Source organism: Megascapheus bottae, chromosome 10, assembly GCF_031878675.1.
Source record: "Megascapheus bottae isolate mThoBot1 chromosome 10, mThoBot2.hap1, whole genome shotgun sequence".
NCBI classification, from domain to species: domain Eukaryota; kingdom Metazoa; phylum Chordata; class Mammalia; order Rodentia; family Geomyidae; genus Megascapheus; species Megascapheus bottae.
The window spans coordinates 54,952,348-55,022,414 of NC_143518.1; the positions used below are offsets into that span (position 1 = coordinate 54,952,348).

The window sequence follows — 70,067 nt, forward strand, 5'->3', positions numbered from 1 at the left end:
CCAGACTTCGCATTGGCTAGCTAGTGTCTGTTAGCTAGCAAGTCTTCTTAGACTTAAAAGAGCTGGGGCTGGCAAAGGACCAGCACATTTTTGGCCCACGAGCATTGCTTCTCTGTGAATTCATTGCCATCCCTTGGCTGCCAAGGGAGCTCAAAACTTGGAGAATGTTATCTGGGATTCACCACGCCCAGCACTCCAAAGTGCCAAATTCCAAGAGGACAAGAAACCTCAGCCAATGGCAAATCACCTCCCCTACTCCACCTCCTTCAAAGTCAAGCTCAGGCCTCAGAGGTGGGGAAAGGTCACAGACTCAGGACAACCCAAATCAGTGACATCCTTTGAACCAAGTGTCCCGATCCCCTGGGGACTCATTGAAATGATCATTAATCCTCAAGCCAGCCCCAGGACTGGAAGGGAGTGCTAATTCCTCATGACCTGGAATTAGGGCTCCAGAAGAAATCTGATACAGGTCCATGGCTGTATTCGAAGCTCACGGCATAGGTGCAATTGGGAGCATATGAGCCAGGGAAGATGTTGAAGAAAACTCTATGCCTGGGATATTTTGGAAAGAACATAAATGCCATACGGTCTGCTCAGTTCTGAACATGGTGGAGGCAGGAAGAGAGGGCACAAGGTGATAAAATAATCCAGAATTTCAATACTTTTAAACATTCTTCATAATAATGACCTGTAATGATAGGATTCCCAAAGAGGGCTGAGAACCCCTCAAGATGCTTGTGTAATTTATTTAATTTAAATGTCATTCTTTTTGTTTTGGTAATAAAGTGGTTTTGAAGTGTGAATAAATGCATGTGATTGAGCTGGCTAGCACTTGGGCCTCCAAGCACCTGGAATAGCAGCTCCTGGTCTTCTGCTCCTAGGAATGACCCAGTCACAGAGCAGTGATCGAGGAATGAAAGCTGGGCCGAGGAGTCTATGTACTCAGGGCTGGTTTTAAGAGCCAGCTCTGTCTTTCAGTGACAAGGAAGTCAAAGTTAGTGTGCGTGTGTGTGTGTGTGTGTGTGTGTGTGTGTGTGTGTGTGTGTGTTACAGGGTCTTGACCTCAGGGCCTCATGCTCTTGCCTTTTCTTTTCACTCAAGTCTGGAGCTCTATCACTGGAGCCACACCTCCACTTTCAGCTTTTTTGTGGTTAAGTGAAGATAAGAGTCTCACAGAGGGTCGGGAGTTTGGCCTAGTGGTAGAGTGCTTGCCTAGCATGCATGAAGATGCGCATTTGATTCCTTGGTACCATATACATAGAAAAAAAGCTGGAAATGGCACTGTGGTAAAGCTCTACCCTTGAGAAAAGCCCAAGGACCATGCTCAGGCCCTGAATTCAAGGCTCTGGACTGGCAAAAAAAAAGTCTTATTCTTTCTTTGCCCAGGCTGGCTTTGAAGCTTAATCCTCAAATTTCAGTCCCCTGAGTAGCTAGAATTCCAGGCATGGGCCATTAGCACTCTGCTCCATTATTTCCTCTGCAGACCCTCCACCTTCCATCAGTTCTGTTATACATCAATACCATCAGTACTCAGACTACAGAATCCTGAGTTAGGGGAACACTGGATCAAATACTATCTCCTCTGCTAATGAGATGTCGCAAGCACCAGCAAACTAAACTGACTCCCAGCTTTTGTTGAGTAGCAGTAGGAAAGGGAGGAGATAGGAAAAATCATAGAAAAGCAGATCAAAGGTGTGACGAAAACAGAAATAGGAAGGAAAAGGGACCACAGAACAGACAATGTAAAGAGGGAATATGTGTAGGATTGAAGAGATCAGAAGAGGGAGATACAGTGCAAGAACAGCGATGTCAGTGAGTTCCAAGCTGATGTTTAAAATACATTAACTTTGCTTAATCCTACTGTTCAACCGAACTGCAGGATTGGGATAAATTAGCAAGTAGCAGCCCACCCATTCGAGTTTTAGGTCTGATTTTAGTGATGCTATCAGTCTGAATTGCCCTTGAAGCAGAATCTGCAGCCAACATCAGTGTCCAGGCTATTCAGAAGCAATCCAGGGATCCAGAGGAACGAAAGGAAGAGGGATGGGAAGCAAAAGGCAGGATGTGTTACCAGGGTTACCACGCTAGCCTGAGAAAGGCAATGGCCAATCAGGGAGCCTTGCAACACTCGTGTACCTACAACCTCTCCTAGTGGAATGCACACACACACACACACACACACACACACACACACACACACACACACACGTTCCAGTAGCCACAGATGGCCCCATGGGAATGAATTCTCCAGTGATTACAGCTTGTGAGGACAAAGCACTGCCCAGGTTGTCGCATCAGGAGAGCCCCTAGGCAGGAAGAAAGAGGCAGGACATGGCTGGCAGACAAGATTATGCAGAATTCTCACCCCAATGGGGGCTCAGTGGGAAGCACAACAGGAGCAACTAAATCAGATGCTTTCACTATACATGCCTTTGCTTTTCTTTTGTCAGCCCTGGAGCTTGGAGTCAGGACCTAGGTGCTGTCCCTGAGCTTTTTTGCTCAAGGCCAGCACTCTATCACTTTGAGCCACAATTTCACTTCTGGTTTTCTGGTGGTTAATTGGAAGTAAGAGTCTCTCAGACCTTGCCACCTCCGCTGGCTTTGAACTTCAGTCCTCAGATCTCAGCCTCCTGAGTAGCTAGGATTACAGGTGTGAGCCACCAGCCCCTGGCTTGCTTTTGTTATTTTTAAGAGAGGGTCTACCAAGACATGTGAAAGGGTATCAATGTATGTGAATTAATGCACCTTCTATCTGGCAAATATCATGTAACCCTTTTATTAATTACAATAAAAATATATATAAAAAAATAAATTAAAAAAAAGAGAGGGTCTGTGTTTATGCAGCCTCAACCATGATCCTCCTATTTATGCTTCCCATGTAGCTAAGGTGACAGTTGCATCCCACTGAATGTAGACTTTTAGTGGTTGAGATGGGGGTCTCACATGTACTGTGCCAGGGCCTCACACATGTATTGCTAGGGCTACCCTTCAACCATGATGCCCCTGATCTCACCCTCTTCAGTCGATAGGTTTATAGGTACGGGACCACCTGCTTTAGTGGAGTAATTTGAAGTCAGAAAGGCTTTTTTGCATGGCCAAAAACTGAGGTAACCATCAACTATAGAGACAGTCCAAATGTTTCTGGATCCAGAGGCCAGAAAATGCTAGATCTCATCAGAGAACGATTTCAAGGAGGAACACAGAGGAACAGCAAACAGGAGCAGGTAAAGTGAAAGCAGAAGTACAGGGCAGCTCACCCTTCTGATGGCAGCGCAGGTTGGGGTTCCCAGACCTCAAACATTTATTGTGGCAGGGGGGGTTCAGTTCTGGGAAACTGGATAAATCTATCATTAACTAGAAGCTTCATGGTGCACCATCAGTTCCACCTGCATGTTGAGCGTCGGGGACCTTGAATGATCAGACAAGGGCTGTCATGTCCATGGCCTATGGGGCATTTTGGGTCAGGAAAATCCTGCTGTATGCCTTAAGTAACCCTGCTGTATAACTAACATCTAACTCCCTCCCTCATTTCTATATCAAAAGGTTTACACACACACATACACACCACCCTACCCAGCCACTCACACCTGCAATCTACTCTCCTATTAAGGGGGCTGTGATAGGGAGGAACCTAGTTAGGGGCCAGCCCAGGTAAAAAAATTATACAGACCATAAAAGCTGACCAGGGTGATGTGCTCCTGTCATCCCAGTGACACAGGAAGTGTACATCATACAGGATGACACAAAGACTCTCAATTGCTTAACAAAACTGGGCATGGTGATCCATGCCTGTAATCCCAACTACTTCAGAGACTTAAGTCAGGAGAATTTCAAGTGTGAAGTGATCTTGAGCTAACATCCTGTCTCAAAATAAAATAATGAGATCATAAAGTAAAATGAAGTAAAATAAAATGAAATAATAAAATGTTTTTAAAAAAATAAAAACCTCAATCTGAGGATTGAAGTTGGAAGCCAGCCAGGGCAGGAAAGTCTGTGTAAGACTATTATTTCCAATAAACTAGTCTGAAGTGCAGGGACAACACCCAGGCCCCAAGTTCAAGCCCCAAGACTGATGGTGGGGTGGGGGGAGGGAGCTTTGAAAGAATTAGCAAGAGGAAATTCTTCAATATGACATAAATTTGCCCCATGCTTTTTCAGAACTGAAAGTGAACAATTTTCCTTTGCTGACTCTTTTGTAAAGAATCAATATTTTAAATTAAAGCCATATATGACAAACCTACAATTAGTGTTATACTAAATGGAGAAAGACTGGAGCCATTTACCTTAAAATCAGGAACTAGACAGGGATGCCCGCTCTCTCCACTCCTCTTCAATATAGTACTGGAACCCTTAGCCAGAGCAATAAGGCAAGAGAAGGACATCAAAGGGACCCACATAGGGAAAGAAGAAATTAAACTATCCCTATTCGCAGATGACATGATCCTCTACCTGAGTGACCCAATAAGCTCCACTCCCAAACTCCTAGAATTAATAAACCACTTTAGCAAAGTGGCAGGATACAAAATTAACTGGCAAAAGTCAGTTGCCTTCTTGTACACCAACAATACACAAACAGAAGGCGAAATCAAGAAAATGATCCCATTTGCAATAGCCCCCAAAAGAATAAAATACTTAGGAATTAACTTAACCAAACATGTAAAGGAATTATTTAATGAAAACTATAAAACCTAACGAAAGAAATTAAAGAGGACACCAGGAAATGGAAAGACATCCCATGCTCATGGGTAGGGAAAACCAATATAGTGAAAATGGCCATACTGCCAAAATTGATATACATATTCAATGCAATCCCCATCACAATCCCAAAGACATTTTTTACTGAAATAAAAGATACAATCCAAAGGTTCATATGGAACAAGAAAAGACCTAGAATAGCCAAAACAATTCTAGGTGAAAAGAACAATGCAGGTGGTATTACAATACCAGACTTCAAACTCTACTATAGAGCCATAATAACAAAAACGGCATGGCATTGGCACAAAAATAGACCAGAAGATTAATGGAGCAGAATAGAAGATCCAGAACCACATACCTAGAGTCAACTTGTATTTGACAAAGGAGCCAAAGATATATGGTGGAACAAACACAGTCTATTCAATTATTGGTGCTGGCAAAACTGGGCAGTCATATGCAGAAAACTAAAAATTGACCGTAGCCTTTCACCATGCACAAGCATTAACTCAAAATGGATCAAAGACCTCAATGTCAGACCAGAAACCTTGAAAGTCTACACGATAGAGTAGGAGAGACACTGGAACTCATAGGCACAGGCGAAAACTTCCTGAACAGAATCCCAGGGTCACAACAGATTGGAGAAAGATTCAAAAAATTGGACTACCTAAAAATAAAAAGTTTCTGCACAGATAAAAGCATAGCTACCAAAGTAGAAAGACAGCAACCAACTGGGAAAAGATATTTACCAATATCCAGTATCTACAGGGAACTTAAGAAACTAATTCCCCCCAAACCCAACAAACCAATCATTAAATGGGCAAGGGAACTAAAGAGAGACTTATCAAAAGAAGAGGTTAAAATGGCAGAAAAAGCATATGAGAAAATTCTCATCATTCATGATCATAAAGGAAACACAAATAAAAACAACCCTAAGATACCACCGTACCCCAATAAGAATGGCCAAGATTTTGAACTCAGATAGTGACAGATGCTGATGGGGTTGTGGAGAAAAAGGAACCCTACTGCACTGCTGGTGGGATTATAAGCAAGTTCAGCCATTCTGGAAAGCAGTGTGGAGGTTTCTTAAAGAACTGAAAATTGACCTTCCCTACGATCCCACCATACCACTCCTGGACATCTACCCTGAACATCATAACCCAGGATATGATAAGGACACCTGCTCAGCTATGCTCATTTCTACACTATTCACACTAGCCAAGCAATGGAAACAACCCAGATGCCTTATTGCGGATGAATGGATACAAAAAATGTGATATATATATGTAAATATAGATATAAATACAATGGAATTCTACATAGCTAACAGACAAGATAAAATAATGGCATTGGCAGGGAAGTGGATGAATCTAGAGCGAATCATTTTGAGTGAGACAAGTCAAGACCAAAGGAACAAAAAATCCTTAATATGTGGTTATTAGATCCAAACAGTGCAAGAGCGAGGATTAAATATTTGCGTACCCAATACTATGGACATGGTATTGGAAATATAAACACAACTACATAGACATAAAAATTTATGATTCTATAGACCTAATGTTTTATTATATAGATTAATATGTATCTGTGACATACAAACCCTCAGCCTAATTTTAATTATGTTCTAAAATCTAAGTGCCAGTGATTGTATATAGAGTCCCTTCTTGAATACTTGTTTAATAAGTCATTTGAAATATGATGCAAAAATCAATGTTTAATAAATTCTTTAATAAAAAAACTTATCAAAGACAAAAAAAAAGAATCAATGTTTCAGCTGGGTGCTAATGGCCTAGCTATTCAGAAGGCTGAGACCTGAGGATGGAGGTTCAAAGCCAGCCCAGGCAGGAAAGTCGGTGAGGCTCTTATTTCCAGCAGCAAAAAGCTAGAAGTGGAGTTATGGCTCTCATGGTAGAACACCAGACTTGAGAGAAAAAGCTAAGGGACGGTGCCCAGGCCCTAAGTCCAAGCTCCAGACACATGGACAGACACACACACACAGCAGTATTTTATTTGGAAATAATTTCAAACTAAGATAAAGCCAGGTGCAGCGACTCATGCCTGTAATCCTAGCTACTCAGGAGGCTGAGATCTGAGGATCAGGGTTCAAAGCCCAGCACTTAAGGACTTGAGACTCTTGTTGCCAATTAACCTCTGGAAAACAAGGAATGGGGCTTGGCTCAAGGGTAGGGCAGTAGCCTGGAGCTGAAGAGCTCAGGGACAGCTGCCCAGGCCAAGTTCAAGCCGCCATGACCCTCCCCAAAAAAATACAGTAGTTCACTTACTACTAACATTTTACACTCTTGCTTTGTTCCCTGAGTGCTGCCAAGTGACCTAATCAAAGAGCTACTCACTTTCATCTTGTTTATGGAAGCCTGAAGACTTGAAATTCCAGTTCAGGTGGACTCATGAAACTGGCTGGATGTAAGGTAGCCAGAGTGACTGCCAAACAGCCTCTGACTTTCTCACAATCCTATCTTCGTGTCAAATGACCATACCCTCCGATGCTAAGACAGCTGGTAACCGCCACGGTGAATTTTAGAAAGAATCATAAAAGGAGTGAAAAGAGGTGGTATGACTGAGTTCTTCAAAGCTCCACTGACTCCTAGAGGAAAAAAAATCTCCCTCCCTTTTTTTTACTCTGTGTGTGTGTGTGTGTGTGTGTGTGTGTGTGTGTGTGTCTTCCTTACATTCAAGGGCTGAGCAGTTGATTTTCTAGTTTATCTCCCTCTTCACCTCTTCACCTAAATTTTTATCAAGATAAAAATTTTTATCAAGATAAAAATTTCATTCCCTCCCTTTTAACTGGTGCTTGATCTATGAATAGTTCCACAATTCCACAAGGGCAAAAGGACCCACTGTGGGGGCAAAAACCAGTAATAACTTCATTATTTACATCTTGTTTTTCTCTGTTTCCTTCTATGGATCTACCTGATTTTTTTTAAATCATTTTAACATAAGTTGTGTGTTTGTGCTTTTATGCTCAAGGCTGGCTCTCTACCCACTCATGTGTGTGTGTGTGTGTGTGTGTGTTTGCTCAAGGCTGGCTCTCTACCCACTTGAGCCACAGCTCTATTTCCAGCTTTATGCTAGTTAGTTGGGGATAAGAGTTGTACTGACTTTTCTGCCTGGGCCGGCTTTGAACTGTGATCCTCAGATCTCAGCCTTTTGAGTAACTAACATTTCTGAGGTGAGTCCTCAGCCCTCAACTTTAGCATACAGCCCTAGATACAGTTAATACCAGAACTTCAAAAGCCAAAAACAGACTAAGTCTGATTCATTTTATTTTTTTCCCTTCTCTCCGTTGCCTTTCAATAAAATTTGTTCTTAAACTGCCAGAAGTTTACTAGTCTCTCTAAGTAGATCAAAGGAGACTAGACCAAACCTTGGCGTAGGTCCCTACCTCATGTGGGCTAGATGCAGATCTGTTACATGGTGATAAACTACAACCCCCAAAAGGCCTTGCGGTACAGGGGCGTGGTCATTCTATCGATTGGTTGGCCAAGCATCCAGAGCCAGGCGAGACTGGTCAGGTGTGGAGTGGGGTGGGGCTAAGGCAGATGCTGGGAACTAGAGCAGCCAGGCCAGCGGTTAGGTCCAAACTCCAGCTTCCCATAGACAGCTCCAACTTCGGAGTGACATGGCTCGGGTTTGCGTGCTGGCTCTGGCAGCTGTGCTGCTTACTATTTTTGCCCGTGTCTCCAGATCCGATGGCCAGAAGGGCGGGGAGCTTCGGGGCACCCCGCGAATCCCTGCTCAGTTCAGCGGAGAAGAGCGCATCGGGATGAAAGAGGCTCTCAAAGGTGACCGTGGGTCCTGGGCTCAGCCGCGCGCGTTCATCTTCTGCATCTGTTTCCACGGAGAGAGGAGAGTTCCTGCGGGGTTCTAGATCCTGCCGGATAATGAGATGCGCCCTCACAGTGGGCCCTTTCATGAACAGTGGATCCAGAGAAAGTGCCCACACAGACATGCGCCTGCAGGCAGGGACCAAAAGCCAGCCCCTGCGGGAGGAGGGGGGACAGCCTGGCGTGGGGAGGGTGAGATTACTTTTCTGCCAAAGTGCATGAAGATATGTATGACATCGTTCTCAGGCCCAGATTTATGAATTTCTTTAAAAAGCAAAAAAAAAAAAAAAACTCCTAGATTTGTTAAATTACAAGTCTTAGCTGTAGCTCTTTTTATTTTTATTTGTGTCAGTCATGGGCCTGGACGCTGTCCCTGAGCTCTTCAGCTCAACATCAGTGCTCTACCACTTAAGCCACTTCCTGTTTTGTGGTGGTTAATGGAAGATGAGAGTGTCGAGGACTTTCCTGCCTGGCCCGGCTTTGAACCGCAATCCTCAGATCTCAGGCTCTTGAATAGCTAGGATTACAAGCATGAATCACTAACACCTGGTCTACTTGTAGTTCTCGATAGGACTAGACCAAACGATTTCACAGGCCTTGCACAGCCTGTTGGTAAAATACTCCTCCCCATCCATGCAAGGACTGAAGAATTTGTTGGGAGCACCTTTTTGTAGTTTGTTATTGTCTATGAGCTTTGTTCCAGTTTTTGAGGCAGAGTCTCACTATCTAGCCTCCTCTGGTCTCAAACTTGCTCTGTGACCCAGTCTAGATGGAAATTTACAATCTTCCTATTTCACTCTTCCTAGTGATGGTGGACTACCTGTGCCTGAGTAGGATTTTAGATTTCAATGTTGAATTCGGTACCATCTTTAATCTTCTATGTCTATCTGTTAAACTCTAACAGGTGCCATCCAGATTCCAACAGTGTCTTTCAGCCATGAGGAATCCAACACTACAGCCCTGGCTGAGTTTGGAGTATACATTCGCAAAGGTCAGCTACAAACTGAGGTTAAGAGATATTAGCAGCAGAGGCGTGAGGTTAAGGGATGTTGTTCATAGCAGCAGAGACACGGTTCTTCTACAAGGTGATAAAGGTGCATGTTTTATCACTGAGAACAGTGTAATTCCTTATGATTTGAGTTTGTAAACACTGAGGAGGTACAGTAGGGCTAAGAATGGAGGCAGAGAATGGACTATAGGTTTGAAATACTAAGCGACGACGTTGCTGTGGGTTGGAGTTTGAACTTTCACAACCTTTTCCCCTAACTATATGTTAGGCAAAAGATATTGTATAATGAACAGGTAGAACTAGGAATTCCTTCTGGATAAGCATCTAGAACCATTCCTTCGTGTACATTCCCACCTGTATACCCCATACACACATACCTGTATATTATACCTGCTTTCTAAAAATTACTGAGGCCCACCCTAGCTCATTACCACCTCATTTCTAAGTCTGTAGTCCAGGTACTGTATAAGGAAATTTTCTGCCAAGGGCCATATAGCATATGATCTTAGCTGATGGCTGATGTTTGTGTTGCTATGGGGGAAAAAAGAAAGCTCCTGACACTGGTAGCAGTAGCTCACTCCTATAATCTTAGCTACTCAGGAAGCTGAGATTGGACAGTTGAGGTGTGCAGCCAGCCGGGATAGGAAAGTCCCCACTTAACGCCAAAAAGCCAGAAATTGACCTGTAGCTCAAGTGGTAGAGCACTAGTCATGAGCACAAAAGCTCAGGGACAGTACCCAAGCCTGAATTCAAGCCCCAGAACCTATAAGAAGGAAGGAAGGAAGGAAGGAAGGAAGGAAGGAAGGAAGGAAGGAAGGAAGGAAGGAAGGAAAGAAGGAGGGATGGAGGGAAGGAGGAGGGAATGGAGGGAGGGGAGAGAGAGGTAGAGAGAGAAGTGGGAGGGAAGGTGGGAAGGAGGGAGGGAAGTGATAGATTTTAAAAAGACAACTTCTAGATTTATTGAATTTTTAGTCTCACCTATAGTTACCTTGGTGAGGCCAGCCCACGTGATTTCTCAGGCCTTATATGGCCCATTGCTCCCCACCCCACCTCTGTTGAGCTATTATAGCAATCCTTTCCCTTTATTTCCCTGTCCTGGTACATGGAGGTAGAAAGGATGGCTCAGAAGAGAAAAATAGTCTTGGAATTCCCTTGTGAAACCTCAGGTAGCATAAGGAGACCTCCCTCCCACATCACACAAAAACAGCTCCTCCAAAGCTATCAGAGGTGGGAAAAACTGACCTAGGAGCATCCTGTGGCCCATTCTCTAACACTCTGGGACAAGTGAATCTGGAATTAACACTTAGTCCTGGAAGGACAATCTGAACAGAGGAATAGTTATACAGTAAACTAAATAAGGTGAAAGGCGAGATAAAAACCCATTGTTCCTCTGATTTATGTTGTCAAGTATACATGGAATAGTCCAACAAAGCCCAAAGGGAAATCTTTAAGCTCTTTCTGTGTATCTAAAGCCACCTATGTTAAATCCTTCCTGTAGCCAGGATCCACTGGCTCATGCCTGAAATCCTAACTATTCGTTTGTTCAGGAAACTGAAATCAGAGGATTATGGTTCAAAGCCTGCATCTCCACTAAACTACCCAAAACCAGGTCAAGCTGTGGAGTACTAGCCTTAAGTAAAAGAAGTTCAGAGACAACACCCAGATCCTGAGTTCAAGCCCCAGGACCAGCACAAAAGATAAAAAAATAAAGGCCTTGTAGGGCGCAATGGCTCATGCCTATAATCCTAGCTACTCAGGAGGCTAAAATCTGAGGATTGTGGTCCAAAGCCAGCTTAGGAACTAAAGTCCTTGAGACTCTTATCTCCAGTTAACCTCTAGAAAAGCAGAAATGGAGCTATGGCTTAAAGGTAGGGCAGTAATGTTGCTGTAGAGCTCAGGGCCAGCACCTAGGCCCAGGGGTAGGACGTTAGCCTTGAGCTGAAGAGCTCAGGGCCAGCACCCAGGCTGAGGGGTAGGACGTTAGCCTTGAGCTGAAGAGCTCAGGGCCAGCATCCAGGCCCAGAGTTCAATCCCCATGACCGACAATAAATACATACATACATACATAAATGCCTTCCTGTGATTTGAATAACCAACCCTATGAAAATTCACCCCTGTATGCAAGGGGTGGCCTTATGCCAGACACTGAACTTTATCTCCATAAAATATAATAATAAGCAGACATGCTGATTTATTAAACAAAACAACTCTGATTTTTTTTATAATAGCACTAAGGTTTTAAACTGAGGCCCTCACACTTGCTAGGCAGGCTTCCTACCACTTGAACCATAATGTCATGATTTGCTGTCATGATTTTTAAAATAGGGTCTTACGTTTACTCAGCCTGGATCTCAATCCTCCTATCTATGCCTCCCACATAGCTGGGGTGTGACAGATATATATACATGATTTCTACTGATTGAGATAGAGTTTTGTACACTTTTGCCAGAGCTTGCCCCAAGCCATGGTAACTTATGAACTCAGCCTTCTCAGTAACAAGGAATACAGTTGTGAACCACTACACTCAGCTTTGAATTTGGGGAAGGAGGGAAGCAGAATCTTGCTATGTAGCCCAGGCTAACCCTAAAACTTTTTTTTTTTTGCCAGTCCTGAGGCTTGAACTCAGGGCCTGGGTACTGTCCCCAAGCTGTTTTTGCTCAAGGCTAGCACTCTACCTCTTGAGCTACAGTGGCTTTTTCTATTTATGTGATACTGAGGAATCAAACCCAGGGCTTCATGCGTGCCAGGCAAGCGCTCTACCACTAAGCCACACTCCCAGCCCAGCTTTAAAACTGTCCTCCTGTCTCAGCCTTCTGAGTACTGAGATCACAGGCATATTCCGCTATGTTGGCAATAATTTTTAAATACGAGGGTTAGAGTTAATACTAAGTAACGTAGATCTTGAAAACTGCTGTATCCAACGTTAATACAGATAGCATGTGCAAAGGTTTCTACATTTAATAATACAAAGGTCAAGAATGAGCCAGATCTTGGGAGACTGAACAACCCTATCAGTCAAGATCTTTACATGTCATTTCACAGCATTTTAAAATATAAGGAAGAAGAATCTGAGAGACTGAACAGGATCTGTAGAATCCAGCCTGGTTTTTTTCCACAAGCTTCCTAAAGGATAATGTGTGTCAACTTTTAAAATAAAAAAAAAAAAATAAGGAGAAAGAAATGGTAGGAAACAGGCCGGAAGTTGGGCCTAGCGGTAGAGTGCCTGCCTAGCATGCATGAAGACCCGGGTTCGATTCCTTGGCACCACATACATAGAAAAAAGCCAGAAGTGGTGCTGAGGCTCAAGTGGTAGAGCTCTAGCCTTGAGAAAGTTCAAGGACAGTGCTCAGGCCCTGAGCTCAAGCCCAGGACTGGCAAAAAGAAAAAAAAAGAAAAAGAAAAAAAATGGTAGGAAACCTGGCTTCCTTTCCTGCTTTTTATCCCTTTGCCTCTAGTCTTTCCAACCGTGTTCAGCACCAGCTTTGTCCAGCATGAAGTTGTGGGACAGTACAGCCACCTGCTCACTGTACAAGGCTCAGACCCCAGCTTGCAACCCTACATGTTGTTAGCTCACTTTGACGTGGTGCCTGCCCCTGAAGAAGGCTGGGAGGTGCCCCCATTCTCTGGGCTGGAACGCGACGGCTTCATCCATGGACGGGGCACACTGGACAACAAGAACTCTGTGATGGTCTGTAATGCTGATTTCTTGGCCTTGGGGCCCAAGGAATCTTCCAGAATGGGAACACTTGGCTGGCTTCTGGGAGGAAGGAGGCTCTGGTTGAAAAAAATCTTGGCTCCAAGGAAATCCGGGTTCCAATCATCCGTTTGTCTATTCCCTTTTCTGGACCTTGTACAGGGATTGGAGTAGATAATTCAGCTCTGACATTTATGGCTCTTCTCCTGATGGCAAAAGTCTTATGCAGAGCTGGCTCTCTGAACCACTGGTCCTCTAAGCCACTTATCCCCTCCTGGAAGAGAGTCTATCAAGTCCCTGATTTTCACCAGCCATGATGACATTCAACACAGCTGAATGTTTCTCCTCCTCTGCTTAGCTTCTAAGCCTTCTTTTGCTTCCATTGTTCTTTTGAACCTCTAGGCAATCCTGCAAGCCTTGGAGCTCCTGCTGATCAGAAACTACATCCCACGGCGATCTTTCTTCATCTCTCTGGGCCATGATGAGGAGGTAGAGTTGGCTCACCTAGTAGCTATCTCTGGTGGATGGGGCTTCACCCTAATCCAGTTTCTCCCCAGCTCCATATCAAGTTCATATCAAGGTCTCCATGATATGGTGTAATTGTGTGCTAACTTCTCCAGAACTGTCTACAGACTGTGATCAAAATTCAGACTCCTGGGCTGGGAGTTTGGCCTAGTGGTAGAGTGCTTGCCTAGCATGCATGAAGACCCGGGTTCGAATCCTCAGTACCACATACATAGAAAAAAAAGCTGGGAGTGGTGCTGTGGCTCAAGTGGTAGAGCTCTATCCTTGAGAAAGTCCAAGGACAGTGCTCAGATCCTGAGCTGAACCTCAGGACTGGCAAAAAAAAAAAAATTAGACTCCTAAACCATGCCCCTGTGGCTCACGCCACAACAACAATAATAATAATCATCCTAGTGACTCAGGATGCTAAGATCTGACAATAGTGGTTCAATGCCAGTCTAGGCAGACAAATCTGGGAGATTCTTATTTCTAGTTAACCGGCAGAATAACCAAGTGAGAGCTCAAGACCTTGAGTTCAAGGAGTTCAAGCTCCAGCACAAATCCTCCCCACCCCACACATATTCAGATTCCTTGTCCCGTGCCATAGATGTAAATAGTTAATATTCAGATCCCTGATAATGTCTGAACAGGCTACACCTGGGAAACATCTGTCTCATTTACAGTAATGCTACTGGTTTTGAACCTGGGCAAATCACTTCACACTCTGAGTCCCAATTTCTTTATTTGTGAAGTAGGATGAGGGAGGGCTTCCAGTCCTGACATTGAAGTACTCTGGGAAACAGAATTGTCTCAGGCCTTGCCCACCTCCAAAGGAAGAAGACTAAGAAGGAAGGTTCTAGAGCTCTTAGCTAAATTAAATGAGTGTCTGTTAGCTACCTAGAGCTATTTCTGCCTGAGAGAGACGGTGGTTGCAATGCAATGTCTGCAGGTGTCGGGGCTGAATGGAGCTCTGAAGATTGCAGCATTGCTGCAGGCCAGGGGTGTCAAGCTAGCGTTTCTTGTGGATGAGGGCAGCTTCATCTTGGATGATTTTATTCCTAACCTCAAGAAGCCTTTTGCCATGTGAGTAAAGCATCCCATCCTGCATCTTGGAACAGGATGTGAGGGGGTCTCACCCCATTTGAGATGACTAGTATCTGGAAACTCTGATGAGACAGCATCCCTTTACTGTTAACCCTTAAATTCCCTGATTCTCACATACCCAGGCTTCCCCTTCTTGTTCAGAGACCACAATTCCCATGGGCTTGTGTGCCTCTGGGATAGCTCAGGAGTGCCTGCTTGTGATCCTCTTCTATAGGGTTTCAGTCTCAGAGAAAGGTGCACTTGACCTCCTGCTGAAAGTAAATATGACTCCGGGCCACTCTTCAGCTCCTCCGAAGGAGACAAGCATTGGCATCCTGTCTGCCGCTGTCAGCCGGTAAGTAGCTCCTGGCCCCATGCTCTGATTCAGATGGAAGGCCTAGTACTTATACCACTCTGACATTGAGACTAAGCCTCCTGCCTTGAAGCTGAGATGGGAAGCTACAATGTAAGGCTATATAGGAGCCATTAGCACCCAGACAAGGGCTGGGGTCAGATTGATGATTATTTCCACAGGACTAGCAGAGACCAGCACACAAAAGCTAGGTCAGGGATCTAGGTAGCTCAGGGTCTAGCAAAACAGTTAGAAACCACAGACTGGCAATGACCAGTAGTGCTATCTAAATTCTCTACTTGCGCTGGCAGGAGGACAAAGTAAATAAAGACTGCCAGCCATGGTCAAGAAAGCAGGGTCTGCAAGAGTGGTACTTGCCTGCTTAGAAAAGTAGGAAGAGGGCTAGGAATTTGGCCTAGTGGTAGAGTGCTTGCCTAGCATGCACGAAGACCCAGGTTCAATTCCTCGGTACCACATACATAGGAAAAAAAGCCAGAAGTGGTGCTGTGGCTCAAGTGGTAGGACTCTAGGTTGAAGAAAGCCCAAGGACAATGCCCAGCCCCTGAGCCCAAGCCCAGGACTGTCAAAAAAAAAAAAGGAAAAGAAGGAAGAAAAGGGGTATCAATGTTCAAGAAGTAATGTACCCACTACATGATGAATTTAACTGTAACACCTCTATATATCACCCCAAAATACAATTTAAAAAGAAAAATAGGAAGAAGCTGGACACCAGTGGCTCAGGCCTATAATCCTAGCTACTCAGGGGCCTGAGATAGGAGAATAATGGTTTAAGGCCAGCCCAGGCAGCAAAGTCAGTGACACCCTTATCTCTAATTAGCCACCCCTAAGCCAGGACTGAAAGTGTGGCCCAAGTGGAAGAGAGCCAGCCTTAGGTAAAAAAGTTTAGAGATTTGAGGGCAAGCCCCAAGGCTAGCACAAAGAAGAAAAAAAAAAAAGGTGGGATGGGGAGTAAGTAAGAGGAAGAACGATACTCATCAAATATTAAATGGGTAGCAACCATAGTCCAGGCTCTGCTCCTGGGGACAAACATACAGTAAGGAATGAAAGATAAGGTGACCTCTAGAGTCACAGTTGGCAGAGACTAGCAGTTCTGCCGCAGTGTGGATGCACAGGATGTCAGAGAGGAGAGCAGCAGTGGGGAGGGAGCAAGAGGGGAGCCCAATTTGAATTTGGTGGACAGGGAAAGCTCCTGCTGGTGGCATAGAGGAAAGGTGGTCCTGACAGTGCTTTCAGATCTTCAGAAAACTGGACTAGGGGCTGGGAGTGTGGCCCAGTGGTAGAATACTTGCCTAGCATGCACAAAAACCTGGATTCAACTCCTTAGTACATACATAGAAAAAGCTAGAAGTGGTGCTATGGCTCAGTGGTAGAGTGCTACTCTAAAGAGAGCTCAAGGACAGTGCCCAGGCCCTGAGTTCAGGCTCCAGGAATGACAAAAAGAAAAAAAAAGCTGAACTAGTGGAAGTGATAGGGAGGTGAATGGCAGACCTCCTGATCAGGCTTGTTAGAACTTCCACCTGTAGCTGGGTGCAGTCGTTCATGCCTATAATCCTAGCAACTCAGGAGGCTGAGATCTGAGGATTGCGGTTCAAAGCCAGCCCAGGCACTAAAGTCAGTAAGACTCATCTCCAATTAACCATTAGAAAATTGGAAATGGCACTGTGGTTCAAGGGAAGGGATGGTAGCCTTGAGCTGTAGAGCTCAAGGACATCGCCCAGGCCCAGAGTTCAAGCCCCACAACTGACCAAAAAAAAAAAAAAAAAAAGCCAGGTATGGCTCACACCTGTAATCCTAGCTCCTAGCTAGGAGATCTGAGGATCTCGGTTCAAAGCCAGCCTGAGCACTAAAGAATTCAAGACTCTTATCTCCAATTAAACACTAGAAAATGGGAAGTAGGACTGTGACTCAAGGCATAGGGTGATAGCCTGGAGCTGAAGAGCTCAGGAACAGTGCCCAGGCCCAGAGTTCAAGCCTATGACCTACAAAAAACAAACTTCCACCTGTCTCCCTCTCACCTTGGGCTGCAGTGGCTAAGCTCCTCAGAATTCTGTTTCTCTTCCAGACTGGAGAAGACACCAATGCCAAACATGTTTGGAAGTGGGCCATTGAAAATGACACTAAAGCAACTGGCAAATGAGGTATGAGAGGAACATCACTTCCTTCCCGCTAGCTGTAGAAGATGAACCACTGGGTAGCAGAGAAAGGACCTGTGGAGTAAGGAAATAACCTTGGTGCTGACCAGTATTCTGCCATTCCTAGCGAACAGCTGAGCCTGATCAAGAGACCTGGCTTGTTCCCTGGGGCTTCTGGAAGTATCCACAACCTCACACACCTGGTCACCCGTTACATGGTGGTTCTAACTCATCCTTAGGGTTACTGAGCAATTGTTCTAACCAATCAGCTAAAAGTCCAATGAGGCAGAAACTCCCTTGCCCTTTTGCAGAGCCTTAGCCAACTGAACTTAAGGCACCAAAGCAAGCCTAAGGCAGAGAGACTCTGGCCCCAGTGATAGCGACCAGGTTGGGCCAGTCCCTCTGATCCTGCTAACCTTGTTCTTTCCCTTTCAGTTTCCCTTTCCTACCAATATGGTCTTGAACAACCTGTGGCTATTTCAACCCCTTGTAGGCAGGTAAAGTATTGTCTTCCTCCAAATCCCTCACCCCAACACTACAGACCACTCAGCCCCTCTCCTTGGCCTGTGTGGGCCTGAATAATCATCTCTCATCTATAGATGTTAAGTCTAATACACATATGGGCTCCCTCTCACAGTCTTAAAGATCTCTATGGTTTAGAAAAGTGGGGGAACTTCCAGCCCTTTCTTTCTCCCCATTGGCTAATTCTTCCTACCATTTGACCTTAGTCCTTTTGCTTTAGGTTAATGGAGAAAAATCCTATAACCAATGCTCTGGTCAGGACCACCACAGCACTCACCATGTTCAATGCAGGGATCAAGGTAAGATTTCCAGAGTCAAGGTTGTCCCTTCTGCTCGCTGCCCACTTCTCCCTCCACTTCTTGACTTTCTCCTCTGTCTCTGGCGATAGTTTAAATAAAAAGGACCAATGTCCTCTGTCCTCAAGAGCCTTCTAAATTCACTGGCCAAATTTTCTTTTTCTTCTTTTCTTTTTCCTTCTTTATTTTTTTGTCAATCATAGGTCTTGAACTCTGGGCCTGGGCGCTGTCCCTGAGCTCTTCAGCTCAAGGCTACTACCCTACCCCTGCAGCCACAGTGCCACTTTCGGTTTTCTAGTAGTTAATTGGAGATAAGAGTCTCACAAATTTTAGTGCCCCAGCTGGCTTTGAACCGCAATCCTCAGATCTCAGCCTCCTGAGTAGCTAGGATTACAGGCATGAGTTACCGCACCCAGCTTCTGGCTAAAATTTAACAGGGAAAATGTATTTACTTATAAATCTGATCTTATAGACTAAAGGCTTCTAATCTTTCTACCATAAGAGATCTTCTTAATAATCATTCTCAATATCAAGCTCACTTCTGTCATCCTACTTTCTCAGAAGGCTAAGATCTAGAGGATCACAAGTTTTGAAGCCAATCCTGAGCTAAAAAGGTGAAAAGACTCCATCCCTAAAATAACTAGCAAAAGACCAGGCTAGAGGCAGGAGATGAGAAGGCAAGCTGTGTGAGCCTGAGGACCTGAGTTCAAAATCCAAGTACTAGCTGGTCTCAGTGGCTCATATCTGTAGTCCTAGCTACTCAGGAGGCTGAGATCTGAGGATCAAGGTTCAAAGCCAGTCCAGGCTCTAAAGTCCGTGAGACTCTTAGCTGCAGTTAACCACTAGAATACTGGAAGCGGTGCTGTGGCTCAAGGGGTAGGTTGGTAGCCTTGAGCTGAAGAGCTCAGGGACAGTGCCCAGGCCAAAAAAAAAAAAAACAAGTACTGAAAAAAAAAATCATTCTCATGTTTTAAAAGACCTATCCGCCTGGGATCAGGAGTTTGTCCTAGTGGTAGAGTGCTTACCTAGCATGCATGAAGACCTGGGTTGGATTCCTCAGAACCACATAGAAAAAAGCCAGAAGTGATACTGTGGCTCAAGTGCTAGAGCTCTAGCCTTGAGGAAAAAAACGAAGGACAGTGCTCATGCCCTGAGCCCAAGCCCAGAATTGGCAAAAAAAAGAAAAGAAAAAAGAAAAAGAAAAAATAAGAAAAGACCTATCCACCTAACTGATTTAATGTCTAATTAATATATTTTCTCCTGATGTAATGCTAAATTAAGAGAAACTCGGTTACATTTATAAAGTATAATAGGTGTAATATATATAGCACTTAAAACTTACACGCTGGCTGGGAGTTTGGCCTAGTGGCAGAATGCTTGCCTAGCATGTATGAAGACCCAGGTTCAATTTGTCAGTACCACATACATAGAAAAAGCTGGAAGTGATGCTGTGGCATAAGTGGTAGAGTGCTAACCTTGAGAAAGCCCAAGGACAGTGTTCAGGCCCTGAGTTCAAGCCCCAGGACTGGCAAAAAAAAAAAAAAAGAAAAGAAATCTTATACACTATCTTTTCCCAAAATCTACAGAATATTAGAAGGTCTTAGCAAACATTTTGGGGGGGGGGGGGACAGTTCCGGGCTTGAGCTCAGGACCTGAACACTATCCTTGAGTTTTCTCAAAGCTAGAGCTTTACCACATGAGCCACAGAAACACTTCCAGCTTTTTCCATGTATCTGGTACTGAGGAATCAAACCCAGGGCTTCATGCATACTAGGCAGGCACTCTACCACTAAGCTAAACTCCTGGCCAGCAAACATAATTTTTTGTACAAGGTTTACTTTTCTAGAGATAAGTTCAAATGAATCGATACCTTGAAAAAAAATAAAAAACAACAAAAAAAACCCATGTATTCCAAAAATGACTTTTTGGCAAATTAGTCCACTTCTCGTTGGATTGGCCACTAAAGGAAATGAAAGAATCAAGCCTGGCCATTCAGAGCCATGGGCCTTTCTGAAATCTTGGAACTTAGACCATTCCTATAATCATCAGTAACGGCAGTACAACTGAGGGAGCACCCTTGGGGGCGCCATCTGCCTGGGGGATGATACGACCTTGAAGAGCAATGGTAATCTGAAGCCCAAGTTGGGTATAAGTGAATGGTGCCTCCCAATGAATTCCTGACATAGCTAACTGATGTGCTCAGTGTGTGACCTGACCAGCTGCCTGTACTGTTTGTCAATCAAGTAGTATGTGTAGTACGTGTCCTTGCATCAAAGTGGGGGTTTTCTCCCTGAGCATGCTTCTACATTTGTCACTTTATTTGATCATTCTAAGAGCTCTATGAATAGCATTGTCCTAACTGCCAGTTCAAGAAACAGGCTCAAAGAAGAAACAGGTATCAAAACCACACAGCTAAACTGGACGCCGGTGGCTCACGCCTGTAATCCTGAGATCTGAGGATCACTGTGCAAAGCCAGCTTAGGCAGGAAAGTCTGTGAGACTCCCATCTCCATTAACCACCAAAAAGCTGAACACAGTGGTATGGGTCAAATAGTAGAGTGCCAGCCTTGAGTGAAAAGTTAAGGCACAGCACCCAGGCCTTGCATTCAAGCCCCATCAACAGTGCATATGTGTACACACACACACACACACACACACACACACACACACACACACACACAGAAAAAGAAAAAGAAATTTCCATGAAAAGGACACATAGAAGGTTCCTGATCACACTACACAGGGCCAAAACAGAGAACGCACCCTGCTATGTAGTTCCTATGACCCCTCTAGGACCAAGAAGCACAAAGACCTAACCTCTAGTTCTGCATATAACCACATAGCAAGAGCTCAGAGAAGATAAAGGCAAACTGAAAGTTAAGCCCTGGATCCTCAAAACAGCTTCCTCTGTCACTCCTGGAAGCAGCTGGTGGTTCCTGGGCAGAGGTCAATTGCAGAAGACTTGAGGTAGGGTCAGATAAGGTTTATGCTTCTCTCCCTAGGTGAATGTCATCCCTTCCATGGCCCAGGCAACACTCAACTTCCGGATTCACCCTGCACAGACAGTCCATGAGGTATGTGCCTTGTGTTCCGTATAACAAGTCCAACATCAGAGCCATCAGGACCTAGGTGTAACTCCAATCTGACCGTTGGGCTGGTCTCTCCCTTGTTCAGCCTCCATTTTCCTTTCCTTTTCTTTCTTTCTTTGGTTTTGTGTGCGTGCACACATGGCAGTAGTAGGCCTCCTGGGTGCTGTCCCTTAGCAGGCTAGCACTCTACCACTTGAGCCATAGCTCCATTTCTGAATGTATATATATATGTGTGTGTGTGTGTATATATGTATGTATTAGAGGTAGGAGTCTTAATAGACTTCTCCACCCCCAGGCTAGCTTTAAACAAATCTCAGCCTCCTGAGTAGCTAAGATTACAGGTGTGAGCTCCCAGTGCCCAGCTTCAACATCCAGTTTTCCAAGGCATCCTATATGTATCAGCTACTTGTCTAGGCTCAGACATCTCTAGAGGAAGTTGAAGTCTTAGGGGTGGGAGACAGTGAAAGCGAGTAGTAGCTTGCTGCATGTTGAACACCATTTAAAGTCTAGATATGTCCGTTGAGTCCTCACCACCATCCTATGAGGTAGAAACTGCATTACTCTCATTCTACTGGATACAGAGCAATGAAGCATGTAATGACAGAATCAGCGCATTGGTGGTCATGTTTCAGAATCTGTGCTTTCAGTAACAACTCTACTATAACTATTAGAGATGAACAAACTACCATCATAGCAAGGGCACTGAAGCTGCCTTAGAGGATAAAAATCTCTCCCAACCACTAGAAATTAACCTAGACCTCCAGGAGCATCAGGGCAGTATCCAAGTAAGATAATCATTGTGGCTGAACAATAGGATGAATTGGGAAATGTAAATTGATAGGCCCATGAAACTGCAGCTTCGGAGATGAAGGCCTTGGAACTTTAGGTTCTGATCTGAAAGGAGATACCTTTCAGAAGTCTTCAAACAGATCCATAGATTAGTACTTGCTATTCTATGGAGAGGTACTAGTGTGGCAATACTAAAATGATGCTGGAGTAAATAGAGACCTTTAAGACACTTTTGCATCATCTCAGGCACTGCATATGAGGATCTGACCTGAGCCAGGGTCATGGGGCCAAAAGGCCTCTTACTTAAAAGAGTTCAGTGGGGGACTGGGAGTTTGGCCTAGTGGTTAAAGTGCTTGCCTAGCATGCATGAAGACCCGGGTTCGATTCCTAGGTACCACATATAGAAAAAAGCCGGAAGTGGTGCTGAGGCTCAAGTGGTAGAGCTGTAGCCTTGAGAAAGTCCAAGGACAGTGCTCAGGCCCTGAGCCCAAGCCCAGAACTGGCAAAAAAAAAAAAAAAGAGTTCAGTGGGGCGGAGGAGAGGGTAATAAGATAATACCTTGAAAAAAAGGGAGAATGGCTCCAAGATATCTATCCTGGGTAATGGCCAGTTCAAGGAGAAATGACTTAGAAGTCTGAGAAGGCATGGGGCTTGGTGCCTATAGCCAAAGTTGTTTGGGAGACTGAGATGTAGGTGGTGATACAGTGAGATCCTATTTGTTTTTGTTTTGTTTTTAAAGAGGCTAGGTGCCAGTGGCTCATGCCTGTAATCCTAGCTATTTAGGAAGCTAAGATCTGAGCTCTGCTAGCCTGGGAGGAGACTCTTATCTCCAGGTAACCAGCAAAAATTAGGAAGTGGTGCTCAAGTGGTAGAGCATCAGCCTTGAACACAAAAGCTCAGGGACATGTACCCAGGCTTTAAGTTCAAACCCCACGACTGGCACACACATATACACTATATCTCTCGGTCTGGGATATAGATCAGTGATAGACTGCTTGCCTGGTTTGCGCAAGGCACTAAAAGAAAGATGTTTGAGAAGTTTATAATACACTCATAGAAAAGTATAGAAGTATCCCAGAGTGGTATTAATGTAATTGGAACTTGGAAACTCGGCACTAGTGCTGCTGTGATGAAAGGGTATCTTGGGCCAGGAGTGTGGCCCAGTAGTAGAGTGCTTGCCTAGCATGCACAAAGACCCAGGTTCGATTCCTCAGTACCACATACATAGAAAAAAGCCGGAAATGGTGTTGAGGCTCAAGTGGCAGAGCTCTAGCCTTGAGAAAGTTCAAGGATAGTGCTCAGGCCCTGAGCTCAAGCCCAGGACTCATAAAAAAAAAAAAAATTAAAAGTGGATCTTATTTTATTAGGGAATCCAACTTCCTCTGGCCAGGCAAGGCTAAGGTAGAGATGTTAAAGGGTGAGCAGAAGTTACATAAAATGTAACTTGACATCTCTATGAAATACCAGATTATTCAAATATTTAAAAAGAATTTGAAGTTGGGCAACAGTGTCTCATGCCTTTAATCCTAGCTACTCAGGAAGCTGAGATCTGGTGGATTGTGGCTGGAAGTCAACCTAAGGAAAAATGTTCACTAGATTCCATTTCTAAAATAATCAGAAGAAAAATGCTAGAGAATGGCTGAAATAGCACCAGCCTAACCAGCAGGAAGTCCTGAGTTTAAACCTCAGTAATTCCAAAATATAAACTTGGAGCTAGAGTTGTAAGTGAGAGGTATAATACTTGCCTGGCATGTGCAGGCACTGAAAAAGGGAGGAGGGAGGAATAAACCTAGTCATTCAAAAATTAACCAAAAAGGCAACCCAAAAGTTATCAAGTGGGCTATCAAGTGAGAGGCAGATCTAACACCGTTAGACCTACATTATCTTAATAATCACAAGATACACTTAGACTTTTGTGGTCCTTTCTTGAATGCCCTCCCATAGAGATTTCATCTGTCCCTACACAGGAGGGTGGCACCCACCTCTTCAGATCAGGGAGTGGTTCTGTTGCTTTTCATCAGGTGCCAACCTTTGTCCTATCCCTGAGGGCCCATGGGGCCAGGAAATCACTGAATTTCCCTCCCTGAGCCTCTTTCCATCAGTTTTTCCCAGCCTCATTCCAACTCCATGGCCTTTCCAAGGGCTGTTTCCACCCAACCAAGGCTTTCATCTCCCCAGGTCCTTTGGCACTAGTGCTTCCCTACTCTCTCCCCTCCACAGAGGCCAGCCCTGGACTATCTGATGGCAGCCCTGCAATCCTCAGCCCCACCCTGACCACCTGTCCCAGAGAACAGTGGAAAACCTCCACAGGCAAAAAGCTTGTGGTTCCCATTGGTGCAGCACTTTCTCTAGAGCCCTGCATCAGACACACAGCCTGAGGGTTGCTCAAATCCTCCTGCTGGATCCAGCAGGAACACGAGCAGGCCCCTAAATCCTCTTCCTCCATCTTCAATTTGTCTCTCACTTTCCAGATTTAGATAGGCTCCAGCATCTATCAATAAGGAATATGAGTCTCTCTGGGCTTCTGTGGCTCGTACCTGCAATCCTAGCTGCTCAGGAGGTTGAGATCTGAGGGTTATGTTTCAGAGCCAGCCCAGTCAGGAAAGTCCATGATACCCAAAAACCACAAGTGGCACTGTGGCTCACAGTGGTAGTGTTTAGCCTTGAGCAAAAGCGCTCAGGGACAGCGCCAAGGCCTGTTGGTCCCATGACCAACAAAAAAATGAAGGAAGGAAGGAAGGGAGGGAGGGAGGGAGGGAGGGAGGGAGGGAGGGAGGGAGGGAGGGAAAGAGAAAAATAGGAAGATACCTTTAGAAATTGAAGAGGCTGGGCCGGGAGTTTGGCCTAGTGGTTAAAGTGCTTGCCTAGCATGCACCAAGACCTGGGTTCAATTCCTTGGTACCACATACATAGAAAAAAAAAGCTGGAAGTGGTGCTGAGGCTCAAGTGGTAGAGCTCTAGCCTTGAGAAAAGTCCAAGGACAGTGCTCAGGCCCTGAGCTCAAGCCCAGGACTGGCAAAAAGAAAAAAAGAAAAAAGAAAAAAGAAATTGAAGAGGCTACTGTGTAGATTGGAAGGTTGGTTCTGAATGGGCCTAAAATAATAGGGGGAAAAAAAGGCTATAGGAAGAGGATTCAGGGAGCCTCTTGGAATATGCTATCTTGGAAGGGAAGGCCTCAAGTCTACAAAGACTCAGTCATCGTATTATGGAGACTTGCTCCATCACTTATTCATTCACTAAAGTCCACTTACTGTGAACTAGGCATTGGGAGAGTAGTAAAGCAGAGACCTGACTCCCATTCTGCTGGGATTATAGTCCAGTGGCAAGAGAGTGATTTTAGGATAGTGGTGGGAAAGTAGGCTGAGTTAGACAAAAGGGGTCAGTGGAGGCCAGAGAAGTCTAAGTCATTGAGAAGCAAGAAGAATCCATGCTGATCCAGGTTAAAGGAGTTCCATTTTGGGGGGACATATTAGCATGTGAAGAATAGTAGTATACATTACTGGAGCCAATACACGAAAGTGTTCAGGTCAGGGTCCTTGAACATAGCATTCAGTAAATGCTGTTTGCCAAGCCTGCTGGTGCGTACTGTATTTCAGCACTCAGAAGAATGAGATAAGAAAATATCTCAAGTTTCAAGACCAGCCTGGATTATGTAGTGAGACCTTGTCTCAAAAAAAAAATCATAAAGAAAAAAATGTTAGCTGATATCTGTTGGATTATGATAGAGTAACTCTCTCCCATGTAATAAAAGAGATACAAGAGTAGGAGGAGGCTGGGAGTTTGGCCTAGTGGTTAAAGTGCTTGCCTAGCATGCATGAAGACCTGGGTTCGATTCCTCGGTACCACATACATAGAAAAAAAGCCAGAAGTGGTGCTGAGGCTCAAGTGTTAGAGATCTAGCCTTGAGAAAGTCCAAGGACAGTGTTCAGGCCCTGAGCTCAAGCCCAGGACTGGCAAAAAAAAAAAAAAAAAAAAAAAAAAAGAGTAGGAGGATGCCGGGTGCCTGTGGCTCAGGCCTGTAATCCTAGCTACTCAGGAGGCTAAGATCTGAGGATCGAGGTTCAAAGCCAGCCTGGCACAAAAAGACCTAAGACTCCTATCTCCAATTAACCTCTAGAAAACCAACCGGGAAGTGGGACTTGGCTCAAGAGTAGGGTGGTAGCCTTGAGCTAAAGAGCTCAGGGACAGCACCCAGGCCCAGGGGTAGGGCAGTAGCCTTGAGCTGAACAGCTCTGGGACAGCACCCAGGCCGAGTTCAAGCCCCATGAGCCACACACACACACACACACACACACACACACACACACACACACACACACACACAAAAGAGTAGTAGTAGGAGAAAGAGGGTTGTACCGATGGTGAGAAAGACCCCAAAGGTACTTTAGAGCATATTAACTTTTCAATTTTGTATTTCTATTCCTTTGAACACATTCCCAAAGCCTGTGTCATTGTCTCTTGTATGTAAAGATATTTTCCTTTCGCATGAATGTACATTTGTTGAAGGCAAGAACAATAGATTCTCTGAAAAACAAAAACAAAAACAGCTCTTTGGTTTGCAAGTCCAGCTTCCAACTGTTGTATGGCTACTCACTGGAGACCTAGGGCAGCCTGCTACCTAATATATATTATCCCAGGGTATGTATATCTATGTATGCATCTGTGTGTATGTGCGTGAACTTACAGTACTAGAACTTGAACTCAGGGCCTGAACACTGGCCTTTCACTTTTTCAGTCAAGACTAGCACTCTACCACTTGAACCACAGCTCCACTTCTGACCAATTTGGTGGTTACTTGGAGATAAGAATCTCATGAGCTTTCCCACCCAGGCTGGCTTCAAATCAGTCTAAGGATTTCAGCCTCTTGAGAAGCTAGGATTATAGGCATGAGCCACTGAGACCCAGTGGCTACAGACTATATCTACAACCTGTAACTGTTTACCTCTCTCCTTTTTGTTCATATTGTGTGCACCCCACAGGCTATAATACAATGCTAGACACATCCAAAACACAGAAAAGAATCCCAGGACGTGTTAATAGATGAGCAAGCGAGAGACAGAAAGCAAGGAGCTCACCCTCCACAGTCACACAGCTACAAGTGATTTCCAAGGCACAAAGTTTGGGATTACACCTCTATTTTTGTGCATGCCATTCCTCTGCTCAGAATCACTCTTCCCACTTCTTATCAGTTTTATATCCTCCTTCAAATTCTGGCTCAAAATTCACACCCCTGCGGCATCTATCTCAGATGAACATCTCTTTCCTGGCTTTCCTCCTTCCCTCCGTCTGTTTGTACTCATGTATTCAGAAAGCAGTAATGGATGGCTCTGGTGCAGTTAGGTAGATCCCAGCTCAGCAGTACTGACTGGATAATTCCGGGCAACACTGTTTAGTGAAACAATTCCTATTGTCATTTCTATGGGTTCACATCTTTTAGAGCTCATGTACACAACGTTTTTTTTTACATGCCTTTCATGTGCTCCACACTAGAAATTCAGAAATGAGATAGAGAAATTCACATGAGTCAGGACCTGGCCTGGCAGTGGTGAACGACCTGGATCTGCAAAGATACAATCTCTATACCTTCCTCGGTTTCTAGAGCAAGAACCTCAAAGGAATTTGAGATAACAGATATCAGACATAATCCCACTCTATTTCATGTAGAGCAATTTTAGAAATGTTTCTTTAAAAAAAAAAATGCCAGGGGCCAGGAGTGTGGGCGAGTGACAACATGCTGGCCTAGCATGCAGAAAGCCCTGGGTTCAATTCCCTGGAACCACATACACAGAAAAAGCCAGAAGTGGCACTGTGGCTCAGGTGGCAGAGTGCTAGACTTGAACAAAAAGTGTGAATTCAAGCCCCAGGATCGGGGGAAAAAAAATGCCAAGCCAGGCTCAATGGCTTACACCTGTAATCCTAGCTACTTAGAAGGCTGAGATCTGAGGATCGCTGTTCAAAGCCACTAAAAGGACCGTGAGACTTCACAGTGCCCTGGCCCAGAGTCCATGACCAACAAAAAAAAAAATGCCAGTTCTGTCAGGTGCCAGTGGCTCACGCCTATAATCCTAGCTACTCAGGAGGCTGAGATCTGAAGATTGTGGTTTGAAGCCATCCAGGGCAGAAAAAGTCCCCTGCAGATTTTTATCTGCAGTTAACCACTCAAAAAGTGTATGTGGCTCAAGTGGTAGAGTGGTAGCCTTCATCAAAGGAGCTTAGGGACAGCACCCAGGCCCTGAGTTGAAGCCCCTGACCAACAAAAAAATGCCAGTTTGGGGGCTTGAACTCAGAGCCTGAGCACTATCCTTTACTCAAGGCTGGCAATTTTACCACTTAAGCCACAGCTCTACTTCCAGATTTCTGCTGGTTACCTGGAAATAAGAACTTCAGGGACTTTCTTGTCCAGGCTAGCTTTAAGCCTGGGTCCATGCAGATCTCAGCTTCTGAGTCACTACAATTATAGATAATTACATATGTGATCTGTCAGCCACCAGCTTTAGGCTAGAAACTTTCAATAGGTCAAAATGTATCCAGACAGGGGCCAGGAGTTTGGCCTAGTGGTAGAGTGCTTGCCTAGCATGCACAAAGACCCGGGTTCGATTCCTCGGTACCACATACATAGAAAAAAGCTGGAAATGGTGCTGAGGCTCAAGTGGTAGAGCTCTAGCCTTGAGAAAGTCCAAGGACAGTGCTCAGGCCCTGAGCTCAAGCCCAGGACTGGCACACACACACACAATGTATCCAGACAGTGTGGACATGTCTGCTTACCCTCGCTAGTCAGGAGGTGGAGACAAAAGGATGACCAGTCCACACAAGTAAGACTTTTATTACCTGAGAAGGAAAATGAAAAAGGGACTGGGAGCATGGTGTCAATCAACAGTAGTATGTTGGTGTGACCAGCTTGCATAAAAAGATTCAAAACTGGGGCTGGGAGCATAGCCTACTGGTAGAGTGTTCATCTAGCATGCATGAAGCCCAGGGTTCGATTCCCCGGTACCACATACACAGAAAAAGCCAGAAGAGGTACTTTGGCTCAAGTGGCAGAGCACTAGCACAGTGCCCAGGACCTGAGTTCAAGCCCGAGGACTGGCAAAAAAAAAAATCAAAACTATGGAATGGAAGTACTAATCCACTAAGCTATTATCCCCCCCCTTAATTTTTTTGTTTGTCAGTCTTGGGGCTTGAACTCTGGACCTGAGTGTTGTCCTTGAACTCTTCAGCTCAGGGCTAGCACTCTACCACTTGAGCCACAGTGCCACTTCCCTGTTAATTATTTTGTCTTTTGCAATGCTTGGGATTGAACCAAGAGCCTGCATACTGGTAGGCAAATGCTCAACCACTCAGCCATATCCCCAGTCCCTAATTCTTATAATATAATATTTAGACCATACATGCTAGAATAAAACTTGACTCTAAGTAAAAATGAACAGATGAGATGTTCAGCTACTCAACAACAAAGAATTTGCTTTGATTTAAATAATCATTTTGGCACTAGAAGTGGAGAGCCTTGCTCTCCTCTGGCTTCTACTCCTGGCATGGGATGTGGCCTAAAAGGGATGCTTCCGGGATGAGAATGTAGTATCAAACCCACTCAGATGGGACTTGAACCACAGCATTAAAGTCACCATCACTCAGTGAATCAAGCTAGGAGTCATTTCTTTTTCTTTTTTTTTTTTTTGCCAAACCTGCTTAGACTCAGGCCTGAGCTTTCTCAAGGCTAGAGCTCTACCACTTGAGCCACAGCACCACTTCTGGCTTTTTTTCTATGTATGTGGTACTGAGGAATCAAACCTGGGTCTTTATGCATGCGAGGCAAGCATTCTACCACTAGGCCAAACTCCTGGCTCCTACTAGGAGTCATTTGAGTAGCTGCACAGCAACTGCTTCTCACCTTCGGGCAGATAAGAGAACTGCCCCGAGCTTCAGTGGGACTGAATTTTTAAAGGTGAACACCACACGCAGGTGATCATAACCACAAGCAGGTGGTTGTCATCGTATGACATCACCTTAAGGCAGTAACCACAAGGAGGAAACCACTTGCAGGTGGTCAAACCAGTCAGGCAATTTTACAAGTCAAGCAATTTTACAGAAGCAGAATTTGGCAGTTAAGCTTAGCACAGTATTACAATACCCCATTCAAGTGATTGTCCAGATATAGTTCATCCCTCTTTCTAGGACAGAGGCAGGGTTTTGTTTTTGTTTTAGTGCTGTCCCTTTAAGCTACAGCTCTACTTTTGTTGTTATTTTTGGTGGTGGTGGTGGTGGTGGTGGATTGGAAATAAGAGTCTCAGACTTTTCTGCCCAGGCTGGCATTAAAAGGCAATCCTCTGCCAGCTGCAGTGGCTCACTCCTGTAATCCTATCAACTCAGGAGGCAGATATATGAGGATCAAGGTTCAAAGCCAGCCCTAGCACAAAAGGACCTGAGACTCTGATCTTCAATTACCCTCTAGAAAACAGAAGTGGGGCTGTGACTCAAGGGGTGGAGTGGTAGCCTTGAGCTGAAGAGCTCAGGGACAGTGCCCAGGCCAAGTTCAAGCCCCATGAACCACAAAAAGACAAAGGCAATCCTCAGATCTCAGCCTCCTGAGTAGCTACGATTACAGGCATGAGCCACCAGTGCTCAGCTCAGGGGCAGTCTTGTAACAACTACTGATCAGATGGATTGAGGCTATGCTGGATTTCTCTTGAGTGTCAGTGGCCTTGAGGGACCACTGAAAGTCTCCTAGTCCATTCAGACATGTAACCTAAATCCTCAGGGTCTGGTGTGCATCCTTCCTGAGATTTTACTGAATTCCCAGTAAAGCTGAATTTCCTAGGAGTTTCCTTGGGTTCCTTCCTCAGGAAAGAAGGCAAAGAAAGAAATACCCCTTTGCTCCTGAGTTTTTGTGTGTGCTGAGCTCCTCTTCCCAGCTCCAGAGTAATTGGTACAAACAGGAAGCAAGAATGGCTAGACAGGCAAAGAGAAGTGTATGGACCTCTGGTTACCTCTCTGAGACTTTCAGGGTAGAACAGGATCCTCTTACCAATAAGATGGCTGAGATTCCCTTTCTACCAGGTTTTGTTATATTTGCATCTAGCCCATGGCTAATCACCCAAGGGAAAGGCACAAAATTTCCTAAGCTGGATATACCGGTGGCTCACGCCTGTAATCCTAGCTACTCAGAAGGCTGAGGATTAGCAGTTCAAAGCCAGCTCAGGCACAAAAGTCTGTGAGACTCTTATCTCCAATTAATCACCAGAAAACTCTGAAGGGCTCAGGGACAATAGCCAGGCCCAGAGTTCAAGCCCCAGGACCAACAAAAAAATGTTGTTTTTTTTTTTTTCCAGAGTATTCAATTCTCTATCTGATTCATAGACATAAGAAGAATCTACCATGCTGTAACTTGCTTTCAGGGACTTCCTAGCTCTCACAATCACCTATAGCCACAGAGTTGAAGGAGAGGTTCCAATCCTAAAAATAAATAAAAATAATATATATATTATATATATATAATATAATAAGTCCTTTCTGTAAATCTCAGGACTTATAGAATCTGTAACTGTGCCTTGCTAGAGACAAATCATTTTTTTGTGGCTCATGGGGCTTAAACTCGGCCTGGGCACTGTCCTTGGACTCTTTAGCCTAAGGGTAGGCTACTCTCAAAGGTAGGCTACCACCCTACCGTTGAGCCAAGCCCCACTTCCCACTTTCTAGGAGCTAATTGGAAATAAGAGTCTCAGGTCCTTTTGTGCCAGGGCCGGCTTGGAACCCTGATCCTCAGATTTCAGCCTCCTAAGTAGCTAGGATTATAGGCGTGAGCCACCAATGAGGAGTCGAACCCAGGGCTTCATGCATGCTAGGCAAGCACTCTACCACTAAGCCACATTGCCAGCCCCAAATCAGGACTATTTTAATTCATGATACTTTGATAAATAAGAGATGAACTCTAAAGCAGGGGGGAAGAGGGAATGCTAGAGGGGATGAGATTTGATTGTCATATATTATAAACATGTATGGAAATGTAGCAATGAAGTCCCCTCTGTATGCCTAATTTATCTAAATTAAGTAGATAATTAATCGTTACATTTTTATTTTAAGAAAGAAATCTAAACCGTTTGCTTTTACCCTGGAGATCCTAGAACTGGTCAAGAACATTGTGGCTGATGACCGAGTCCAGTTGCACGTGTTGAGGGCCTTTGACCCCCCACCCACCAGCCCTTCTGATAACCAGGCCTTTGGCTACCAGCTGCTCCGCCAGACCATACAGTCCATCTTCCCGGAAATCAGCATTGTTGCCCCCGGTAATGACTTCATCAGCTGTAGCTGGAGGAGTGCAGCAAGGGCTGGGCTAGTTTCTTATCCAATAGCTACTGCCCCACCCCCACCCCAGCTGTTCATCCTGGAAACAGCTGGCTGCTCCCCGATGGGACTGGAACTGTATTTTCCCCTCAGGGTGGAAGTGAGAAAGCAAACAGGAAAGGAGCAAAAACAATAAATTAAGTCAGTCAGTCCAGGGTCCTTGCTTAACCTAGCCCAGCTGAGACTATTCCCATTTAGCACAGAGATGGATGGACTGGAAATGGACTTGAAATCCATACCTTCTCTGGAGGAGTCAGAGTGGAATCAAGATGTGGATCTGCTTCTGAGTCACACTGGGGTGTAACACATCAGGTTATCAGCAAAGTCCAGCATGTCAGCACAGAAAAGCCTCCAGGCCCATAATACTTGCTTCAACTCCAGTTGTTCTTGTAGCCAATCCAAACCCAGAAACTCCTCTCTGTTCCCCTTTCTTGGTCTTCTAGCTTACCATTCAAACCTACCTTAACAATGATGCTACAATAGCAGGCTGAAAGAGGGTCACCCAGACTCACTCTCAGATTTGACCTAGCCACCCTGGACCCTGACCTAGGGCCATACAGAATAAAGGTCAGATAATAAAGACTATCTAGACTGATGGTTCCTAAAATAGTGAAATGGTCCAGGTAATGGGAACTGAATCAAGATATGAAGAGAGAACATTCAGCATGGATCGCTGAAGAGATAGTCATTGCTCTTGGGAAGAGATTCTATGTTCCTGGCTAAAATTATGAGGGCTGGTACTCTACCACTTGAGCCACAGATCTACTTCTGGCTTTGTATTTTAATAGGCTTTTATTGTTCTTATTAAAATGTTGTACAGAAGGGTTACCATTTCTTAAGTCAGGCAATGCAGACAATTTTTTGGACAATGTCACTCTTTCCCTTTGCTCTCTTTCAGTTTCCCCTCCCATCCCTTCCACATAGTGTCTGCTGCATAGCATGATTGCATTTGTTCACCCTCCCTCCATCCTTTCCACTTTTGGCTTTTTGATGATCACTTGATGATAGGAGTCCCTTAGGCTTTTCTGCCTGGACTGCGTTCAAACCCCAATCCTAAAAATCTCAGCTTCCTGAGTAGATAGAATTACAGGCTTGAGCCACTGGTGCCTGTCTAAACTATTGCTTTTATAATGTTTTGAGAAAGGACAGTTTGTACCACAAAACACAGTCATTGCCTTTGCTTCTAGAAAGGCCCATGCATTGCTCTATAGTAAGCAAGAGTTCTAATTTTCCAGCTACCCCATTTCCAACACATAAAACCCTTCTTTTTATCTTCCCTTTCTAGGTATTTCTATTGCCAATACAGACAGCCGGCACTACAGCAACCTCACTAGTGGCATCTATCTGTTCAACCCCATCTACCTGCAACCACAGAGCTTCCAGAGGTGAGTGGAATAGGCTTGAGGAGCAGGGAGGAGAGAGTCCATCCACCCATCCAGTCCCTTCCTGCTATGGAAATATTCCCACACCATAGGGGAAAGCTGGGGTTTGGCAAACATTTATAAAATAGAGAAACTGTAGAAGCCTAGTGTCCCCAGTACCAGTCTTGCTACTCCCTAGAACGGGTAGGAATTTCCCCTTTTGAAAAAGAATGGAGAGGAACCAGGAGTTTGGCCTAGTGGTAGGGTGCGTGCCTAGCACACCACATACATCCATTCCACATACATAAAAAAAGCTGGGAGTGATGCTGTGGCTCAAGTGGTAGGGCTCTAGTCTTGAGAAAGCCCAAGGACAGTGAATTCAAGCCCCCGGACTGGCAAGAAGATGGAGGAGGAGGAGGAGGAGGAGGAGGAGGAGGAGGAGGAGGAGGAGGAGCAGGAGGAGGAGGAGGAGCAGGAAGAAGGAAGGAAGGAAGGAAGGAAGGAAGGAAGGAAGGAAGGAAGGAAGGAAGGATGAGCATTGAGAGAATTGAGAATTGGGTGATTAGAGAACAGCTAATGGAAATAAGACCTTCATTTTGGGGTGGTGATGATACATGCTTGTAATCCCAGCATTCAGGAAGCTGAAGTAGTAGATACATAATGAAACCCTAGCTTTTTGTTTTTTCTTTTTTGTTGTGTTTTTAATCCTTGGGGGCTTTTCCTCCCTTTAAGAGAGGCTTAATCTCAGAATCTTGTCGTCTTAGAGAGACTTGCCAGGGGCCTGTGTCTCACACCTGTAATCCTAGTTACTCAGGAGCTGAGGATTGAGGTTCAAAGCCACCCAGGCAGGAAAAGTCTGTGAGACTCTTATCTCCAATTAAGCACGAAAGGCCAGAGTGGAGCTATGGCTCAAGTGGTAGAGGGCTAGTTTTAGGCAAAAAAGCTCAGAGAAAGCACCCAGGCCCCAAGTTCAAGGCCCAGTACAGCACATACACACGAACATGCGCACACACACACACAAAGAAATGCAGATATACAATATGAAGTCAAAGGCGAGCTTGTCCTTCCATTCTCGTAAGTACTGTGGAATCTAAGGCCCCATAGTGTTATCTGTCATGTCCTGTGCTCTGCTTTGACAAGGACTCCTTGGAAAATTTTGAATCCTAATATGTGGGGAAAGGCAGGGAGGATACTCTGTAATGACATGATGCTGTCACTTGGCCCTTTATCTACCCCCAAATACATCTCTTTCCCTCAGCATCCATGGACTCAATGAGAAAATCTCAATCCAGACGTATGAGACCCAGGTGAAATTCATCTTTGAGTTGATCCAGAATGCTGACACATACAAGACATCCGTCCCTCACCAGCATGAACTGTGAGAGGAGGGAGCCAGCTGTGTTAGGTGTGCCTGTCCCTGGGCCAGGACTAACAACGGGGAGCGGGAAGGGACAAGTATTAATTAAGCAAGTATTAATTAAAATTTTGATCAGAACCACATTGTAATACACAGCTTACCTGCCTGACTTACCCAGGAACAAGACCTGGAGTAAAGGAAGATGGGCCAAATTTGGCCTCTCTTTTCCTCCCATCTTCTGCATCACTCTCACTGACTGCCACTGGCTGCCTTCTTGTCCCTTCTGCCTTAAGAAGTGTCTACTTAGCACCAGTGGCTCACACCTGTGATCCTAGCTACACAGGAGGATCAGATCTGAGGACTGCCATTTAAGGCCAGCTCAGGCGGAAACGTGCCAATGAGACTCTTACTCCTTGTCTCCACAACTGACAAAAAAGAAAAGAAAAGAAAAGTCTAATTATCTGTCTTTTGTTAGTTAACTGATCCTCCTCCCTCTAGGCCTGACTTAAAATGCAAATGTGAAAAATCTCTGCCAGGGTGTACCTGATAGGGTTGTTAATTTTGAGAACTCTGACTAGATAGATTGTCCTTCCCATGGTTTATATGTTGAGTCTTGCATCTTTCCCATCATCCCCCTCTCTGTCTCTGCTTTCCTGCCCCTGCCCTCCCTTCCCCACTCTCCAGTTCATTCCCCAGCAGGTGCAGGACTTAAGCAAATAGGAGTGCTTCTATAATCGACACCACGGTTGGCCAGATAAAAGCATCTTTGCAGAACCCTGAGAAGTGAACCTGAGGCCGGGGTGTTGGGGGAAGCTCAGACCTCCTGGCTTCTGGAGGCTGAGCCTGGAGAAGAAAGCCTCTGTCCTCCCAAGGATGCCCAGGGCTTCACTCCTTTGCCTGCCCTGGTCCTGCCACCTGCTGTTGTCCCACCCCAGGAGGCACTAATCTGTGGAAACATTTCCCTAGGACATCCTGTGGACTGAGTTCCCAAGGGAAGAAGGAAGGCCACTTAGCAGCTGGCCTCCCAGGGGAGCTTAGGACCAGCAAAGCCCTGGATCTGGCATCATCTTCTGATTCAGGCTGATCAAGGGCATGTGTGCAGAGGAGGAGCAGGCTGAAGGCTCTGTCCTGGGATGGCAGGGTCTGTGGAGGTGCAAACTAGCCTCCATTGAGGGACAGCAGAGTTCCCGACTCCTCCCCACCTCCACTCCAATCCATTTGATTCAGCTCAGTAGCTGCCAGGTAGGGGGCATTGGAAAGCAGCATTTCTTGGCTCAAGGGCAAGAGCTGTGCTTTGTGGCTCACCAGGGAGTTGGGGTCACAGAGGGAGACTTAAGGGAACTGTGAGAGGGACCGGCTGCTCCTTCTCTTTTTCACTCATCAGGCAAGGACTGTCCATGCCTTCCTGGAGTTTGATAGCAGTGGGTTCCCTTGACCTCTTATGTCCCCACCAACTCTCCAATTCTGAACCTCCCTCCTCTGGATGCGAGCCGTTCCTTAGAGCTCTAGCTTAATTGTCAGTGTGTTAGGAACACAATGTGGGGATTATTCAAGCTTTTCTTGCTGTTTCTCCTAAGAGTCACATTCTTTCTCTAGCCCTCTCTTTTTGGCCAATTCAGGACTTATTCAGCTTTTGTCGGAGGGCAAGTTGAAAAACCAATAATAATCCTCACATTGTGCACGGCTTCATTTGCCTTGTCTCAGTTCAGCCCCCACAAAAACCCTGTGAGGCAAATATTATCACTCCTTCCTGTAGGGCAGAAATTCATCCTAAGTGATTGTTTATCTTAGCTCCCATCTGTCACTCAAACTTGTGAGGTTTTTTTTTATTATTATTGGTTTATTTGTTTGTTTTGCCAAACAAACTCCCAACCTGAGCACTGTCTTGGGCTTTCTCAAGGCTAGTACCCTGCCACTTGAGCCACAGCACCACTTCTGGCTTTTTCTGTGTATATAGTACCAAGGAATCAAACCCAGGGCTTTATGCATGTTAGGCAAGCACTCTACCAGTAGGCCATGTTCCCAACCCCAAACTCATGTTATTTCATGATCCTAAATTACCAAAGGGAATTTACTTCCTATCAGAGATTTGTGTGTGTGTGTGTGTGTGTGTGTGTGCACATGCACACACATGCGGTGTGCTGGCACTAGAACTTGAACTCAAGCCCTGGTTGCTTTTTGCTCAAGGTTTATGCTCTACCACTTGCATCACAGCTTTACTTCTGACATTTTGGTGGTTAATTGGAGGTAAGAGTCTCATACATTCCTGCCTAAGCTGGTTTTGAATGGTAAACCTCAGATCTCAGTATTCCTTAGTATCTAGGATTAAAGGTGTGAGGCACCAGTGCCTAGCTTTAGAGAGTTTATTTAATCCTAACAGCAGCAGCAGCTATGGTCTCAGTGTGTCTCCAGAATTCACGTTAGAAACTTAATCCCCAAAGACATATGTGAATGAAACTGAGAAGCTGGAAATTTGATCCAACAATGGTCTATAAACGTAGTGCCTTTGCAAGGTGGTTAGGATTCAAATGGAAGGTAAAGCCCCATGGCGGACTTTACTGGTGCCTTTTTAGGGTAGTTTGAGGAAACAGGTGTGTTTAAACCTTATTTAAAGATTATACAATATATATGTGTGTGTATTAAAATAGCACATGGAACCCCATTACAAAAAGAGACCAAAAGACACAGAGATATGCATGTGTGTTCCTATCTCTTGCCATGTGATTATCTGTACTATCTGGAGACAAAGCCATTACCAGAGGGCAAACCAATGCCCTCCACCTGCCCCATCAGATCTTGAACTTGGACCCTCCAGAACTATAATCCACAAAAAAAAGCACCTTTCTTTATAACTCACATTGTCTCTGTATTGTTGTTGGAAACAGAAAAGAGACTGCCATAGCTCTCATTCTCCATTTTATTGACAGGGCAAATGAGATGCCATGCAGGAGTTAGGGCAAGAGTCTATCTGAATCAAAGCCTGTTTAAGTAGTTAAGAAGAGAAAGCAGACTCAGCAAAGTCATTCACCCAAGATGACATGGTTTTTAAGGGCAGAATTAAGATGCAGGTCCCAAATCTGCATGTCTAGTGTTGTTTCAGGAGCCCCCTGCTGCCTGTCCCAAAAACCTAAGATGTTTAAGTCATTCTTTCTGAGCCAGGGAGATGATGAGGACAAAGTCTGCTGGCTTTGCTGCTGAGTTATGGCTCTCTGTGCTCCCCCGGCTGACCCCTCCCCATTCACATCTCTTCTGTCTGCCTACATAACTTACCACCCCACCCCCAGCTTCCAATTCAGCTCTTTTTCTTTGAGTTTGGGGACAACCAGGTCTGTAATGATCTATACAGAAGAAGGAAGGAACCCTTCAGCAGCCTCTCCCAAATATTTGGTTTTTCTTTTCTTTTTTTTTGAGGGGGTGGGGGGTGGCAGGTGTCATGGGGCTTGAACTCTGGGCCTGGGCACTGTCCCTGAGCTCTTCAGCTGCTCAAGGCTACCACCCTACTGCCCCACTTCCTTTTTTTTTTTTGCCAGTCGTGGGGCTTGAACTCAGGGCCTGAGCACTGTCCTTGAACTTTTCTCAAGGCTAGTGTTCTACCACTTGAGTCACAGCACCTCTTCCAGCTTTTTTCTATGTATGTGGTACCAAGGAATCAAACCCAGGTCTTCTTGCATGCTAGGCACGCACTCTACCACTAGGCCACCCCATTTTTCTAGAGATTAATTGGAGATAAGAGTCTCACATTCTTTAGTGCCTGGGCTGGCTTTGGCTTTGAACCGAAATTTTTAGAGCTCAGCCTCCTGAGTAGCTAGGATTACAGGTGTGAGCCACCAAGCCTGGCTCTCTCCCAGTTTTGAAAAGGAACCCACAGGACAGTTCCTTTGAGAAGTAGCTGCCCTAAATCCTTCTCTTAGAAGTACAGAGCTGGGCATGGTGGTTCACGCCTGTAATCCTAGCTACTCAGGAGGCAGAGATCTGAGGATCAAGGTTCAAAGCCAGCCTGGGCACTAAAGTCCATGAGACACTTATATCATGGGAAATGGGAAGTGGAGCTGTGGCTCATGGGGTAGGGCAGTAGCCTTGAGCTGAAGAGCTCAGCCACAACACCAAGGCCCAGAGTCCAAGCCCCACAACTGCCAAAAAAAAAAAAAGCCAGGCACTGCTCACACCTGTAATTATTCATCAGCAAAAAGAGTAGGAAGGTAGGGAATAAAACTCAGGTGAAATTCTTGACTTTAAACCTCACAGACTTTTCTACCTGGGATAGCTTTGAACCAGATCTTCAAATCTCATTCTCCTGCTGAGGATTACAGGCATGAACACAGCACCTGGCATGTATGTTACACTTAGATTTACAAGTACAAAAATTTCAAGGTAATATAAGTTGTTTAATACCACAAACGTTCCTCAGCCATTGGGTACTCATGGGTACCTACAGAACCAGAGACTGGGAGTAAAAGAGAAGCAGAAAAGTAGGTACTCCCTATTCTGTGTAAGAATAGCACTAGTGCTACCAGAGAGGAAGGATCCGACAAGTTAATTTTCTTTCCTCCTGAGTGCTTTAACAATTATTTCCATTCTTTCTTGACTCCAAAGCTAGGTCTGTTTCCAAAGTTCACAAAATAGTACAACTTACAAACCTGTGGGACATTCAGACTCTATTAACTTATTTTCCTCAAAACCAGGGCATATTTGCTTTAAAAGCACATATACAAAAATTGGAATGATGCAGAAAAAGACTAGCATGACCTCTGCATAAGGGTGGCATGAAAATTCAGGAAACATCCTATTAGTATGTGTGTATAGATGTGTGTATGCTAGTACTGAGCTTGAATCCAGGGCTCCTTCCTCTTGCTTTTTTTTTTTTTTTTTTTTTTACTTAAGAGTGGAATCCTAGGCTGAGATCTGAGGATCTCACTTCAAAGCCAACCCATGCATTAAAGAACCTGAGACTCATAGCTCCAATTAATCACTAGAAAATGGGAAGTGGTGGGGCCGGGAGTTTGGCCTAGTGGTAGAGTGCTTGCCTAGCATGCAGGAAGACCCAGGTTTGATTCCTTGGTACCACATACCTAAAAAAAAAGGCGGAAGTGGGGCTGTGGCTCAAGTGGTAGGGCAATAGCCTTGAGCAGAAGAGTTCAGGGACAGTGTCCAGGCCCAGAGTTCAAGTCCCATGACCGACAAAAAAATAAAAAGGGAGGGGTGGTGCTCTACCACTTGAGGCATTCCTATACTTTTTGTTTTTTGCTGATCAACTGGATATAAGAATCTCAAGAGCCGGCCGGGAGTTTGGCCTAGTGGTTAAAGTGCTTGCCTGGCATGCACGAAGACCCGGGTTCGATTCCTCGGTACCACATACATAGCAAAAAGCTGGAAGTGGTGCTGAGGCTCAAGTGGTAGAGCTCTAGCCTTGAGAAAATCCAAGGACAGGACTCAGGCCCTGAGCTCAAGCCCAGGACTGGCAAAAAAAAAAAAAAAAAAAGAATCTGAAGAGCCTTCTTGCCCAGATGTAAGTTACCTCAGTTTCAGTGTTTTCAATAGACTTAGATATTTTGTGCAAGAAGTCCAAGGCAGGTGACCCTCATGAATGTATTCATGGTACTAGGTCTGCAAAACCAGGAAGGCTTCTGTGATGAGGAGGTCATCATTCTAGGTGACACTTCCAAGTTAAGTGAGAGTTGAGTAGGAAAAGAGCTGGAGGAATTAGGCTACATAGAGCATGCCCGGATACTGCAGATGAGAATACAAGACCTTCATGAAACAGAAAAAAGTCCAGTTTGGGTTTTGTATATCAGAGGAGGAAATGGGAAGAATAATTAGGGGTTCTTCTTCCCTCTCTCCCTCCTTCCTTTCCCTTTTCTTCCTATCATCCTTCCTTCCTTTCTAACTTTTCTAAGCAATATTTAGATCTAGACCCAGATCTACATAGGTTCATATGATCTTAATAATTACCCTACCAAGTAGGCTGTCAACAATAAAACAGGTAGAAAACAGAGGCACTGAATTAGAGAAAGGTAGGTAGATTAAAAGTTTGTTTGGGTTAGTCATTGGGGAAATGCAAATTGAAACCACAATGGGATACTACACTTTACCAAAAATTCTACTAGGTTGGCCATAATTTAAAAAGTGGAAAATCACACATGTTGGCAAGGATGCAGAGAAGTTGGAAGCCTTGTGCATTTGCTGGTGGGAATGTAAAACAGTATAGCAGCTATGGAAAATCATATGATCTTTCCTCAAAAACTTAAACATAAAATTGCCCTATTACCCAAACTATGTGGTCAAAAGAAATTTTTTAAAAATGTGTGTGAATGCTAACATCATCATGCAAATCTGAAATGCAATTTTTTTTTGGTCGGTCATGGGGCTTGAACACTGGGTCTGGATGCATGCCTGTAATCCTAGCTACTTAGGAGGCTGAGATCGAGGTTCAAAGCCAGCCCAAGCACTAAAGAATGTGAGACTCTTATCTCCAGTTAACCACTAGAAAATGGGAAGTAGGGCTGTGGTTCAAAGGCGAGAGCAGTAGTCTTGGACCCATAAGAAAAAAAAAAAAATTAAGGGATTGGAGATATGGCTCATGGCCAGTCAAGGAACAAAAGTATCAGGTTCTGAGTTGCAGTTTTGTTTTGTTTTGGTTTTCCCTGCTAGTCTTGGGGCTTAAACTCAGGGCCTGGACACTGTCCCTGAGCCACAGTACCATTTCCATTCTTTTCTTAGTAGTTTATTGGAGATAAGAGTCTCACAGACTTTCCTGCCTGGGATGGCGTCAAACGGTGATCTCAGATCTCAACCTCCTGAGTAGCTAGGATTACAGGCACTAGCCATCAATGTCTGACTAGCCCTAGTCTGAACCTAAAAATTAAAAAGAATTTTAAAACATAAAAGTCTATCCTCAAGGACCTTGTAATCTAGCTAAGAAAAATGAAACAAATAGAAAACAAATGTTGTGCCAAGATTGTTCCATGTTCTGGGAATGACCCTCCCCCCACTTGTTTAGGGCCCATGTACTTGAACCCCCCAGGTGGTAACAGCTTGGTGCTCCGTGGTTAGACACCTGAGCTCTGATTCGACCAGTGGTTTGAGTCAAATAGCCAATCAGGTAATTGTACTTTCCCTATAAAAGCAGTGTAAAGTTCTTGCTCAGGGCCTTTTCAGCATTGCCAGCTGCTGGTATGCGGAGGCCCGAGTCTAGACTCGTAAATAAAACAACCCCTGCTCTTTAGCTTTGAGTGTGGCCTCTGGTGGTCTTTTTGGGGGTCTAGGAATTCGGGTACAACATTTGGTGCATGGGCCGGGAACCCCCAAGTCCACTCAGACGCCTAGTCAAGGAGTCGTGGAAAACCGTGGTAAATAGATTGGCATTGTTTGTCTCTGTGTATTGTGTTTTATCTGATAATCTGTTAATCTGGGTTGCCTATAGGTTCTGTATCTGGGTCAACGAAGAATCCTGGCAAACGTGCTATAGGATTATTGACGGGGCCAGTGGGAGACGTCCCTTGTGCCCTTTCAGGGAACTATTGTTAGGATGGCCAAGCTGCGACCATCCCTCTGTCTGGTGGTCTTTTCGGGCTTCTAGGAATTCGGGTACAACACAAGCTCATGCTGGTGATGGAGCTCAGTGGTAGGGCATAAGCCCTGGGCTTGGTCCCCTGCACCACAAAAGGAGGACATGGAAGCCAGGTGCATTTAGCTCATGCCTGTAATCCTAGCTACTCAAGAGGCCAGATCAGAGGATTGTAGTTTGAAGCCAGCTTAGCCAGAGAAGTCCTTGAGATTCATTGCCAACTATTTGGCCCTGAGTTCAAGCACCAGGAACAGCATGCACGCGCACACACACACACACACACACACACACACACACACACACACACACAGAGGAAGAGAAGTTTGTGTAAAGGATGTTTAAAGCTGTGTGACTGATCATATTATCAAAGCCTATTATTTCATCTTCTCACACTTTTTTCCCAGTACTGGGGACTGAACTCAGAGCCTCATGCTTGCTAGACAGGGCTCTACCATTGAGCTATACTTTGCATCCAACTAAACACTAAGCAACTGCTATTCCTCCCAATTGCCAGGTTCTCCATTGTCATTTTTTTTAATGGCAAACACAGCGGATGTTAAGTGATTTTAGTTTGCATTTCCCTAATGACTAACCTGAATAACTTTTACTTTATTTTTATTTTTGCCAATAGTAGGGCTTGAGCTCAGGGCCTGAGCACTGTCATTGGGCTTTTTTCAAGGCTAGAGCTCTACCACTTGAGCCACAGCACCACTTCCAGCTTTTTTCTATATATGTGGTACCGAGGAATTGAACCGGGGTCTTTGTGCATGCTAGACAAGCACTCTACCACTAGGCCGAACTCCCAGCCTTGAATCATTTTTAATATGCCTATCTTGTTTTCAATCCACGGAATCCATATTCTACTTGTAATATGACTATTGCTTCCTTCATAGGTTGTTAGGAGTTAGTAAATGTGCATATAAATTTGTACTGTCAGATTTGCTCAGAGAACTGCCATATCACTGAAGATTTTTAGGGCCTTTCCAGACAAAGGCAGGTGTCTTTACCTATAATAGAAATGGATTTTTATTAAAGTTCCTAGCATTCTACACTGCAGCCAAAACTGGCAACCATCAGGGTAGGGTACTGCTCCCCAAACTAGTCAGATCATGAAAGTATCCTGGGCACTTATGTAAGAGGTGTCTCTTCCTGCCTAAGGGGGCAGAGGGAGGGAAAGGGGAGAAAAAACATGGGAAGGGGTATCAATGTTCAAGAAGTAATGTACTTGATACCTGACAAATGTAATTGTAACCCTTCTATATAGCACCCTGACAATAATATACAATAAAGGTGTATATTCCTAATACACATATCTCAAGTAGTATAGCTGTGCCACTTGAGCTACCTCCACTTCTTGCTCTATGCTGGTTAAGTGGAGATCAGAGTCTCCAGGATTGGTCAGCTCAGACTAGTTTACCATGATCTTCAGCCCTTAGCCTCCTAAATAGCTAGGATTACAGCCACCAGTGCCCAGAGGTCATTTTCTTTTCAAAATAATTACCCAGGACCTAGAGCATAGTCTAGTGGTAGAGTGCTTGCCTAGCATGCATGAAGCCCTGGGTTCGATTCCTCAGTACCACATAAACAGAAAAAGCTGGAAATGGTGCTGTGACTCTGCCAGTGGTGCTGGCAGAGTGCTAGGCTTGAGTAAAAAATAAGTGTCCAAGGACAGTGCCTAGGCCCTGAGTTCAAGACCCAGGACTGGCAGAAAAGAAAAAAAAAAAAAAAGAATTGCCCTGGGCTAGAGAATGCTTAAAAGAGCAATAAACAAAGGCTAGTTGAAATCAGATCATCTAGTTTGCAAGACACAGTCTTCTTGCATCCTGGCTCTCAAAAGATAAAGCATCCTTATCTCTGGCATGTGACCCACTGCAGCAGTTAGGCACGTCCTCCAAGAAGTCTAAAATTCCATGTAAGGCAGAGAGGGGGAGATGGGAGAGGGGAGAGAGAACGCTTTTTACTCTTACCATGGTTGTTACTCCTTCTAGATGCCAGTCACTGCTTGTGGCTTTTCCTTTTTGGTGAAACGCCAACAGTCCTAGTATACAGTCCATTTTTCAGATTATATTATGGGTAAGAAAGGGAATTGTGTCTCCCTTTTATAGATGTGGCCCAGGCACATGAAAGACCTCATCTAAGCCCTGTTACTGGGGGGGCTGAGATGTGAAGATCAATAAGAAAGCCAGCTCAGTAAGAAATGTCCATGAAACTCTTACCTTCAATTAACTAGCAAAAAGCTGGAAGTGGCAGTTTGACTCAAGTGGTAGGATGTCACCTTTGAGTAAGAAAGCCAAGCAAGAATGCAAGCACCAGTAAAAGTACAAGCACTGTGTTCAAGTACCAATACCAGCACACACATACATATGCACACATGCTTGCATGCATACACCCACCCCCACATTCAGACCACAAAAGATATCATCTAAAGTCACATACCTTATGTGTGGCTATGCATGAATTCAGCCCATGTAATTACATAGTTGGGGCACATTCCACTCCACAGCACTGCCTCTCTTAGAGGCTGCTCCTATCTCTGGCTATGGTCCACTGGATAGTTTGCCTGTTGCTATGCCTTTCCAACTATATTCAGTAATTTCAAAACTGCATCTCAAACTGGGTGCGGTGGCTCACACCTGTAATCCTAGCTACTCAGGAGGCTGAGGTATGAAGATCAAGGTTCCTAAAATGTAATCCTGGCAACCCCTTGGTAAAATAGGCTAAGCTTTTTAGGGTCCCTAGATAAGTATAGAGACAACACCCCTGAGTCAGCATGAAGAAGTCACAGAAGCTGAATCTCCGCCCATCAATCCCCTTTAGATGAAGGGACCAGAGTCATTTTTGGAAAGTGAAACAGGATAAAATTAAAGACATGGGAAAGAGTAGTAACAGATGTGCAAGAGTGGAGACTGCACTTATGAGGAATGGCTACAGGTTCAAGTCTTCTATGCCTGCCCAGAAAATCCTAGCCTCACTTAAAGAAAATCTGGTTACTAAAAGTTGTCACCTTGGTATTCCTTTGGAAAAACTAATGGGGTGCCAGCCTGCAAAAATGAGTATGCTCAGGAAATCATTGGGAGACTTCAGGTCTTAGGGTAAGCTTCTCCAACCAGTCCGTGCAGAAATTTGCAGGCGACCCAGCAGGAGGTGTGACATTCCATTGGAGCTGCTGAGAGACAAGGTTGATGCCACACATCCTGTCCTGCCCGGTTCCACCGCTCCACAGGTGCTTCCTGAGAGGACTGGAACTAAACCCTTGGTGGTGGGACATTCTATCTGTGCTAAGTTCAAAGTCCCCTAGATTTTTGCAGCCATTATGGTGACTCTGGATAGGTGAAGGGCCTAGGCTGGTGAACAGCCTAGAGGTGAGAGGAGCAAATGTAAATGAGGGCCCAAATGAAAACGAGAGGAAGGTTAGTAAAGGTTATGGGAGAGGAGTTAAAAAAATGGTTTATGAAGGATAAGAAAGGATCTGAAAGGAATTAAATGTTCATGTGAATTATAAAAGGTTTGAGTATGTAGCTAATGGTATAAGTATGTCTTGAGTAAAGTTGGTATGCAGTGAATGCAGTAATAGAGTGCACTGATGTGAGGGGTTACTATGCTTGGATGTATATTTCCTAATTGTGAGGGTTTTTCTTGGGCACAGAACTAGGAGAGCACACTGTATGCTCCTCCAAACCAAAGAATGCTGTCTGCCCGAGTCTGATAACAATTGTTAGCCCCCCGCAAGTCATGTGTTATCTCAGCTGGCATTGTTAACCATGATTCAATCCAGTCCTTACAGGCCTTACAAGTTAATTTGAGGACATGTTCGTCTGGTTTCCAATACCTTGGCACTCAAGTAAACCTATGCCGTGATTACCAGCGCTCCAACCACTGTGAAGGTAGCAGGAACGATGTAAAGGTAGCAGAAACGAGCTACTGGGTTCATCACTCCTAGGTGAAGACAGCGTGTAAGGATCCTGGACTTTCAGACTCCCAGAGAACTCACTGAGGTCCCTAGCTGAAGTTGTCCTCCAGAACAGAAGAGGATTAGATATATTGTTCCTAGAGGACTGAGTGTCGCCCTGGGAGGAAAATGTTGCTTTTGAGCAAACCACGCAGGGTTAATAAAGGATAACCTGGCAGCTAGAAAAAGGAGACTTCAGCAAGAGAGAAGCAGGGGTCAACAAGGATGGTTTGAATCTTGGTTTACTAGATCCCCTTGGCTTACTACATTGCTGTCTGCCTTAGCAGGGCCACTGATAGTTCTGCTTTTACTAATAACCATAGGACCATGTATACTTAATAAGATAGTAAACTTTTTGCAGGGACAGATTGGAAATGTTAAATTAATGCTTATCAGATAACAATATTCAGTCTTAAACGACACAGAGAATCTCTAGGATTAGAGAGGTGCACAAAAAGAAGTGAAGGGTTAAAAAGTTTTAAGAAGTTTCAAGAACTGAAAAATGTAGGCCAGCCAGAGGTAAAACTGCCAGCCGCAGCCTGTAATTATTAGCTATGTGTGAATAAGTTTCGAGAATTGGCCTGTTTGTGCAAATGTCAGCCTGTTTTAGGAAAACCCACAAAATGATTAAAGTCTTACAAACTGAAAATTAGGCAGTTTAGGTTAAAGTTTTATTACCTGAAACAGGCAGAGTTCTGAGAGATGATTATTGATTGTAAAACTTGCAGCTGCAAATGAACAAAGATAAGGAGGAAATTTACTCAGAGCTCCAGGAAACAGTTGTGTAGATGATGTGTGCAGATAATGCTCCAGCCCCCCCTAAAACTCCGTATGATCTTTGTTGTTTGTAAAGTACTATAAAAAACCCTGCCTGCTTTATGTTCGGGGCTCTCTGTTCCTGTGTGTTCAGTGAGCCCCATGCATGTGTGGTGATTAAATCCCCTTGCTTTTTGCATGAGAGAACGTCTCTTGGAGTCTTCATTTGTGCGGCGAGCTTCTCAACCCCTACACTAGTAAACGTTGAGGAGGAAAAAACAAAAAAAATAGCATGAGGAAGAAGGTAGGCCAGCAGGCCTTTGAGAGTTTCTTGTCACATCTCCTCACTTCAGAGTGTAGCTATTTCTGCTGTTTCAGTAAAGAAGGGCTGAAGTATCTATCTCTTCTCAAAGTCACAGCTGGCTAAGGTGAAAGGAAATGTGCTTCCCCCAGGCTCTCCTGGGGTTTGATCTAGGCATCAGCAGGACAAAGGGCACACTATCTAGAGTCCTCTACTTCATCCGTCCTTCATTTAACATGCATATTGAGCACCATGTGCCAGGAGCCAGGGATATGGTAGTGACAGAGATGACAGTCTTATCCCAGTGGACCCTGCAGCAGACTTCACGTTGAGCAGATTCCCCAACTAAGACTCTAGCCAGGACGGTCTTAGGTGTTTTGGAACTGCAACTCTGAAATTACTGAGTATATCCGAAAAGGCTTAGCTGTCCTCATATATTCATAGAACAATTTCTATAACCAACCAAGAGCTATATTTGAAGCATCTGAAGAACCACTACAAGACAATAAAATACAAAGCTTAAAGACTGAGAGACATAGCTCTAGTGATAAAGTGCCTGCCTAGTAAGCATGAGGTCCCATAGTTCAAACCCCTGTACTGAGAGGGAAAAAAACCTAAAAGAAAATGGACTTCATGCTTGAACAAGTATCCAAAGGACAAATAAATGTATGAAATGGTGGCCAACTTTATTGGTTACCAGGGGAATACAAATTTAAACCCCAATGGAATACCAGTATTAATCCACCCACCAGGATGGCTAAATTTTTAATCTTTTTAGATTGACTACACAGTATTGGTAAGGATAAAGAGCACACAGAACCCCAGGCATTGCTGGTGGGATTACAGATTAATACACAGTGGAAAATTGTTTAGTAGATTTACTAGCGCTAAACACATGCCTGTGGAGATGACCCACTAATTTTGTTCCTGTATATATTTCCAATAGAAATGTGAACACAAGTGTACCAAAGAATATGAACAAAAATGTTATAACAGGGCAGAATATGGCCTAGTGATAGAGTGCTTGCCTAGTATGCATGAAGCCCTGGGTTAGATTCCTCTGTTACCATATACACAGAAAAAGCTGCAAGTGGTACTGTGGCTCAAGTGGTAGATCACTAGCCTTGAGAAAGCTCAGGGACAGTGTCCAGGCCCTGAGTTCAAGCCCTAGTAGTGGCAAAAGAAAAAAAAATGTTATAGCAATAACCACAATTGCTATAACTACATAACCCAAATGCCCATCCACAGAATACAGATACATTGTAGCATATCCACTTCAATGGTCTACTATACAGCAATTAAAGTCAATCAACTAGGGCCCAGGAGTTTGGCCTAGTGGTAGAGTGCTTGCCTAGCATGCATGAAGACCTGCTTACCACGTACACAGAAAAAAGCTGGAAATGGTGCTGAGGCTCAAGTGGTGGAGCTCTAGCCTTGAGAAAGTCCAAGGACAGTGCTCAGGCCCTGAGCTCAAGCCCAGGACTGGCAAAAAAAAAAAAAAAATCAACTACTGCTATCATATTGCCAATTAGTGTTATAAACATATTACTGAGAGAAGTCAGACACAAAATAATTACTGAATGGTTCTATTGATAAAAAGTTCAATCTATAATAATAGGCAGAAGTAACCACTGTAAACTAGTAACCAAGATTTAGGTAGGAGAACTTCTTCAGGTGCTGAGAATGACCCAACTCATTACCTAATTGGTAGCAATCTGTTCACCAAGTTACACAAGTGTTGATCTGCAGCACTGGGTTTTATGCAATTTCTCCTAAGTCTGGTGCATTTCAATTTGAAGAAACAGAAGAGGAGAACTAACGGTGTTTTCAGATGATAAAAAAATGGAATATGGAAACAGTAGAACCATCAAGATCTTATACATAGATACTACAGAACCGTAGCAAGACTAAAGGAGGAGGCTGGTGAATGCAGCAGGGCAGACACTGCCCCCCAGATACATTAGACACACAGACTGAACTGTCTGCAGATACATCAGTTTTAATTCCCCACCTAATCCTTCACTCCTATTTCACGAACTTGATCCTTCTGGAAAAGGCCTGGTGTTTGCCAGTCTAAGAGCAACTTCTGGCTCCAGGCAGACTTAAGCCTTTGAAGCCAAAAATCGGGTTCAAAGACCCTGACATTTGCTTTGCTATTCCCTGTGAGGCTTCAGGCCCTTGATGCAAATGGCCAACAGCTGAAGTAGGAGTACAGGCGTGGGGGGCGGGGTGGGCCTGCGGGGACGTTTGTCGCAGTCTAAGGGAGTGACCAGCAGGGGCTGCCATGTGCGCCCGTGTTGTACACGTGCGCCCAAAGCTCCATGGCCAGCACCGTCTCCTCCCCGCCCAGTTCCAAACCCCATTCCGGGGGCTGGAATGGGCTCCCTGCGCCGTTTCCCGGGAGGAATGGGACAGGAAGGAACTCAACTACGGGTCACAGGTTCCACTCACAAGAGGGGAAAACCTGGGAGTTGGAGGGGTTCCTTTATGGAGGTCACATGCCCTGAAAGAAAGACAGAAAATAAACCAAAACAACCAAAACGATCCCCAAGAGAACCGGTTTGCGCCGCCGAGGAGGAAGTGGCAGAGCGAGCGTGGGAACGCCCGTCTTTGATGCCACGAGGTGCGTCAGGGAAAGTTGGATTTCATTTCGCCCAGGATGGAGACTTCTCGCCCACCCCCGCCCCCACGGCGGCCACGAGGCTCGGGGGGGGGGGTCAACGGAAGCCAGGGTCCCCTCCGCCCCGGCTCCCCCTACCCCACACCCCCGCCTGCCCACCCCACCCCTTCCCAGGCTGGGACTTTATTAAGGCAGGAGATGGCAGGGGTGAGCCATTAGCTCAGAGGAAGGCGAGACCTGGCGGAAGCGCGCGGTGACCCGCCTGCCGCAGGGGAGTCGAGTCGCAGGAGGTAAGGGACGGTTAGGTCCGGGCCTGGGCTCGGAGAAGGCCGCGGGATCCGAGCGGGCGGGCGGGCCGTGATCGGGAAAGCCCGGGGTCCAGAGAAGCCCTGGAGAAGCCGGGCAGGCGCGCAGGACGCCAGGCTCGGGGAGCGGGCGCGAGGGTGGTGCGCCGGACCGCCGGCGCCGGGCAGCGGGAACCCGGAGCCACAGGGCCGATGGGCGCTGGGACCCGCGAGCCCGCGGCACCGAGCCCGCTCCCAGTTCCCGTCCGGCCGCCGCCGCCGCCGCGTTTCCCCACACAGCCCGCCTCCACCAGCTCACGGCGAAGGAAAGGGGCGGCGCGGCTCTGGGCCCGCCCCCTCCCCGGCCTCGGATTGGCTGCCGCGGTTGTCTATCCAGATCTATTTTTTTGATGGAATGGGCGGATGGAGGGGGGGGTTGCCACCCAGTCTGCCCCAGATCACGTTTGCCACCGGCAGCCAACCAGTCGTGCCCAAGCCCGCGGGCAAGAAGCGATTGGGGGCGAGCGAGCTGGGCGCCCCCGTCTCCGTCCGGTGCCCCCCTCCCGCGCCGGCCCGGGGAGGTATATCCTGCTCTCCCGCTGTCCCCCCCTGGTGGAAGCGGAGCGGCGGCCTCGCTGAAGCGCAGCAGCGCGATGTAGCGCGCCGGGGGTCGCGGCCGGACGCTCGCCTTGGCTGGGGGTGTGGGGGGAGAGCACGCCGGAGGGGGGGGCCAAGGAGGACTGCCGCGGAGGAGGAGTGATGAGAAGAGGGGGTACCCTGCACCCCCCGAGACCACGGGCCCCTGCTGCCACTCGCCAGGCGCCCCCCTTCCTCCCGAGCGAGGGGCAGGTCAGTGCTGTCGGGGCGGTCCGGGGGTGGAGGGGGCGGGGGCTCTGGAGAGACCGCCGAGCCCCCCCAGGGACCCCCGTCCCGGCCCCCGCCCGGGGTTGGGGAGACTCCCACCGGCCCTGCCTGGGAGGAGGGGCTGGGGTGTCCTACGGCCTCGGGTGCCAGAGGAGGGACCGGCTCTCTTCCTGCGAGTTCCCTTTCTTGCTATGAAGGCAGGAGGGGCAGGACTGTCAGGTTTGGGAGGACGCAGAAACTTCTGCTGGCGGTGGACTCAAGGGCAGTGGACTCAAGTGTCCCCCCCTGTCTCCCTACTGAGGACCTTTGGAAGAACCACTGAGCAGGGTTTCAGGGGAATCCTGCCTGGTGACTAAGTTGATGGGAAGAGGACACAATTCCCTCGGGCCAGTGCCTGGGCTTTGACTCAGACTTCCCCCGAAACGGAGTTGACTAATTGTGAGTGGAATACTAGGGGAGCGTTCACCCCAAAGTGTATTGATTTTTATTTGTTAGCAACCTTCTGGTGAAATGGAATATGGTAACCCCCCCCCCCCAGATTCTTTTAGGCGGGACAGCCAGAGAAACCGGATTTTTAAGCAGTGATGAGCACATATTAGCTTATGATGTATAGATTTGTTGTTTTTCCTCTCCTATTTTGTAATATATATATATATATATATATATATTTTTTTTTTTTTTTTTTTTTTTTGCCAGTCCTGGGGCTTGAAGCCAGGGCCTCGGCACTGTCCTTGGATACTTTTTGCCAAAGGCTAGCACTCTACCACTTGAGCCACATCCCCACTTCTTGCTTTTTCTGTGTATGTGGTATTGAGGAATCGAACCCAGGGCTTCATGCGTGCTAGGCAAGCACTCTACCACTAGGTCACACTCCTAGCCCTTTGCAATACTTTTGTTTTTAGTTTTTCTGCTTGTTTTTAAGAATTCTACTTCATCTGTTTGTAACTCCTGGGGCAGGAGAGCCTAGGCTACTGGAATGTGTGGATCATAATATCCAATCATCGTGCACTCTGTCTCTTCAAAGGGAGGTAACTGCCTTGGGCCTATCTGACCAACAAGTTCACAGGGCCAAGTTGTAGAGGGAGAGAAGCAGACAGAAACCTGGACCAGAGTCAGCCTGTGGGCTTTTTGTAACACTGTTCACTCTCAAGGACAGGAGTGGGCAGGCCTCTGGCCCTTAGCCACAGTCTGGCAGCCTTGCCCCACAACTTGGGGAATCATCATATTTTCTTTTTCTCAGGGTGATGAGGGGTCTAGGGGCCTTTATTCAGTGGTCAGCATCATTGCTTATTGACTGCGCAGCTGTCTTGCTTTTGCTGTTTTGTGATGATAAATGGTTGTCCTCTTTAGTGGGGTGGCTGTGTGGTGCATTTGAGACTGAACTTGTAACTTACCCTGTGGAGGGACACACTTAACCCATCCCATTCTCGATGGGATTCAAGAAAGCGATCTCCCAGAGGATATTCCCAGCCTGGCTGGTTGAGAAGACAGTGCCAACAGCTCTTGGCCAGAGTCTTGCTGTGTGTGGGGGGGTGTTGTTGATGAGGTAGGAGGATGGTGATGGTAGAGCCTGCTGGCCTCCAGATGTACAGGTGCAAGACAGAACTGTTAATGGAAAGAAAAGGGCAAACAGCAAACTCCAAACTCCAGAACAAACTCCTATCTGCCTCGGGGGAGGATTCCCCCAGTAGGAGCTGTTCTTTGCTTTATGGTAACGTTCTCCTCTCTCTTTCTCTCTCTCTCTCCCCCCTCCACCTCTTCTCTTCCTCCCTTCTCCCCCCTCCTACATAAGGTTCTCCATATAGTTTCTTGTGACTTTAATGACCAGGCATCAAGGTCTTTCCGGGGAGAAAATCTCTGGAAGAGAGGGGAACAACAGCAGACACTGCCTTGGGACAAGCCGAGCCTGAGGTGCTGTGGGAAACTGAGGGAGACCAGCAGGAGCCGCAGAAAGAAACCGCAGCCCTTGGTGGAGGTTGTGTCCTTGACCATCTGAGCTCAGTCGACTTCTGACAAGAGGGGCCACATTGGGGGGGTACTGGAGGCTTGGGTCGATTGGGCCCTTTTCCTCTGGATGCCCTCCACTCCACTTCGAGGACCCTACACTTGAGAACCAAAGATTTCCCCCAGGCACAGCACTGGCCAGCCGGAGGAGGGCATCTGCACCCCTAGTGGCCGGCCCCTGGTCTGGTGAGGATTTGCTCGTTTCCTCCAGCCCACGGCTGCAGTGCTTGATGGGGCTGCCTGTTGGTGGATCAGTTTTTGCAGTGCCCGGTAGGAGCCGAGCCGTGGGAAGAGGGCCTGCGGCATCCCAGCCTGGGTTTGTCCCAAGACTAAGTTCTTTCTCCAGTTAGAAAGGGAGAAAGAAAGCAAAGAAAAAGAAAGTTCTCCCCCTCCCCTCCTCCCTGCCCGTCATGTCCTCTAAGCCGGAGCCAAAGGACGTCCACCAGCTGAACGGGACTGGCCCAACTCCCTCTCCCAGCTCTTCAGATGGCCCCGGGCGAGAGCCCTTGGCTGGGACCTCAGAATTCCTGGGGCCTGATGGGGCTGGGGTGGAGGTGGTGGTGATTGAGTCTCGGGCCAACGCCAAGGGGGTTCGGGAGGAGGACGCCCTGCTGGAGAATGGAAGCCAGAGCAACGAAAGTGACGACGTCAGCACGGAGCGCGGCCCTGCACCACCCTCCCCACTCAAGGAGACCTCCTTCTCCATCGGCCTGCAAGTGCTCTTCCCCTTCCTCCTGGCGGGCTTTGGAACAGTGGCTGCTGGCATGGTGTTGGACATTGTGCAGGTAAGCCCCCAGTCCAGTAGCTTCTGCCTAGAAGCCCGCAGGGCTGCGCTTTGGTCTCCTGGGCAACTGTGACTCTTGGATCTTCCTCTCTACCTCTGTGTCAGAGCAGCTACTGCTTCCTAGAACACCATTTCCCTTTGGATCATGTCCTTGGTTTTTATTTCACGGTCTTGTTACTTTCTATAGAAGCTTCAAGGAAGCTGAGTAGCCCTGGGGTGGTGGGCAGAGCAATAACATAAATGGCTCCAGAATATAAATCTGAAGGAGAGAGGCTGTTGCTTGCCATATCCACTAAGCATTCCTGCTGAGTCCAGCTCAGTAGGCCATACCTAGATGTTTCTCTCCTTCTACCTTTTTTCCTCTTGAGGTTTCAAGGGTACCTAGGGTAAGAAGCACAGTTTAAAGTCTCTCCTCCATTCCCCTGCTGGGCAGGAATTTATTCAGCTGCCAAAGAGGGTCTCAGAGATGAAGTGAGAAACTTTTAAAGGCATTTTTGCATTGCTTATCTTCTAGCAACCTTAGTATGGTCTTCTTAGGAAATAGGGGTAGACACTGGCTGTCTGACGCATGCTTAGAAGAGCTGATTTAACAAGACCTGGAAGAGTCATTATGAGCCTTAGATGGGAACAAATTGTAATGAGAACTGGGCAGAACTGTCTCTCCTTCTTGCTTCTGACTTGTCTGTCATGAATCTGCTCTGGGCAAAAAGGACTCTTTATGCTGCTACCAGGTAGTGTGAATGATAAAAGTTGACAGGTCCTGGAAGCTGAGGGCCAGGGACATGCTATATTTAGTGTAATGTGAGTTAGTATTTACACAGAACCTCCAGGTTGGAAAGATATAAGTTTTGTTTCTAGGTTAAAAAAATTTTTTTTGTCAGTCATAGGACTTGAACTCTGAGCCTGGGCACTGTCCCTGAGCTCTTCAGATCAAGGTTACTACTGCCCTATCCCTTGAGCCACAGTGCCACTTACGGTTTTTCTGGTGGTTAATTGGAGATAAGAGTCTCACGGACTTTAGTGCCCAGGTTTTGAACTGAGATCCTCAGATCTCAGCTTCCTGAATAGTAGGTGCATGAGTCACCCCGCCCAGCTTCTAGGTAAGAATTTGGAAGCACAGTGAGGCACAGAGAACTTTCTGAAGACATTAGATATTTGAGTCAATCGGTGTTATGTTAACAAGTTCTTGCCAAATGCTGGCTATATTCTAGGTACTCCGAGAAACACAGAAGCAGGAAGAGATTTGGTGTATGCTATTGGGGATCTCTCAGTGTTCCCCAGAGGAACCCAAAGTTCAGTCTCACCTCCCCTGGTCAAGCCGACACTTGCAAACCACATTTTAACGATGTGAATGCTGGCATGGCTTCTGTGCCTGTGTCCTAGAAGATTGAGGATGATTTGTTCTAGATACCCTCAGTACCGTCCTTATAGACTCTGAGCTTGTCAGGAGAACACTATCTTTGGTTGCTAATGGAAATGGTGTTTGTGTCATGTCAGAGTGCAGGCACTTCCCTTGTCCTCAAGCCTGTTATTATGAGATGCTTCCTATATGGAGGTTAGGAAGCCAGACTGAACAGGAGTTGGTGGCTTACCTCTATAATCGTGGCTACTCAGGAGGCTGAGACCTGAAGATCATGGTTTGAAACCAGCCTAATCAGCAAAGTATGTGAGACTCTTTTCTCCAACTAAGCATCAAAAGAGCAGTGGCTAAATGGGTAGAGGGCTAGGTTTGAGGGGGGAAAATAGAGCACCTAGGCCTCTGGACTGACACCGAAAACAAACAAGAAGAAGCCAACCTGGAGTTTTGACTTTTCCTAGCAGCTTCCCCTCCTCTTCAGGCAGTGAGCATGGAGAAGGGAAGGAAAAGAAACTGGGGTTACTGTTGCCTGACTTCTTGCTTTTTTTCCCTGTGCCTCAATTGGTTCTCAGTTGGTACCATAGATTGGTGCAGGGCTAGAACTGTAGCTCAATCATAGAGTACTTGCCTAGGATCCATAGACCTTGGTTTTGATTCTCAGCACTAGGGAGAAATGGTGAGAGAGGGTTGGCAGTGATGCCGAACCAGGGTCTTATGGTAACCTGGAGAGGTTTGTCTTATTTTCTGGGTAATCATAATGATTTGGGGAGTATTTAGGGAGGGGGGGAAGTTCTATAGACCCACACAAGAAAGGAAATCATCTCCATTATAGCGAGGAGAACTATGACAACTTGTCCCTGTTGGTCTATATTCAGAGCTTGGGATATTACCTTGTTGCTTTCTGCAAGGTCATAATTGGGAGACTGTTAGAAACCCACTGTTTTTGTCTTCCCCTAAAGAACACAGCTGACTAGAATTGGTAACAATTGGTATTAGCTTCTAAATGAAGGAGAAGGAAAATTCTTAGTCTTAGAGGGGAAAGAGAGGGATCTAGCCACCAACTTCCCACACAGGCATGGGTTCTGAGCTGGAATGCCCTCTGAAGTCTTTATCCCCCAGAGACTGAGACATTTGAGGCCTAGGTAGTAGAGGCTGCCCAATATGCCCAACAGAGCCAGCATTTGCCCTCAGTGAAACACCTTGGCTCACTCCCGAGCTAGGGTCCAGTTGGTGCCATTGACAATGGCTTATTTGTCCTTGTCCTCCTCCCTCAGCCGTCCCACCACAGCTGGGCTGGAGCAGGGCCTGCAAATAGCTGCAGCAGGATCATGGAGGGGATGAGCAGAGAAGGACTGGGACAAGGGACCACAGAAATTCTTAGTCCACATCTAGGGGAATTAAGGGGTGACTGACAAAACAAGCAGGATGGTTTCTAAAGATTCATACCTATATTCTCTCTACCCAAGCTAAGGTGGTTTTTGACAGAGAGTCTAAAAGTACCTAACAAACAGGGGCCATCTGGAGGAGGTGGCTAAACAGAGAGTCCCAGTGTCTCAGAGCAGTGGAACAGAAATCTGTATGGGTCTCCATTCATATGCCTCCTTTCAGGGCCCTGCTGGTGCTAAAGACCTGATCTCTTCTCGGAAGGTCCATTTTTTGTCTGCGCTCTTGGCACTGCTATGTATACATGGCAGCCTCTGCATTGAAATAAGGAGCTAGGCACTTGACAGGGTAAAAAAACATGACCTGCCTGCAGTCTGCTCCACCATCGTGTCTGGCAGTTCTTGGGGAAGTTAGAAAGGAAGCCGGTGTGGGCCCAGTGCTGGCTTCAGAAGGGACTGGATGTGAGCCCCATGTTTTGTAGCCCCATTCCCTATAGGTGTCATTCCTTTTTTCTCCTAGGTGTTCTGAGGCATAGGCGACAGGAGATGGCAGGGTGGCAAGCAATGGTGTGCTTCCTTTACAAACTCCCAGCTAGGTCAGGACAAGAAGACTTCAAGTCCTTATTTTAACCCACTCTGCACCTGTTAAGGATACAATGTTGGTAGACCCTTCTCTAGGATAAATATTTCTACCTCGGTGTGTACAAAAGAGTCTAGAAAGAAGAAAGTGAGTGGCAACGTGGCCTCAGGTGGCAGAGTGGGAGAGAATCAGTCCTTTTGCAGCTGGCCTGCTCCTGTAGCTGCCAGCATTCCTGGCAGGACGCTCAGATCCCGTCTCCCTTGATCACCCTTCTGCTCTGCCTGACTCTGCCTCCAGCTTTCTCATTCTTTGTATGGCCTTATACAAAGAATTGAAGCCTCAGTTAGGTGGAGATTGGAGTTCCTGTGATCTGACCAGACCCAAACCTACTCGGAAAGATCCACTCAGCCCAGCCTCCTAAGTCCTTATGCAACCTGCTCCCTAGAGCTCTATTTGAGTATTTGGAATATCTTGACTCCATCTCATCTCTTCTTCCTGGCTTTCTGCCCTTCCACTGTCCTACTAGGTGGACATGAGTGTATGAAATGGAGGAGGTGAAGGCTGGAAGAGGCAGGTTGTGTGGACAAGGGTGAGACACCAACAGGGCCTCCCTAGATGATTGCTGTGAGTCAGGATTGGTTTTGAATCTGGGGGGAACAGTCTCATCCCTCACTTCAAAATTGTCAGGGACAATTTTGGTCCCCAAAGAGAAAGAAAGAAGGGACAAGGGGGCCACATGTCTGAGAAACAGTGTAAATCAGAAGGTGCTTCTCTGCCCCTCAGGGCAGGCCTTCCTGGATCCTTTCCCATGCAGCAAAGCAGGAAGGTGTGGGTGGTAGCTTGACTGGTAGCATAGCTGACTGGTTTGACTTCAGAGGCAAAAACTCTAAACCAGGATGAACAGGGTGGGCCTTAGGTAGGCAGAGCAGAAAGAATAGCTATGCACTGTCCTGGCCACATCCTTCTCACCCCTAACCTCAGGACCTCCCTGTTTCCTGGGCTGGTTCCATGGTACCAGCCTTCCAGCTCTTCTTCCCAGAGTCCTGTCTGTGTCTGCCTGAGCTACATATTTGGTGGGATGAGTTCGGTGGTAACAGAAAATTTTTATAGAGGAGTTAACTACTCTGGCCCAAGTGCCAACTTGGGCCTTGCTGGGTCCGAGGTCAGATAATGTGAGCTCCAAGCTCACATTAGTTAGTGTGTGAGTGTCGGGAAGATTTCTACTTGGGGCTATTGGTGTCAGTGTCATGGCTCACTGTCCTTGCCTGTTTCATAAAGTTGCCAAGTTCCATACTTCCATACCCTTGTAGTTAAAGGAAAGATCTTGGGGGTGGAAAGATTTGGGGGTTCTTATAGTAGCAGCTAGAGGGCCTTAACTGAATCTTTTATACATACTGTGTTTTAATAAAGGCAAACAATATTCTGTAAACAATTGAGAAAGTATTTCTTGCATGCTCTCAGAGTGTCTTCTTTTGGGACCTTGACTTTACTCCCATGCATGCATGTATCCACTGCATTCACCCACCCAGGGAGGTGAGCAATCAGTTAGTGGAAGCAAGTGTAGTAGGTATTTGGGGGCACAGATGAGATGTGGGTCTCTGCTAAGCGAGGAGCTTTAAAAGCTCACAGTCAGCACCCTTGTCAGCAGAGGGGAAGAAAGGAGGGAATTCTATTTGGAGCTGTTTATCTAGTTTGGGAGGAAGGAAGAGGCTATAGGAAGCTGGATCCTAGGGAGATATGCCAGCCAAGTCCAGCAATAATACTCCTTGAGCTCCCTAGCATCAAGGGGCCTCACTGGGGCTACTTTGGAGGTGAGAAAGGATAGACACACGTATACATATACCTACCCCCACACACACCAAGGCTGCTTGAATGCTCAGGAACTGCTCTTGAGGTAGGGTGCCTCCTCCATATCAGACTTCCCAGAGAGCGGCTTCCTTAAGGAGAATCATAGGGGCTTCAGGAGACCCCAAGATGAATTGTAGGTCAACGAGCTCAGACAAGGATGTGCTCCAGCCCTCATGAAATGAGCCCTTTCCCAGCATCCCCAGATTCTACAGAGAACTCTGATGAGAAAAGGAGAGGCCCTGCATCTCTTGTAGGAGATCTTATAATAGAGCTCTCGCCTACTATAACCTCCTGTCTCCCAACCATCGTACCCAGACCAACCGGAATATACCTGCCCATCCTCCATTGCCAAACCTAGAAGCTTTCCATTCTTAAAACAAATAAAGCAAACCACACAGCCAGCCAAAGAAATTGGCAGGAGAGCCAGGACTGATTGTCCCAGGACTAAAAGCCACATGTCTCAACTCCTCAGCCAGTGCACTTCCTACAGAGATACACTTGCTACTGACTTAGAGATTGAGGAGGGTTTACAGTGAGAAGGAGCATAGCACACAGAAGGAATAAAAAGCCCCTTGCAGACCAGCATTCAGATCTGGGGTTCAGAGTCTACTCAGGAGAGTTGCTATGGCTGAGGTCCAAAACCCCTGGAGATAGAAACTAAACAAATGCTCTAATCTCCCCAGTCCCATGGAGCCCAGCTCTCCACAGCTGAGACAACATCACCCAAAGCTGAGACCACAGAGAAACTGGGCTAAAGGCAAAGGGGCCGGGAAGCATGAATTGAGGTGGGATCATGAAGGAGTCTGGGTCCTAAGACAGCTTGGAGTGGCTCTGCTATGTGTTTCCACCACTCTGCTGCCTGCAATAAAACACTCAGAGGAAGTAAAACTAGGCCCAGGGTCTCCCTTGTTCTGGAGCAGGAAACGGAGCTATGCTCTTTGGAATCCACAAGCTTACGGTGCTTCTACAGTTCTTGGAGGAAAGGTGGTTGGTGTGCTCACTCTGCTGATGGTATTTCCACCAACCCTTTGGGGCACTGAAATTCAAAGGCTCTGTTTTCACCTTGTAGCACTGGGAGGTCTTCCAGAAGGTGACGGAGGTCTTCATCCTGGTGCCTGCACTGCTGGGACTCAAGGGGAACCTGGAAATGACCCTGGCATCAAGGCTGTCCACTGCAGTGAGTGTCTTGTCTAGAAGGAGGAGGCATAAAGCAGACTGTGAGCAGAACAGAGACTGGGCAGTGGCTACTCCACTGCCCAGGCCTTGGGGGGAGAGGGGAGGATGGGGAGGAAGGAATGAAGGACCTGGCTAAGCAGGTGTAGGGAGATCCCAGGCTGGGTGTCCTGCGCCTGAGAAGGGGCTCCCTACCCAGAGTGGTTCCCAAACTCTGTTTCTGGATGGCATAGCCATCCCTGAATCCCTGTCTCACCCCCTACCTCGAAACCTGCCTCGTGACTGTTTGTACAGCTTTGACAAGCGCGCATCATGCTGATCCCTCTATGCGCACAGGTGGGGGTCTCCTCTGATCTCCTGCCCTACTCTGCAGCTGGGCAGGAGCTAAGCCAGGCCCTTCCAGCCCCCTTCTAGTCTCCTCCCAGCCATTCTCTCCCTCTCTTCCCCCCCCCCCCACCAGCTTGTTTAAGGAAATATAGGGAGGAGCTGCTTATTGGTTCCACCTCCCATAACACTTTAGAAGACAAGACACATGGAGTGAGAGGCTTTGGATGGCCCTGCATGGCCAGGGGTAGAGAGAAAAGTGGCTATCATCACCTACCCCAACTTATTCTTTCCTACACTCCCATGCCACCCACTCCTCCCCAAGCACTTGCAGCCTCAGCCTTGTACTAGCTGCCAATCTGTCCATCCCTTAGAGAGCAAGCTGCTGCGGAGCTGGAGCTGAGTCTTGCTGACCCAAGCAGGAGTAGGCTGCCCAAATAAGCAAAGGAGGCAGAGGATGCAGATTTGCCTGCAAACAGAGCCACGCAGTTGCCTTGGGAGCCCACTTCCTGTCGGCTGCAGGAGCTGAGTCTTGTTCAAACTTTCCTTTCACTCTACCTAAGAGTTTCATGTTCTGATCCTAGAGTCTTAGCCATGTGCCCTGTGTTTTAAGCCAGGCAGGGATCTGATAGATGGAGCCCCAGGCCCTGTCCAGTCTGGAGCTCCAGTGTTTGCCCCTTCCTCTCCCAGGCCAACATTGGACAAATGGACACACCCAAGGAGCTCTGGCGGATGATCACTGGGAACATGGCCCTTATCCAGGTAAGAGAACAGAGTGGGAGCAGCTTGTACATTAAGAAAATATAGGTAAGGGCGATCATTCCCACCTCTAAGCTTCTTGTTTAGTTAGGAGATTCTGTAAGGCTAAGGTCAGCTCGTTCCTGAGTGGATCTCCAGCATCCTGCAAAGGTACCCAAGAAAATGGCCTATGTGGGAAGAGCCCCACTCTCTCCCATAGCCCATGTCTAGCTCCAGGTAGTGCAGAGGCCTCTTGAATCCTTGCAGATCTTGACAATAAGAGCAGGCTCGGGAGTGCTGAAATGCCCTCTGCCACTGTCCCATCTCCCCAGGAGGCCACACAGATTGGGACTCCCTTTGAGTCCCTAATGTTGACTGGACTGAAGCCTCTGCTTTGTTAACCCTCATTCCATCCCCCCCGAGGAGCACCCCGTAACACATCCTGGTCTCCTGCTGCGTGCCCTGACTAGTACTCCTGTCTGGTGTAAAAGTAAATAAATAAAGACATCCTTCCAGTGGGGGGACTGGACAGTCCAGCCTGTGCCTGGGGCTGCTAGGCCAGCAAGAAATCCCATGAGTGAGTGCTCAGCGGCCCCAGATAGGGAGCCCTCTGCCCAAGTTCACCATATCACCACGCCTCTTCTCAGGTGCAGGCCACAGTGGTGGGCTTCCTGGCATCCATCGCAGCTGTTGTCTTTGGGTGGATCCCTGATGGCCACTTCAGTATCCCACATGCCTTCCTGCTGTGTGCCAGCAGTGTGGCCACAGCCTTCATTGCCTCCCTGGTTCTGGGTAAGGAAGGAGAGGGGGCACTACAGTAAAACGGCTTGCCCACAAGGTGTTGACTGCACGCTGGTACCTCCAACTCTGTGTGTTGATGTCTCTTATATCACTCTTCATTCAACCTAACCTGCTTCTCCTTCTTCACCAGGTATGATCATGATTGGAGTCATCATTGGCTCTCGAAAGATTGGGATCAACCCAGACAATGTGGCCACACCCATTGCTGCCAGCCTAGGGGACCTCATCACCTTGGCACTGCTCTCAGGCATCAGCTGGGGACTCTACCTAGAACTGAGTGAGGCTCAGGCCACTGAGAGTGGCTCCGGAGGACTTCGGGGTGGGCTGGGAGGAATGGGGGGTCATTTTGCAAATGTGTCAGGATTTCTTTTATGTTCTTAGCCACTTGATCAGTTTGATCATTTGATCAGTTTGTATGTAGTAACTCCTAATCTTAGAGAAGTGAGGCTAAGTACTGAGTTCTGATTCATGCAAACAGCAAGTGCTAAAGAGAGAATATCAGAAATCTCTTCTTGCTTGGTCCTGTGGATCTTACTTCTGAGGGTAGGGGGTAGTGGTTTCTGGGATCTGACCAAAAGATCTAGAAGCTGGTCTTTGCCTCTAATAAGTTTGGTATTGGAAAGCTCTCTACCTTGGTTTCCCTATAAAATAAGCAGACTAGTCCCACACACTACCTGGACATAAACAGTAAAGATCAAATGTGGGCTGAGAATGTGGCTTAGTGGTAGAGTACTTGTCTAGCCTTCATGAAGCCCTGGGTGTCATTCTTTAGTACTACATAAACAGAAAGAGCCATAAGTGGTGCTGTGAGTCAATTGATAGAATGCTAACCTTGAGCAGCTCAGGGACAGTGCCCAGGACCTGAGTTCAAGCCCCAGGATTGGCAAAGGAAGAAAAAAAAAGATGTTACAGCCATTTAGTATATAGTATCACTGCTGATCTGTTGGGCATTTTCAGGCAGAATCAAGGGGAAGCTGGAAGCAAGAACCACAGAGCTCATCTTCCTCTGATCTCTGCCTTCCCAGAGCACTGGCGGTACATCTATCCTCTAGTGTGTGCCTTCTTCGTGGCCCTGCTGCCTGTCTGGGTGGTGCTGGCTCGACGGAGCCCAGCCACAAGGGAGGTGTTATACTCGGGCTGGGAGCCTGTCATCATTGCCATGGCCATCAGCAGGTACAAGGGGGCCCTCATATACACCCTTACACCATTCCGTCTGCCAACAGTCCCATTTTCAGCCTTGGAGAGAGGAGGTTTGGGACAAACCCTAGAGCCATTCGTGTGTTCTTCTGTGATAGGAACCATCTGAATTGAGATTCTCTCCAAAGCAGGATGTATTTGCTTTGGGAACTAAAAAAGCCCAGGTGGAATCTGATACTGGAGCTGTCGATAATCCTAGCTACTCAGAGATCTGAGGATCACAATCCAGAGCCAGCCTGGGTGGGAACGTCCATGAGGATCACAATCCAGAGCCAGCCTGGGTGGGAACGTCCATGAGACTCTTTATCTCCAGTTAACCACCTCTGGATCCTGGGCATTATTGAAGCAGTGTCACCTGGTCCACAGTGACCAAGTTTGACAAGAGGTAGTTCTGATAAAAAGCTTAGTGCTTTTACCAGAAACGAAAATAAGTACCCAGTAGGCAGAATAAGTCTTCCCTGACAGGAAATCCTGTAGCAGTTCTTCTAGCCATCTTGGAGAATAGGTACAGGAGGTTGCCCAACCCAGCACCACAGATCATTCTTGGGACACTGTGCCAAGTCAGGAGGTTCTGAGCAGCAACCAATTCTGTCAAAAGAGGTGAGGACTGAGAGAGACTCAGAAGACATGATTCCCCAAGGCTAGGCAGGCCTGTGCCTCTCACTACAGAACAGAGCCCTTCAGTGGTTTGTGTTATTTTGGTCTTGTGTCTTTGTAGCGTGGGAGGCCTCATCTTGGACAAGACTGTCTCAGACCCCAACTTTGCAGGAATGGCTGTCTTCACGCCTGTGATTAATGGTGAGGTCTTGGCATCAGCTGCTAGAGGGTAGGAGATGGGCCGAGGAAGAGGACTTACAGGATTGGCTGTGTCAGTCAGCATTTCATCAGACAAGAGAACCCAGCTTAGAGAGTTCACAACTAATGAAGGAACTGCCCTAGAGGTGGGAGCAGGGTAAAAGAACAGGAGATATTGAGGCACTCAGCGATTAGCAACTGAAGGGCCAAGGGGACCTAGAAATCAAAATTCAGTAGAGATCTCTATCTCCCAAAAGAGCTGGGAGGAATGCTGAGTGAGCACTGGTGGCTCACGCCTCTAGTCCTAGCTACACAGAAGGCTGAGATCTGAGGATCATTGTTCAAAGCCAGCAAACAAATCAAAAGTAGAGGTATAGCTCAAGTGTTAGAGCACCACCACTCACCAAAAGTGAGAGAAAACCCTTAGTTCAAGCCCCCCCCACACACACACCAACACCTCCTCACCTACTGCTTACCCGCAGAAACAGCCAGCAAGGTGGCTAGAGGATGCACAAAGCCTTTAAAATAAGCAGCTTCCTAAACCTGGTGCTGGTGGCTCATGCTTGTAATTCTAGTTACTCAGGAGACTGAGCTCTGAGTATCTCAAAGCCAGCTGAGGCAGGAAAGTCCATGAGACTCATCTCCAAATAACTACCAGGAATCTGGAAGTAGAGCTGCAGCTCAAAGTAGTAGAGAGCTAACCTTAAGCAAAGAGGTCAGGGACAGCACCCAGACCCTGAGTTCAAACTCCACGACCACCCAAAAAAAAAAAAAGGTCAGCTTCCTAGTGCTCAGAGCAGGGCTGAGGAGTGCAAGGATTAGATAAAGTGTGAAGACAAACAGAATAACCAGCAAGCTCCCGGGTCTGGGTCCTCTGTTTCCGCAGGTGTTGGGGGCAATCTGGTGGCGGTGCAGGCCAGCCGCATCTCCACCTTCCTTCACATGAATGGGCTGCCAGGGGAGAACTCTGAGCAAGTTCCTCGCCGCTGCCCCAGCCCATGCACCACCTTCTTCAGTCCAGGTAATGACAGAGGCTCAGCCTTTGGGTCCATCCCTGCCCCGAAGAAGAGGCTCTACAGTTGTGAACTTACATTTAAGAAACAGCTGGGTCCCAGATCCCAAGTTTGTCTCTGTTGGGCTGTGCCAACAACTCTGAAGAGCACAACCTGGGCAAAAAGGGATACCCATGAAGCTGAGGACCCCATGATGGGGAGAGAGGGTCAGCTCTCTGTGCTCCTAGACTGTTGTGTGAGCCCTCTTGATGGATTTTCTGGGACCAAGGCTCTGCTCCCTGTCTTCCTCACACCCTCTCTCCTCTGGTCCCAGATGTGAATTCCCGCTCAGCCCGGGTCCTCTTCCTCCTTGTGGTCCCAGGACACCTGGTGTTTCTCTACACCATCAGCTGTATGCAGGGCGGGCATACCACCCTCACACTCATCTTCATCATCTTCTACATGACAGCTGCACTGCTCCAGGTACGACCTGGCCACAACAAGGCCACAGGGTGGGGCTGGGCCTGTGAAGCACATATTGGAGAGGAGGCCCAGACTCCGGCCATATCCTTTTCTGGTTCTGGGCAATTAATAAACATTGACAGGGCTCAGAATAGACTGTAGCTCCCGGAGAGTCTCTAACGTGTGCCTTTAGTTGTTTCTCTTTTCTGAGCCTCAGTTATCCATTTGCAAATCGAGCAGAATACAGATCAGAGGTTGTGGTTTTGAGGCAGGTGCTCAACCTCCATTCCTCACCCCACTGACTAGCCTCAGAGCACCATCTACATGCTGGGCTTCATTTAAATAAAGGGTCCCACAGGTTAAAACAGATAATTCTAGATAATCCCATTTGTAGAAGCCTATCCAGGCTCCCCATTCAATAATCCCAGGATATTTCCTCCCTTGTATTATTGCATTTCATTCATCCACTCACCTGTTGATTTAGAAAAAAAAAAACAAAACTTATCCCTTCAATGTTAGAAAGTCATGTGTTAGGAATCTTGACAAGGGCTGGACTGAGAATCAACCATATACTGTTTCCCAGCAACAGCTCCCCAGATTGCCACGCTCCCTTGCACATGGGAACAGGTGCACGCCCTTGGGAAAGAGGAGACGTGGAAGTTTTCAGTTTGTCTCTGGGCCTAGGTTAGAATCTTGGCTCTGTGGCCCTGTATGCATGCCCTGGGGAATACGCTCCCTCCTGCTTTTCTCTCTAGATCTGTGGAGGAGCCAAGTGTGACACCTGATCCCTGTAAAGTTCTTCCAGTTCCCTTTACAACTTCCTTCCTGCCCGTGTCCCAAGGCTGTTCAGGAGGCTTGATAGGAGAACAGCTGCTGCCATCCAGGGGCATGTCCCAAATGCCCCTTGGCCATGCTCTTTATTTGGGACCCCTACAGCTGCCAGAAAGGGTGTGAAGTTATGAAGTTCTGTACCTCCCTCAGGGCCAGGCACACATAGCAGCTGTGTGTAGGACAAATGTCAAGGCTGCTAGAACTGTAGCCCCCTGGCTCCCTGGGGGAGAGGACAGGGGAACAACTGGGTTTGTCTAAAAATAGCTACCAAGTCTGCCTCTGGCTCCTTGCACATGAGTCTCTTAGGGCAGAATTTTCATACCACAGTATTTGCAAAGTACAGTCAAGAGTGAAACCTCCTGATGACTGTTGAGACTTCTCTGTAAGAATCTACTTCATTCTCACACAGATGTAGCTGTTTTGAAAGGCCAATGTTGGGACATAGTGTTCTAGATCAAATGTATTGCCTGTTTCAAAATGCATGTGAAACTTGTTAAGATACAGACCCTGACTCAGGAGGTGCATTGTGAGGCCTAAGGTTCTGCATCCTGACAGACAGCTCCGAGCTGGGGTTGATGCTGCTCATTCTGGGTCCACTACCAAGATTCTGATCTTGACCATTCTTCCTTATCTGTAATAATAGAAAATAAGCAAGGGAGTAGATAATCGAAGCTGAAGGGAATCCAGAATGTATTTGGAATTGATAGCCATTGGAATCCACCTTACATTTAGCCCACTTATTCAGGATTTTATTTTGCTAGGATTAGTGTTAAAATAAAATAAACTTGCATTCTTTGAGCCCATAACATCAGAACAGAAGGATCAGGAGAAAGCAGTTTGGGATAATCAAGTGTTACTCAGACAACCATGTTGGCAGTGGCCTCAAACACTAACCTTTTTATCTTTCTGCCCAGAGAAGAAATCTCTGTACAAGAAACTGATTCCCAAGTGCCAGCCTCCTGCCAGACTCCTGGAGATGCCACCATGGCAAGAATTAATTAGAATAGGCTCACCCAGAGTGAGAGGCAAGAAGGCTGAATTCCTGCCTGGGTAGGATTTAGATTAGGAAGCCTCTGGTTTCGTAAATTTGAGAAGAGACTGTAATGCTGGAGTGAGTGGCAGCAACTTCCTGTCTCCTGAGCTTTTCCTTTGTGCAGTTGCTATTTGTGGGCTGGAAGAACGTAGAGAGGTGGTTAGTATGGAGGGAAGGTGAACTGTCCTAGCACAAGCCTTGTGATATGTTGGAAGGGAGCTGTCCTGTGGCCTCTGGCTCCCCCTGCAGAGAGGGAAGAGCTATAGGTGGCCCTTGTGTCTCTCTAGGTGCTGATCCTTCTGTACATCGCAGACTGGATGGTGCACTGGATGTGGGGCCGAGGCCTGGACCCAGACAACTTCTCCATCCCGTACTTGACTGCCCTAGGGGATCTGCTGGGTACTGGGCTCCTGGCACTCAGCTTCCATGTCCTCTGGCTCATTGGGGACCGAGACACGGATGTTGGGGACTAGTGTGGCCAGTCAACCCTTTCCCCAGCCCTCTGCACTTTCTCTTTGGAATTTTGTCTTTTGTTCCTTTACCCCTCCCCCACCCCGCACTCCACACTTTCTGGAACTCCACTTTGATACCAAATTCTCATTATTTTCAATGGGAATTTTTATACATTGAGCCAAGTTTGGATAACAAGAATTCAGGAAGAACAGATGGGCTGAGATAAGCAGTACAAGTAGACTTGAGACAATCACCAAGTGCAATTTCATGGTGGGTGCCTCCAGGTGGGGGTGGACTGGGACAGGAAGTTCTGGCTGGGATCTGGGGACATTTGGCTTAGCTTCATCTTGGCCCTAATTAGAAACCCTTGTGAGTGAGCTTTGGTTTGGGGGTTCTGTTGTTTCTTTCTTTCTTCCTTTCTTTCTTTTTCGGTTGAACAGAGGTATAAAAACAACTCCCACACATGAGCACCTACTTTGGTAGAAATGGACTACCTTCACAACACAGGGCCTGTGTTCTGTCTTCTGGATCTAGACCCTCTGGCCCACAGAAAGGAGTTAGGTGGACTGGTATGCCTCTTCCCTGACTGCCTGATCACTATCACCAGTTGAATGTCACATCCAGAAGAAAGTAAGCAATGGCCTGAGCTCCTGCAGGTTTCCCAAGGTCCACCTCCTTCCTGGGCCCAGAGGACTGAGTCTGTCTGTGTTCAACCTGCCTCTCTTCATTGTGTAAGGACTCCCTCCCCCAGAGCTCGCCAACAAGGGTTTCAAGATCAGGGACAGAGGGAAGGCAAGTAGAGATTAACTTGGAAGTCAGGCAACCAGGGCTGTTTTTATTGCTGCTGTTTCTCCTGAAGACTTTTATCTTGTGATCACCTTGGCCTCTGTCACTTTCTACAAGCCCTCATTCTATTGAGTTCTGGAGGTCATTTGTCCTCTCTCTTGGCTCCTGCTCCCCTTCAGACACTTATCATTCATTCATTCATTCAGCAAATGCACAGCCTCCCCAAGGTGAGCTCTTTTGCAGGCATGGTCTGAAATCAATTCACTAAGCAATATTTATTGGGTACCTCCTATGTGTTAGGTACTATGCTGGCACTGACTAACCAATGGTAAAGAATTACACCTCTAACCCCTCCTCATTTCCCAGGTTACAGAAGCCACTTTCCAGTGTGGCAGAAAAAGTTCCCCTGCATTGTAGGTATTTGTGTCAACTTTCACCAAGACACCTTCAGCTTTGTTCTCCCTCCAGACCCCAGCTTTGCTAGCACCCAGCAGCCAATGCTCAAGCCAGAGCTTGGGACTTGAAACTATTCTTCCTCCCTTCTGATCCCCTCTACCTCTCCTTGCCATATATTCAAAAGAGGATTTAGAACCAACAAGCTGGGTTTAGAACCTCAACCAGATGCTTCCCCATCTCTGCCTAGCAGAATGGGGGGACATCCAAGCCTCTGCCTCTTCCCCACATGTTAACTCAGAAAGCTCTCCATACTCAACATGCAAATGTGGGCACTGGAATGCAGATTTTACTAGCCTCTGTGTCAACAGCCTCCCCATAAACCCTCCCCTCTCATTGCCAACAGATCACCTAAGCAATGGCTCTATTTCTGCCAGCACCATGCCTTCCCCAGGAGCTTACCCTGGGCCTCCAGAAACTCTTTTCTCTCATTTCCTCCTAGGGCAGAAATCATAGAACCCTAGACTTGGAAGAAATTGTAGAGGTTTTCTAGTCAGAGTTCTGTCCAGCAGAATTCATTAACACCAGCCTGAGCTTGTTTCTGCTCCTCCCTCTGACCTCCTTTCATCTTTCCTCCCCTCCTCCAAACAACTTGCACACAGACTCTTGTACAGGCACTAAACTCTGAGGCTGTGCCCTGTGGTCTCCAGCCACT

General features: G+C 46.5%; 2 protein-coding genes and 1 non-coding gene across 7 annotated transcripts in view; all 3 read left to right on the top strand.

Moving 5' to 3' along the window:
- The first annotated feature begins 8,225 nt into the window (after positions 1–8,225).
- Positions 8,226–35,108, top strand: Pm20d1 (peptidase M20 domain containing 1). Of its 2 annotated transcripts, XM_090341323.1 has the most exons (13): positions 8,228–8,492; positions 9,439–9,525; positions 12,999–13,231; positions 13,640–13,726; positions 14,691–14,824; positions 15,060–15,179; positions 17,260–17,335; positions 17,765–17,826; positions 18,072–18,150; positions 21,150–21,221; positions 32,137–32,305; positions 33,649–33,748; positions 34,983–35,108. In XM_090341323.1, exons 1-13 carry the CDS (start codon positions 8,330–8,332, stop codon positions 35,104–35,106), a joined length of 1,506 nt encoding a protein of 501 aa, XP_090197449.1. In that variant the 5' UTR covers positions 8,228–8,329; the 3' UTR covers positions 35,107–35,108. The 2 variants fall into 2 exon arrangements, with proteins under 2 accessions (XP_090197450.1, XP_090197449.1); XM_090341324.1 differs by lacking the exon at positions 32,137–32,305 and having other exon boundaries at positions 8,226–8,492.
- Positions 35,109–39,770: 4,662 nt separating this feature from the next.
- On the top strand, positions 39,771–39,874 carry LOC150058485 (U6 spliceosomal RNA). Its single transcript, XR_016536951.1, has one exon. It is a non-coding gene; the product is annotated as a U6 spliceosomal RNA (small nuclear RNA).
- A 10,589-nt stretch (positions 39,875–50,463) lies between these two features.
- Positions 50,464–70,067, top strand: part of Slc41a1 (solute carrier family 41 member 1) — a 19,977-nt gene continuing 373 nt past the window's right edge. Inside the window, exons 1-11 of one of the 4 annotated variants that reach the window (XM_090341326.1) lie at positions 50,464–50,561; positions 53,212–54,208; positions 60,444–60,551; positions 61,562–61,633; positions 62,257–62,401; positions 62,541–62,687; positions 63,436–63,583; positions 64,326–64,405; positions 65,289–65,423; positions 65,729–65,877; positions 68,008–70,067. The exon at positions 68,008–70,067 is cut by the window's right edge and continues 373 nt beyond it. In XM_090341326.1, coding sequence (XP_090197452.1) covers positions 53,834–54,208; positions 60,444–60,551; positions 61,562–61,633; positions 62,257–62,401; positions 62,541–62,687; positions 63,436–63,583; positions 64,326–64,405; positions 65,289–65,423; positions 65,729–65,877; positions 68,008–68,193 — 1,545 coding nt within the window. In that variant the 5' untranslated portion in view covers positions 50,464–50,561; positions 53,212–53,833 and the 3' untranslated portion in view covers positions 68,194–70,067. Of the gene's footprint in view, positions 50,562–51,031; positions 51,405–51,700; positions 51,858–53,211; positions 54,209–60,443; positions 60,552–61,561; positions 61,634–62,256; positions 62,402–62,540; positions 62,688–63,435; positions 63,584–64,325; positions 64,406–65,288; positions 65,424–65,728; positions 65,878–68,007 lie in introns of those variants that run through there. The other 3 variants (XM_090341325.1, XM_090341328.1, XM_090341327.1) reach the window with 3 other exon arrangements.

What these genes read in the sequence shown, in the direction of transcription:
- Pm20d1 (XM_090341323.1), top strand. Translation starts at nt 8,330, where the DNA reads ATGGCTCGGGTTTGCGTGCTGGCTCTGGCAGCTGTGCTGCTTACTATT. An exon ending in CTCTGGGCCATGATGAGGAG is followed by an intron (nt 13,727 to 14,690) that starts GTAGAGTTGGCT and finishes CAATGTCTGCAG; the next exon opens with GTGTCGGGGCTGAATGGAGC. An exon ending in CTGCACAGACAGTCCATGAG is followed by an intron (nt 21,222 to 32,136) that starts GTATGTGCCTTG and finishes TTTACCCTGGAG; the next exon opens with ATCCTAGAACTGGTCAAGAA.